This window comes from Ovis aries, chromosome 5, assembly GCF_016772045.2.
Source record: "Ovis aries strain OAR_USU_Benz2616 breed Rambouillet chromosome 5, ARS-UI_Ramb_v3.0, whole genome shotgun sequence".
Lineage (NCBI taxonomy): Eukaryota > Metazoa > Chordata > Mammalia > Artiodactyla > Bovidae > Ovis > Ovis aries.
In genome coordinates, this window is record NC_056058.1 from 90,007,381 (window position 1) to 90,079,469 (window position 72,089).

At 37.9% G+C, this 72,089-nt stretch overlaps 1 long non-coding RNA gene across 1 annotated transcript; it reads right to left on the reverse strand.

Moving 5' to 3' along the window:
* Positions 1-27,406: 27,406 nt before the first annotated feature.
* LOC132659904 (uncharacterized) lies at positions 27,407-57,116 on the reverse strand. The gene is made up of 3 exons (XR_009600925.1): positions 57,025-57,116; positions 35,700-56,828; positions 27,407-30,379 (listed from the first exon to the last, which is right to left on the reverse strand). It is a non-coding gene; the product is annotated as an uncharacterized LOC132659904 (long non-coding RNA).
* Positions 57,117-72,089: the final 14,973 nt, after the last annotated feature.

The window sequence follows — 72,089 nt, forward strand, 5'->3', positions numbered from 1 at the left end:
TTGCCAGAAAGGCAAAGAAATGAGTAAAATGGAATTAGTGTGCAATGGTAGAGAGGGATGCAGAAATTTTAATTAACCAGATTGAGTGCACCTCTTAAAGACATTCAAATTCTTTTTAAAAAAATTGAATCCCATGTCTACAGGATCATTTAGTCACGTCTAATACATGGTGTCAACAGTTGGTGGTTACCAAAACTAAACAACCATCAAACTCATTGGGAAATTTACTAAAACATTCAAATTTCTGGATTCTGTCTTGAGTCTTATTTTTCTATGATTTGTTGTAGTTTGCTTTGCTGTAGGTTTTATAGTTTGTCTCTTTGGTCAAGGAAATTACTGATTTAGGTGCATTTAATCAGCAAATAGTTTATCTAATGTTTAGTTTGTCAGTACTGTAGTAGATACTAGGTATATAGTAATAAATAAGCCTGTTTTCCTAACCTCCTTACTCTTACATTCTAACATAACATAATATTTCTATTTTCAGTGGCACTCTAATAAACTAAATTATATTTACTTATTAGTCAAGGATTAATTAAGATTTAAATTAATCGCTTAAAGAAAAGACCTACTGATTCATCTGTGAGTAAAACAAAACCATAAAATCACAGTATTATTCAACCCTTTTATTACTTCTAATATTTAGAAATGGTAATTCTATTTGGTAGTCTATTTACACAAATCAGTTCTACAACTCCAGTTTCATATAATTAGGGTAGAATAGCTCACTTAAGGTTTATTCAATTAATATTAAATTTTTCATGGACTTTTTGGTATTAGTCAAAACAGGATATAAAAACAGGATAGTTAAAAATAACTAGGAGATTAGAGTCATCCATTTTGTTTACCCTATGAACTTGACTTTAATACATATCTTCTTCCTACAGCACAGCAGTGCTGTCTTCTATTTTGTTTCAACTTTTAAAAACTGCTCATAGGAGGTAGGTTTATAATCTAGAGTGTAAAATAAGATTAGTTGTTTAAGACAAATATTTCATGACCTTCTGCCAGAATAGAATCTTCCCCAAGAATCTTACATTTTTTTCCTTTTGAATCACATCAAATAGTTTCTCTACTTCTACCCACCATGGTCTCATTCACTGGGTGGTCAGCATACTGTCTGCTTAACAACAGCTTTGGGGGGAACCACCCTGAATAACATGCATTTTGATATAAAAATTACAACCCCCAAGAGTCTTAAAGCATTGCGATCCTGACTTGCTGACCTCGGCCAACTGTTGTGGCCACTCACAATGAACTCACCAATAAGGAAATTAGAAAACCTCTGGAATGCGTTTTTTGGCCAGAATAAACTCAATCTAGAGAGAGGAAAGAGACATTCCATTTTATTTTTCAGGGTAATGTCTATCACACGGAAGACTCAATGAACTCTCAGACACACCAGGATTTTTTATTTTTTATTACATTTCTGGCTATACATTCATTTCAGGTGGACACTGTTTTATCCAGGGTTCTTTGTGGGCGAGCAGTTGCACTGCAGAATTACTTCAGAAGTTAAAACAAAAATAAAATGTTCCTTTTGAAGTGGTTAAAACAAGATTCTTTAGATATCAAAGAAGGAACCATGTAGCATTAGCTAGAAATAGCCTCTTATTAGACTAGCTCTATCTTCTCATCTATTTCATTCATTCAGACATTTTATTCAGTACTTACTAGGTGAAAGGCACAAAGTGAAGAGCTTCATTTGTTTGTTTGATATAGAAAAATAAAATCCTTTGCTAGCTGAGTAATACACAGTGATTGCATTATCATCAAGCTGCTTCTGGATTACTGAATTTTTATTTAGGGAAGAGAACTTGTTGGATAAATTCAAATGCATAATATACTTAAAAACAGGATACTGTATAATCACATATGGGAGGAAAAAAGCTCAAGTGTTGCCAGAGTTAATAACTCGTATATTTCACAGGAACAAGTTTGTTTTTAGATAGCTAAAGCATAATAATTCCTAATGATTTTTCTTTCAAATCTCTGTTGTAAGCATACATCTGCTCCTTTTGAGATTTAATTGTAGATACTGCTTACATTGGCCAAAGGAAAAATATCTCTGTTCCCTTCAAAACATCTCTCGGTTTGCATTTAATCAAAGGCCTGACTTCATTTGATCTCAGCTCCACATTGCTATTTTTCACACTTCCACTTAGAGACAACGGGCTTACCAAATAAAAGGTCTAAGTGTTTGGGGTGATGGTGAGGGACAATTTTCATTGCAAGGTTGAGCAAAGTGTTGGACGGGTTTGCTCATCTTCCTTATTGAACTCTCTGCCAAGGAAATCCAATCCATGATAAATAGACAAATGTCTGAGATCACTGTGGCTCGGTCTCTGATGAGGCAGCTGCCTTCATGCTGTGTTTGTTGTTCCGGGATATTGTAAATACTAATATTTTATAAGCTCTGGAGCAGTTGAGAAATGAATCTCATAAACATAATTCAGTATTTCCAAGTTTTCAAAAACACATAGCCTGAAAGGCTCTCACTCTTGGTCAGCCTGTGGGTTACGCTGTCAGTTCCAGGAGCTGTGATGGGCAGAGGGAATTTGGGGTGTGCAGAGTCTCAACTACTACCTTTCAGAAAGATAGGAAGTTTGAGTTTAATGACCATATATAATTTCTAGTGACTTAAAATAGACTATAAAAAATACCTGCATTTAAAATTTATAAAAAGATGCTATAGTAGAAATTAATAAAAACCAGTTTGAAAAGATAGGTTTAAAAAAAAACCATTGTGTTGCTTATTAAAAAGGCACCATAATTATTAATTTTCTTTTCTAGTAGAAACAAAAGATGTTATATCATATTGCATACAAAGCATCAACTGAGGGTAGTCTGCTAAAACACTAAACTAATTAAGTCACACTCTGAATTATCACGTTCCTTTGGCAAGGTTTTGGATCCAACCTATATCTGTGGCTCTTTCTCCCTTATGTACTTCTTTTTAAATTCACAGAACCAAGCCTTCTTGCTCTTTATGCATTCTTCTCTTTTCACTGTAGCTAACTGTTTCTTCTGCCTACTAACCTCTTAGGTTTGCTCTGCAAAGAAGTATTTCTCCATGTAGTGTGTGCCTCATTCTCAGAAGTGCAACAGAAAATAAAGATGCCGACTCCCTTTATATACTGGGGATTGACTTAGTTAATTTTATTAGACAGCTTAGTGTATATGCAGGCAAGTGGATACATACTGAAATAACGTCCACATCTTAAATCACTACAACCAATAAAAACATATTGATTAATACATGGCTAAAACAGACACTATGTAAGAGTAATAAAGTAGATGGAAATATTTTGTAAATTCTATAGCACTATCCACACATTACTGTGATTGTTTTTCCTTTAAGACACCGCACTGAGAATGAATTAAATAAGATGCCAATTGCCTATTAAAAGCGTAGCCTTAATTAGAGTTGGGAACCCCCTCTTTGTATTAAAGGGCAATAATGATGGAAAGACCTGCTACATGTGGGATCTTTTCTTTTCTTTATCTAGAGTCGGTGATGCTATTTGGGCAATAACTGATGAAAGGACTAGGGTGCCAACCAATTTGCAGTTAAGTGGCTAATTAAGACCCAAAGCAAAGCTGCCAGGAGGTTGGGTCTCTTAGCTCTAAAGTGACACATAAAAGCAATTAGAATAGGGCTGGCTTTGCGAGGACATATTTAAATTTGGACAAAAGTTTGGGCCAGTTATTATTTTATGTTAATATATTCCTCTGTAAGACAGCATTAGAGAGAAAAGGGAATCATTTAGGACATAAGTAATAAATTACTCGGATTCACTGAACTTTAGATGTGAATAAAAAAGCAAAACTATAAAACCCATTTATATGTTTGCAGTCTTAAAAGGGGTAGTCGAGTAATTAGATTTCCTAGTCTCCAAGGAAAAGAGAATAGTGCATGACATACACTGTTATCCAAGGGGAGAAATCTCTAAATTCTTGGGTGTGTTGTCACCTGTCTGTCATATTGCCTGAGTGTGACACCTAGGCCAGAATGGCAAGATTTTTAGAATTATTATATTTCAACTTGGGACAATCCAGGGTTCCATTTAAATATAGCCGTTCTAATATAAGAGCAGAGACAGGGAAGACAGATTCTTTCTGGGTGTTAGAGAGAAGGTTTGAAGTTGATGAGAATAAGTGGAGAGGATTGGAGAAGATGAAAATCATTACATGAATTATCCATGTATCAGGGAATCATGATCAGGAGAGAGTAGACAACTTTTAAAATCATAGCACTAGCAGCATCTGAGAGTTGTGGGGAAGCCCAAGCCATTTATACCTTGCTCTTGTGATTTATGATGTCACCATTAAACCCCTTGATGGTATTATATCCTTGTAATTTGCAGTTGCCTAGCACTTTTTCTATATACAACTCAATAACTCATTGTGTAGCTATTTCACACACATATAAACATACACATTAGTGTGAATATGTGTATGCTGAATCTGTCATCAGTGGAAACCATGGTTTTTGATATAATAAGTTGGGTTAATAAAAGGCAAGAAATCACAGACTGAGTGTGTAGTCAACTGTAATACCAGCTTCATTGTGAGGCACCACGAGGAGACACTGCTCTGCACGTTAGGATACACAGATATCGTTTAGATGGTTGTATATATTCTTTTTAAGATTTAAAGAAGCAAAACTGTTTGCAGGGTCAGTCAAAAGTCATTATCAAAGGAAACAGGTGAGATTGCACAGAGATAAAGAAGGAAATGTATTCAATTCACCTCGACATGGTAGTAATAGGATTAGAAAATAACAGGGTTAAAAATATTAAGCCTTTAGGGCTAAATTCTGCTGCCCCCCGGAGATATGGGGTTGGATCTCCTTTCTGTCCAACGGGAATTTCTGTTTCCTTCCGGAGCGCCTGGTTCTGGCCAGTGATTGTGACACCATCAGTCTAGGAAAGAGAAGGTTTTGGAACCTTTGCTTTAGGACCATAATACCACTAGTCATTAGCATTTCTGCGGGGGTGAGAGGTAGTGTTTGGACATCTCTTCAAGTTAGCTTTTAAACTGACTTCTGTAATTATTCTCCAACGAAAACATGAATGCCAGCGACTTTCTGGGGAGTTATTTTTATTTCTATTTGAATATTTTAGCTACAATGCTGGAGATGCACTGCTGGATCTCTGAGAATGCTGTTCTAAAATGCTATATTTATAAAATGACCAAAGAGCACATGCTGCCTGGATTAAATTTATCCCAAGATGAGAGGTTTTATCTCTAATCATCTGCTTGTTGACTAATCTGGGCACATCTTGTGCAGGTTTGATGGTTGAAATGTAACAGGCTAAAGGGATCCAGACCCTAAAGGGGTATCCCTTTGTCTCTGACTTTGCTTTCCTGAAACCTGGAGATAATGAACACTGCTTCTTCAAATTCATCATGCCTTAGAGGAGCCATTGACTGAGACTGCTAGTTTGATACAAGGAAAAGTGGGGTACTCTCTTTAAAAGAGTGTGGTATATGAGATCACAAAAGTACTGCTTCGGAAAATTATTTTTTAAATATATAGGATGGTTTTTCCACAATGTGTTTAAAGCTCACATAAAGTATAATTCTGGGGTATTTGTTTCTATGGAATTGTATTCTCAGCTACTCTGTGGTCCATGTCACATTATAATGTTGTTATTAATATTTTCACATGAGTTTCACATATTAGAATGTGAGCTCCTTGAAAAAAGGAATCTCTGCTTGCCATGTTTATCTTCTCATCAGCATTTCACACAGTTCCAGGCACGCTGTAAGCAGTCAGTAAATCTACCTTAAGAAAGATTAACTACTCTGTGCTTAAGACACTTAATGGCAAGCAATATACCCCTGTTACCTGCAGCAACTTCTTCCAACTTCTGCCTGTCTTCACTTTAGGGTTTAGTTATAAAAGTCTAAATTGGGATTAGATCCTGTGTCTTGCAGATCTGCCTTCCATGAAGTGAGGAAATCAGTAAGAAGGATATTCATAACAAGCTCAGTATCCCAGCCGGTCTCTTTAGAAGGAAGCCTTTAATGCCAGCAAAGAAAAATTAATGAATGAGAAACTCTTAAGAAATAGAGTTTTGGAGTGAGCAGAGAATCATTTGCCTTTCTACTGTACTATACTAGGGGCCTATCAAAAATTGTAAGCAGCTTTACTGCTGGCTACATTTTCTCCCATGGGTTATTTCCTTTTCTATTAAGTAATTCCTTAATGCCCAGGGAGTTAAACATTCTGTTGAAAAGAGAGTTCTTAGCATCTTCTAAGACTCAAAGCCTTACTGCAATGTTTTCCTTGATCTTGTGATTTTAAAATGCTACCTGTTTAGCTAAATGTCTCTCTCATGGTATATTTATTTCAGTGATATTTTTAAGGTTGTACACATTTAAAGATAGTTGTATTGTATTAAGAATCTTACTCTGAAACATTTTATACCTCATTTTGCTCCGTTATCTAAAAATTTTTAGAAGCTAGCTAAACGTTTGGCCTTTTCTAATTCTCATCCCAATACGAATTTAGAGTAGTAGCTAAAGAGAAAAGAAAAATCAAAGATATTTTAAGTTCTGGGTTCTTTTGGTTGCTTGTTTGTTTTTCCGTTTTTCCCTTGGGACTGGTAAAAACATCACTTACGTGATTTCCAGCCAACATTTTAGAGCTACATGAGAATGTCTACCAAAAAATGGATTTAAATCCATTTTTGAATGCCGTTAATAGTTTTTACCAATGAAAAGTATTCATTACAATTACTGTCAAAGGCAGAAAAATTATTTTCTTAATTTTTAAATGAGATATGACTCAATTATAAATAGTTTTTGTTTCTCTTCAGAGAGAATTCATTTAACAATTTTCCTCCCCTCCTGCTTTTGATAAAACATATCAGATTATGGTCTTTGAATTCTTGCTGTTTCCAATTGTCCAATGTCTTATTAGCCTTGCTCAGGGTGGGGACAGCTTTTGGAAATGATATGCTGCTCTTCAATATCATAGTGGTGTATTATCTGAGCGATGACATGGGTTTGGCAGTTTGGCATTTTAAAGAGACTTGTCAGAATGGATACAGCACACAGAGGTAGGGGTGTGTGTGTGTGTGTGCGTGTGTGCATTTACACATGCGTGTAATCCTCAAGTGAAGAGACATCTATTCTGGTAATAGCCATGTACTTGGACTCATCTACAGTTTGATTGTACATCAGTTATGATGTGTCTCTTTCTAACAGGAAGGATACTGATCTTGATGAATAGCCAAAAGGTAAGATCATTCTTAAAGCTGTGAGTGATTAATAATGGCTATGCATAGATTTTTTTCTAAGAGTGTAAATAAAATATATCATTCACATGAAGGGCAGGAGTTTGGCAGAATGATTCATAGTGCATTTAAAAGCATAAAATGTCAAACCTAGGGTCTCCTCTAAGCATGTCAAAGAGGAAGCTGGTTTAGCCACTTGAAATATCTGAGTGAATGTTGAAATATGAGTGGGTGTAGAGAAATTGTATGTTTTATAAGATACTGAAAATGGAGCTAACATTACTAATTACCACCAATTAAACATCAACATTTTCTCTTTTAGTAGCTAAAAACTAAGCATATGAAACAGATAAGCGGATAAAAAAAGTGGTACTTGTGTATTGTGCCATTTGGACTATACATTTCAATCCAACTGAGATTTACTGTATACCCTTTAGATGGAAAGTTCCGGTGGGAAGTTGCTGAATTCACATAAAGTGTGGCTATAACATGGTCAGCATTCATACCAAAGTATGTATCAGTCAGTTCAGTCGCTCAATTGTCTCCGACTCTTTGCAACCCCGTGAATCACAGCACGCCAGGCGTCCCTGTCCATCACCAACTCCCAGAGTTCACTCAAACTCATGTCCATTGAGTCGGTGATGCCATCCAGCCATCTCACCCTCTGTCATCCCCTTCTCCTCCTGCCCCCAATCCCTCCCAGCATCAGGGTCTTTTCAAATGAGTCAACTCTTCGCATGAGGTGGCCAAAGTATTGGAGTTTCAGCTTTAGCATCAGTCCTTTCAAAGAACAGCCAGGACTGATCCCCCTTAAAAAGGACTGGTTGGATCTCCTTGCAGTCCAAGAGACTCTCAAGAGTCTTCTCCAACACCACAGTTCAAAAGCATCAATTCTTTGGCACTCAGCTCTCTCACAGTCCAACTCTCACATCCATATGTGACCACTGGAAAAACCATAGCCTTGACTAGATGGACTTTGTTGGCAAGGTAATGTCTCTGCTTTTGAATATGCTATCTAGGTTGGTCATAACTTTTCTTCCAAGGAGTAAGTGTCTTTTAATTTCATGGCTGCAGTCACCATCTGCAGTGATTTTGGAGCCCCCCCAAATAAAGTCTGACATTGTTTCCACTGTTTCCTCATCTATTTCCCATGAAGTGAGGGGATAGGGCCCTATTAAATTGTTCACTAATGCAACAAAACTGACAAAACTTGAAGACAGAATTATTCTAGTGGTGATATCAAAGGACAATAACAAGCAACCTACAGAGCTGGTCTTTGTTGATTTCTTGACAGTGATCTAGAGCTTGTGGCATTTTCATAGCGCATAAGACAACCAGCTTCTTGGTGATACACTGCATGTCACTCGTCTATGGCCTAGCACCACGAGGCTTTTGCGTGTCACTGAAAGAAATAGTCTCAACCCTGGAGTCAGAGTGGGATTCATCCTTTCTTCCACAAGCCCCTGGTGAATGGAGGAGCATGAGTTGTGTCTTTCTAGCATAAAGTGAAGGCGAGCAAATGACTGTCATTGTAAACTATGTAAAAAGAAACATTGGTGGTTATCTAGAGTCAACTGCCTCATCATTTGTACTCAACTTGTACTCTCAAGAGTAAAGATTTTTAAGTCGCTGGAGTTTCAAAAGGCTTTTTTAGACTTAATATCCAATAAAAGATGCCATGGATGCTATTTCCCTCATGTCATGCCTGTCTCTGTGAGAACAGAGCTCATGCATCCTGGGCATGAGAGAAGGCACAGTGGTTCTCTCCCTACAATTATCATAGCCCTTCCCCCTGTGTTCTGCAGCTGCCCTTGTTCCCTGCAAGCCAGGGCTTGCATAAACAAGTCAAGCAGGAGGCCTATTGATGGATGGAGATCTAACAAATACGCTGACACCCTCTGAAGCACCACTTTTGAATGCAAAGGGCAAAAAATGTAGGGAAGTCCAAAGGATCATTTCACAGGTGAGACTTCACTCTATCAAGGTCTTAGCAGTATTTTCGGAAACTAAACACCCTTTGAGAAAATCTAAGATCCTGATATGCTTTACTGACTTGAATACAGCAGCATATGCAGCCCTCCCCACTCCCCTAACACCGTCTTTCTTAAAATATACATTTTGAGAATCATTCTGCCTCTGGGTGTGGGGTACTGACATGTGTGTACATTACAGGCTTTTTAGATCTTCCAAATATCTTGGGCTTCCTGGGGTGGTAGGACTTAAAATTGGTTCAGTTCTACTATGCAATAGATTTCAGGATTTGGGAACCTTTGAATAAACATGGAACATGTTATTTGTAATAAATATTCAAACACAGAAATCAAAGGTGTGTCTCTGGAATAGAAATATTTAAATGATTGTCTGCATCTGGTAAGCATTCTAGTAAAACACTATCATGTGTTGTACTATGAGCCCTAGCTCCACATTATATGTCTCAGAATAAGTAAAAGCAAAAGCAGCAAATGGCTCAGAGAAATCAGGACTGTGAGGGTGATGGTTGAGGGGTAGATAAGGTTAGATGTACTAAAAGGCTACAGTAGAACATCCTCCTCCTCCAAAGTTCCTTTCTAGGGTGTATCTATTTGGGAATTTCATAAAGATGCATTTACTTTTCTTTTTTAAAAATTTATTTATTTATTTAAATTGGAGGCTAATTACTTTACCATATTGTGGTGGGTTTTGCCACACATTGACATGAATTAGCCATGGCCGTACACGTGCCCCCAGTCCCGAACCCCCCTCCCACCTCCCTCCCCATCCCATCCCTCAGGGTTGTCCCTGTGCACTGGCTTTGAGTGCCTGTTTCATACATTGAACTTGGACTGATCATCTTTCACATATGGCAGTATACATGTTTCAATGTTATTCGCTCAAATCATCCCACCCTCATCTTCTCCCACAGAGTCCAAAAGTCTGTTCCTTATCTCTGTGTCTCTTTTGCTATCTTGCATATAGGGTCATTGTTATCCTCTTTCTAAATTCCACATATATGTGTCAGTATATTGTATTGGTGTTTTCCTTTCTGACTTACTTCACTCAGTATAATAGGCTCCAGTTTCATCCACCTCATTAGAACTGACTCAAATGCATTCTTTTTAATAGCTGAGTAGTATTCCATTGTGTATACGTACCGCAACTTTCTTATCCATTCATCTGCCGATGGACATCTAGCTTACTTCCGTGTCCTAGCTATTGTAAACAGTGCTGCAATGAACACTGGGGTACACATGCCTCTTTCAATTCTGGATTCTTCAGTGTGTCTGCCCAGCAGTGGGATTTCTGGGTCATAAGGCAGTTCTGTTTCCAGTTTTTTAAGGAATCTCCACACTGTTCTCCATAGTGGTTCTACTAGTTTGCATTCCCACCAACAGTGTAAGAGGATTCCCTTTTCTCCACATCCTCTCCAGCATTTATTGTTTACAGACTTTTTGAGAGCAGCCATTCTGACCAGCATGCCATGGTACCTCATTGTGGTCTTGATTATCACTTCTCTGATAATGAGTGTTGTTGAGCATCTTTTCATATGTTTATTAGCTATCTATATGTCTTCTTTGGAGAAACGTCTGTTCAGTTCTTTGGCCCATTTTTTGATTGGGTCATTTATTTTTCTGGTATTGAGCTGCATGAGCTGCTTATATATTGTTGAGATTAATTCCTTGTCAGTTGCTTCATTTGTTATTATTTTCTCCCATTCTGAAGGCTGTCTTTTCACCTTGCTTATAGTTTCCTTCATTGTACAAAGCTATTAAGTTTAATTAGGCCATTTGTTTATTTTTGCTTTTATTTCCATTACTCTGGGAGGTGGGTCATAGAGGATGTTGCTGTGATTTATGTCAGAGTGTTCTGCCTATGTTTTCGTCTAGGAGTTGTATAGCTTCTGGTCTTATCATTTAGATCTTTAATCCATTTTGAGTATATTTTTGGGTATGGTGTTAGAAAGTATTCTAGTTTCATTCTTTTACAAGTGGTTGACCAGTTTTCCCAGCACCATTTGTTAAAGAGATTGCCTAAAACCACATTTATACTTTCATTCACCAAATTTTAAGGAAAACATCCTAATCAAAAGACAAACACCATTTTAATACAATGTATTATTGTTATTCAGTCCCTAAGTCCTAGCTGACTCTTTGCAACCCCATTGACTGCATCCGCCAGGCTTCTCCATCTACTCTGTCCACAGCATTTCCCAGACATGGATACTGGAATGGGTTGCCATTTCCTTCTCCAAGGAATCTTCCTGATCCGGGGATCAAACCCACTTCCCCTGCATTGGCAGATGGGTTCTTTACCAGTGAGCCACCAGGGAAACCCAATATGATGTGAGTCATATGTAAATAATCATATTGTGGTCTATGGATAAGTGAAATTTACTAACCAGTCATCAAACAACTATTCTCAACATTTCTCAAGAAGTGTGGGCTCTTTTCTCTTGACTTTGCCTCTAGAAGGTAAGAGTAACAAATCATTTCTCCATCATCTCTCTTGCTTGCTCTGTTGCCACCAGAGTAAAGGAATCATTGTTTTCCTCTGCCAACGTGGCCTGGGTGATTAGGGAGTCCACTGTTCTCCAGATTGTTTCCTACCAGGATCCTTCCCAAGCTTTCCTATCCCTGTCCTTTAAAGAAATCTTTAGGGAGCAAGTGGATGCCACTAACCATATAGTAGTCCAGAGATGGCCACGACCTCTTATTCTCGCACTGGTTTGTGTCATGCCCAAGCCACAAAATAACACATAGAGTGAGAATGAGATAACAACCAGATCCTATATATATATGTGTGTGTGTGTGTGTGTGAAACATGAGAGGGAAAATGAAATAATTGAAATGGTAAGACATTTGGCCATACTTACTTTCAATTTCTCCAAAGGGCACAGCCTCTAAAACCTGTCTCTGATTTCATCCCTTCTGTGATGTTATAGAGAATCTATCATGTATGTATTTTCATTTTCCCATTTTATCTTTCTCCGACCATCATCACCTCTGTCTTCTCCAACTTCTCAGCTCTTTAGGATATGGAAAGAGCCAAGGTTTGCTTGAGTAAAAGACTTTCTATGCAGAGGTCCCTGACTGTGGAGTCACTAGTGATTTCAAGATTTAAAACATAATTATTATATTGTTTTATTTTCTTGTACTCCCCCATTCTTCCTTAATCATCATAGAGCCATTTGCAGATTATCTCTCATTTAAGAGACACCTCGCTCCATAACTTAGCAAATCAATGAACTGTTCACCAAATTACCAGTGAAGAGTCAATCTGGTAATCTGGTATAACAATTACATATATTCTAGTGTCTTCTCACTAGAATCTGCTCAGTTCTAGTCACTGATACAATAGACAGTAAAAGAGGGAAAAGAGTCTTCACTGGAGCTGCAGTTGGCTCTTCTTTTCAGAATGCAGTCATACTTTAATTTTAATTACTTGTTTTAAATGTTTTGTTGAAAATATACAGCATCGAACAAACAGGTGTTTTAGTGAGAAAGGTGTTTACAGAACAATTCAGGTGAGATATTCTCAGATTGTCTGGATGCAATTTTAATGACATAATCATCCTCAAGTGTGCCAACTCCTTCCACATTCCAATGACTTATTTATCAGCATCACAGAATACAAGAGGATTCTCCCACATTTAACATATTTTGTAGTGACTATTCGAAGTCACTAAGAAGCAGCAGGAGGAGGAGAAGTTTGAGAGAAAAAGAAGGATAAGAAGAAAGGAGAAATACTCCATTGAAAAGTAATAAAACTACAAAAATATATTCTAATGATGCTAAACTCTGCATTGATTGTGTTTCATCTTGTCTACCTCCAGCTCACAATCCTCCTTTGGTGTCACCATGCTTTCATACACTTTTCAGTAAGTTTCAAAGACTCCATTAGGCATTAAAATTTCAGAAAAAAAAAGTATTTGTTGGAAACCAAGTATATACAGTTATATGTTCAGCATCTGAATGTTTCAGAAAATTTCTCCAAAATGGCCCATATGTTCTTCTAGGAAAAGCGGCAGTCCTGACAGTGAACCATGAAATATTCTGGAGGCAAATGGCAGAATGCCAGTGTCTTAAGGGACAGCATTTTCCACTTTAAATAACAGACAAAATAATGCTTTAAAATGTTCTTGGTGATGTATGATTCAGTAAACCCTTCAAGGCATTGTAAGGAAAACCTTTTCTTCTTAAGACTGTTGTTGGGAAGAAACAGACAAAAATTGAGAATTGCTCTGCCAGGCAGCATAAAGAATCAATTGGTGTCTTTCTGAAATTCAGGAAATGCAATGAATCGATAGACTGTTAGGAACCAGGCCACACACACTGAAAGTGATTCTTTATAAGGACTAGATGCAAAGATAATACAAGGCTCTTCAGAAAACCCTGAGCACAAGCATGCATTAAAAGAAGCTAAATTGTATACTAGCAGGAAATGAAAACAGCTTATTTTTAATAGACATCTGCAAATGGGGACACTTGGCAAGAGTAAACCAGTGCTTAATTGAAAGATAAGCAATTTACAGGTAAATATCAAACTTTATTTTTCCATTTCTCATTTGATTTTTGTCATTTCTAGTTCACTTACCCTGTCTCTAAATATGGCAAAATCTCTGTCATAAAATAATTTGGATTTAATTGACATTCCCTAAGGCAAGCAAGCTGGAAGTATAATAATTCTTTTGAAAGCAAGCACTCTTTGATGACTTACAGGCATCAAGTATGATCAGAGAATTTTTCTTGGTCATTTACAAGAGTCTATCCATCTTTGTGTGGCCCATGACACCAAAATTAGAAAGTATAAAATAGTTCTTTAAAATTTATAAATAATCATTGGGGCAGCTGGTATCTAAGAAAAAGATTATTTTCTTTATGATGGAAGAAAAGCTAGGCTAAACCATTTATTCTACTTGTGGTTTTAAATAATTTAGTTTACCATTAAGATATGAAATTTGCCCAACTGAAATCATCACAATGTCTTATGTTTTCTTTCAAAATAGAAAAGTTTTTTTAAAAAGAGAAGTGAAAGAAAACAAGGAAACTTTAAAAAAAATTTCATAAGCAAATTGAAATATTAATTATAAGAAATTGAAATTTAAAGTTATTATACTAATTTTTGGTCTATTGATGTTATCATAGTGTTCACTGACTATTAAGACAGGATCATAAAACATGCAGAAAACATATAGATTTGAATACATTAGATAATAAAACTGTAGATTAGGATTTCTCCTTGCAGTGGCATTTTAACTGTCTAAATAATTTGTGGGAAAACACTCTCTTATTTAGGACATACAAAATTTTAAAATCTAACATTTGCAGTAAAATGAAGGTGTAAGTCACTCAGTCGTGTCCAATTCTTTGGGACCCCATGGACTGTAGTCTATGTAGGCCAGAATACTGGAGTGCATGGTCTTTCCCTTTTCTAGGGGATCTTCCCAACCCAGTAATTGAATTGTAGGCAGATTCCTTACCAGTTGAGCTACAAGGGAAGCCCAAGAATACTGGATTGGGTAGCCTATCCCTTCTCCAGTGGATCTTACTGACCCAAGAATCGAACTAGGGTCTCATATATTGTAAGCAGATTCTTTACCAACTGAGCTGTCAGGGAAGCCCCTTTTGCAGTAATATTAAGTATTAATTAAAGTATAATGTAACAATTACTCAAAAAAGAAAAGTTGTGCTTTTTTACAGTAGATGCTAGCACAGGAACAAGACCAAGGCATACATTCCATTCATTTGACTGATTTTAAAATATGTGTAATTAGCACCCAGTGGGTGATTAATGACTATTGTGAATGCCTGAACTATGTCTATATACATAATTAAGTTTCAAATATACTACAAAATTCATGGGCTCATAGGAGGTAGAAATAAAGACAGTACAGAATAATGGGTAAAGAAGTAATAGTTACATATTTGTCTACTGTCTAGTCAGTGCATATGGAGATCTTCTTAGTATCCAGGCTCCCTCTCTTCCTGTTCAGGTTGAAGAACAACCTCTTCATGTTATTCATTGTCTAGTGTGTCATTTCCTAAAGTATTTCATGTCTTGATATACCTGAACAAGACAGCAATGCCATTCTTATTCATAAAGCTATAGCTCTTCAGAATGCATTTGCGTTGAGATAATATAGATCTATCATTTTCTGCTATTATAATTTTATCACATGGAATTTTTTAGTTTAACAGAGAATAACATATCTTCTAAATATGTCTTCCCTTGAAGTCTTTAGCTAAAGTCATTGAATTTCTAGAATTTACTACCTTTCAATGTTTACCACCTGTGGGCACCAGTGAGGAGGATTGGTGAGGCCCCCGTCATCTGAGCAAGAAGAATGGTCCTATTCATACAAGGAATGCCCATCCATTTCTAGCAAGGCCTAAGACTAACCCAGGAAAGTATCAACATGTCAATCATAGGCAACAGAGAACGTGATCAGAAGGGCTGATGAACATCAAGGAGTAACATTCTAGAAAGCCCTCGAAGGAGATAAGCACAGCCAGCGCCAGAAATCTGCCTGACATAGTCAAAGCCTGTGGAAGGAGCAGGGTAACTGGTCTAGGTTACAACGGGGCAGGGCAGGGGTGGGGACCGGCGCAAAGTAAAGGGTGCTTGCTGCTGCCCCTGCCACCATCTGATGCTATAGATCAGAGAAGCCATATGACCTGGACTCAGAGAACTGAGAACTGTCCCTGTGGCCCAAGAAACCTAGGGTCCTAAACTCCTCCTTTGTGCAAAATAAGTGAGATTTACCTCAAATCAACACATCAGCTTTATTTTGGAAGCTCAGTCTCATGCGATCCTGAGAAGGAAACACTGTGGTCTGAACTCAGGTGCCTGATCTGGATGGCAGTCTTGGATCCTGTAGGTCCTAGCCCCCAACAGGAATCATAAAAATGTAGCGGAAGGCATTCCAAAGTGCAGAATTCCCTAAGGTGCAGATCAGAAGTGAGGCCTTTGCTTGCTGATACTGTGTTTTCTCCAGTTTCTAAAAAAGCCCTTAGATACAAGCCCTGTCTTCCTATAGCAAGAACACACGTCCCTTTCCATATTACCAGTAATTGTATTTCCAAATATATGGCTAGAGAGTAGGCTACCCAATAATTCCAGAATCCCCTTATAGGAAAGGATCATGGTTTACAGTTTTGCTCTGCTCTCTAAAACCTGGCCCAGGGCTGGTCAGATAAAAGTCAACAAATACTTCTTAGTTCATGATAGTTATGTAACACATACAGTTAATAGGTAAATAATAAAAATGCTAAGCAAGAGAGCTCAAGAGTCATTGATACTATAAGGTGATTGCTCCTGGAAAATAATTCACTGTAAGCCATTCTTCATCAGCAAGATTGCAATCTAAAGGAAACAGTGCCATATACCAACTCTTTGGCTGGAGTGAAAGGGCCAGGTAGATACTCCATTTCCTGAAATAATTCACCACATTAAGTCCTGGATATGGTTTCTCTTATCCTTTCTCTATTTCCATGATGAGAACATACATGTTTTATTCTTTATTAAAATAAATTTAGTACATCATTTTATGTCAAATTTAATAATGACCTTTCTCTATGACTAACCCTCACCCTACAATGATCTAATATTTAGAATAAAGTGCCATTTTTTATAGGCAATGCAGGAGACCTGGGTTCAATCCTTGAGTTGGGAAGATCCCCTGGAAAAGGAAATGGCTACCCACTCCAGTATCCTTGCCTTGAGAATTCCACGGACAGAGGAGCCTGGTGAGCTACAGTCCACGGAGTCGCAGAGTCAGACACGACTGAGTGACTAACACTTTTATTTCACTTCTTTTTCACCACTTTTTATATGTGGTCCCTACCACATTGATTCACGTCTATATGTATATGAATATGCAAGAGTACTCTGTATATTATATATATCCCATCTCCACAAGGAGATTAAATCCTTTATGTTAATGAACACATTTCTTATAGAGTATGAAGCACTTTTCCAGTCAGAGGAGCTAAGAAAAGTCTCCTATATTTGATTAAAGTTTGATCGCACCATTGGATGTCTGGTCTTTGAAATTTTTTAAGAACCTTGATGCTCATTAGAATGTAAATGAGATTTAAGACTGATAGGAATCAATAAGAAATATCACATTTAAGCAATTCTGTGGTAATAGATGTAACAGGTTAAAAATTTAAGTTGGTGTGGATTTCCCAGGGAATATACCTGCTTCCCAAGATTTCTTCCTCAACACAAACCAAAATCATCATCAGTATCTATCACTGCTACTGCGAGGACAACCAAACATGCTAGCTATTAATTCCTTGGGAACTGAAGCATACATTATTTATAATTCTATCCTCAAGTAAATAGAACATAGTAGTAGTACTCAATACCTATTTATTGGGGGAATAAATGAAAAACTCTACTGATTGGCCTTCTTAAACTGATCCAGTCACATCTGAGTCAACATGGGAAAGCTAATAATGTTATTTCCTTTCTTTCACAAATTTTACCAGAAGTTTCATAGCAAAAATAATTACCTTGCCAAAGTTGTGAACATTATACAGGAAATATGTTCCATGGTTACTAGGCTACACAGCTCACTTTGCTCTCACTTCTCAAGGGAATCTAAGCAAGAGGATATAGGTGGCTTTTCTTTTCAATCATCACTGAGAAAAAAAAAAAAAACAGTGCAATCATGTGTCATCTTCATTTATGCAGCCAAAACAGGAACAGGTGTTCTTATTATTTACAAAAAAAAAAAGAGGTGAACATTGAACAGTGGGAAAATATATGGTGAGCAGATAAAAGGAAAGAAAAGATGCAAAATTTACAGTTTGTGGTTAAATATTGTGACAATGAAAAGTCCTCAGTTTTTTATCAATAATAAGTGCTCAGGAAATGGCTACAAGATAATCTGGGTAATAAAACGCTGTCATATGCTTTTTAAAATTTTAGAATATCTTTTGAAATGTGATAAAGTATACTCCTTCAAGTTTAACCCACATAAACATGTGAAATATAGAACCCGGGCACTTGCAAGTGTATTCTGATTATACTAAATTTAAGAGTTCTGATTTTACCAAAATTAAGAGTTACTGAAATTAAGAGAGATTTTTAGTCTTATTTCCAGTTCAAAACAAGATAATCTTCCATGGCATCACCATCAGGTGGATTTTGGTAGGTCATTATTTTGCATGCTCAGTTTAAGGTTCTTGATTCCAATGCAGGAGGTTACTACAGGTTTTAGAGCCGAAGAGAGCCAAGATTCATAAACTTTATTGCTATTGCTGCCCATTGGATAAGACAGTATCCCAAATGAATGGACATTGGCCATTCATATGGAAAACAAAAGCCTGTTTATCAGCTGGTTAATTGTGCTCAAACATGAAATAAGATTCCCAGCAGTGACACTTTCTCACATTTCTATTTCTCACCTAAATTGTAAACTATCTGTGAACAGAACCGTTTTCAGCATCCAAGTGTTTATCATAATGAAGCACATCTGGCCACAGATGACTGCTGACCTTTGAACTTTGGTCAGCACTGTGGCAGCTGGCAAACTCATAGGAAAGAGGATGGATGTGAGTTTCCTGGCACTGTCATCTTCCTTTATTTGTATGGCTTAGCTCCAAAATGAGGAAATCACTAAGTAAAGCCAGAACACTGAAAATATTCCTTATACAAAATAGGTCAGGTGAACATGTTTATTTCCCATCAAGTTTTCTGGGTTTGGGGAGGGCTGAGGTTTTTGTTTTTGTTAACTCATTTTACTAATTTGTTTTCAAACTTAGCAGCTGGAAAGGGTTATTCACTGTATAATTTTTTATGTGATTGCTGACACTTAATTCAGCCTGTTTGATATCTGCTAGGTCACCCAAGAATGCCCAAAGAGTCTTACTTTAACAATGATAAGAGATTTAAATACAGGGTTTCTTCTTTCCTCTGTGGAGTTTTTGAACAAGCTGAATGATTGGTCAAGAGCAAATTTTAAAAATCGCCCCCTGCATGAGACTGGAGAATCTTAACTCTGATAATAAACCACCATTTTAACTATAATTGTAATTGATTGAATACCTTTAATAGATACTGCACTAAGAACAGTATTATATCTCTACTGTTACTTCTAGATTGTGCACAACTTCAGTGCACACACAACAGATGTCTCACAAGATGGCTTTCTGGATGGATGCTGCTTACATGGTTTTGACTCATGTGAGCAACAGAGTAATGCCTGCATTCATAAACATGTATAGCCCAGTCATATAATTTCAATAAATATTAATATCACCTCTTTCCATCCCCATTTTCCTTTCCATCAGCACATGTCTGGCCATCTACTTTTCCAAGGCATTACTGGCCCCCTTTATAGATGAAGTGGTATAAAGCCCATTCCCTGTGCCTCAGGAATTAATTGTTAATTTGGTAAGTGGGTGGCTGCTTGGCATTCATGCTTCTTCCTAATGATCCCCCAAGTTCCTTTTTGAAAATCCCCTTCTTCTCCTGGTATGTCAATTTCATGCCTGTTCCATCCCTTCTAGAAAGATAATGAGAATCAAATTATTCTTTTTTTTTCCTGGACCATTAGCAGAACAGGAAGTTTTATCTTTGGCCTAAATGTGTCAGTTGGAGCTATGCTTCTAAGACACTGGTGGGGAGCGGTACTCCTGTGACTTTTGAACAGCTGTCATTCCAGTCGTGCTCTGACAGCTCTGTTCCTGCTGTTGGAAGTTACTGTGGTTCCTGCTTCCTAAATCCTGACCTTCCTGATGTTCTTAAGTCATGGACAAAGCCTGGCCTACCAGCTTCCTGTTAATTGTGTGAGCCCTGACCCCCACCTGGATATTCTTCCAGTCAATACCTTTTCACTTTCGTTAACCAGAGCTGGTGTCTATGGCCTACAAGGAAGTACCATTCTGATATATAATACGTGTGATTATGAAAGATTGTTTATAAGGCAAGATAACATATGCGATATTGGGAGCCAAATAGATAAAAATCTCAATATTTTTAAAGAAACGGGACATGGCAGTAGCCTCAGTTCATCAGGAGAGGATAATGGACAGAGTGACACTTGGGGAAGAGCAGGGTTTCAGTAGAGTAGGAGGGGTGACAGCCTTGTAGGCAGGAAAGTGAAAGTGAAGTTGCTCAGTCGTGTCCAACTCTTTGCGACCCCATGGACTGTAGCCTGCCAGGCGCCTCCATCCATGGGATTTTCCAGGCAGGAAGACGGGGCAAAATGTACACAGGAGACAATGTATAGAATATGGAAAACTTTGACATAGTGAGGATTGCCTCAGAGTGCTCTTACTGCCACAAACATTTGTTTAGCATCTTCTACTGTCAAGCTCTGGGCTTTGCTTGTGGCTCGGACTGTAAAGAATCTGTTTGTAATGCCAGAGACCCAGGTTCAACCCCTGGGTTGGGAAGATCCCCTAGAAAAGGGAATGGCAACACACTCCAGTATTCTTGCCAGGAGAATTTCATGGACAGAGGAGTCTGGCAGGCTAGAGTCCAAGGAGTCACAAAGAGTAGGGCATGACTGAGGGACTAACACACACACACACACACACACACACACACACACACTGCCAGGCTCTGCTGGAATATGGAGTGTTCAGGTACTGGCCCCTACAGAGCACAAGGTCAAACATCTCAAGTAGAGAAGGGAATTCTTCCACTAGGTTAACAAATATTCTAGACTATTGCCCCAAAGCTATTCTGTAAGAAAAATAGCATCTTCTCCAAAGTAAATTTTTGATGTTACCAATGCATTATTTACAGGTAGAAAAAGCAAAGCAAATGCTAGATTTAAATAAATGCATTGAAACCGGTAATGAGCAGACATTTGAAATTTTCAAGTGTAGCGCTCCATGAAAATCGTGAGAATTTCTAGCTTTAATTGATTCTCACTTTAGCACTTGGAGTAAGTGTAAAAGCATTCATAAAAAATATATATAACCTATATGTGAAGAAAAAATGTAATTTCACAATTGTGATTGCTTTATATAAATCTCTGAAAAATCCTTACTCATACCTTTGCTTTTTTCTGGCAGATATTAGCTAGTTTTCTATTTTTTTGTCTTTGGGGCACAGGTAAAACAAAGAGGATTTCTACAGGCCATCTTATGGTGAACCCAGTTTATATCTCTGTCAATGTCTTGCTATATCATCGGTATTTAAAATTCCAGTAAGTGTAAAGAAAAACTTCTTACTTGGTAACCAAACTGAATCTTCTCACTGGAGGAACATAGGTGGCAAATAACCATAAGTAACATAGTGGAATCATTTCTCTCTTGGGAATCAAGGAGAGGTCTATGTTTAAGCAACTCAACAAGCATGAAGTACAGACTGCCCACATAGATACCTGTGCACAGCCCCACAAGAGGTCCTGATCAAGAATAGCTGCTCAATTTCACCTTAACTTAGAGCAATTGTCGATGGCCATCTGGATATAATATAGTTTATTTAATCAATCTTTTACAGTTCATGTTTAAAATGGTGGATTCCATTTTAATTACCTGGATTATCTGATTATTTATTTTGGATAAATTCCAAGCAGTAGAATTGCTAGTACAATATATACACATTTTCAAGGTTTTTGACCTATACGGCATTTGCTTGCTGCTTCTCTTCAGGAAAAAAACAAAAAAACAAACCTTAAACAGCATTGTATAAGTCACTGCTAAATAGGCTTTTGAACTTTATTATTAAGATAAACTTCTCCTTTATGTATTTTAAATTATAGTAAGAGAAAGTAATAAATTTTCCTAAAACTATCATCACAGAATTTCACTTCCCAACTTGAGGTTCTGCATTTCAGCAACTATGGATCCTTCTAGCTTGTCTATCTACACAAAGGGAAAGTCAGAATTTAGACAGTTTCCACCCAGCTTCATTACTGCATCTGTGTCTTTGCTCATGTCATTCTTGGTCCGGCAAGTGTCTTTCTTCTCTTCCCAACCTCTTCTCAATCCATCCCCCTTCCATACAGAGTACAAGCCTCCCTACCCTCCCCCCTCACTGCCTCTCTGACTACCAGCACTGGTTGCCACTTGCTCTACTCCTCAGACCTAGCACTGCATCCTGGCAAACCAGAGGATCCCCACACTGCGTAAAATACAGTTACTAATGTATTGTGGCTGAATAGATTCCAGAAGGAAAGCATTTATCACCTACTCTTGAAAAATGACTGTCAACTGGCTAGCTCATCCCTTCCCTTGACCATCTCACTCTTTGTCATTAGGGAAAAAAATAATCTTAATAAAAGTAAACAGCTCAGAAAATAATCATCTTAGTCATTAAATATATGAAATATTCTGTTATTTCATGATGGTGGTGACCACATAGATTTCCATGCTTTTAAGACCTTGAAATTTTTCTTAAATTTTCACAAGGAATTGTCAAGAAGTGACTCACCCAAAAGTCATTATTTTTCAAATAATTGAAATTTCTCAACTGGAGAGGAGGAATCCTTTTAAATGTAATGAAACAAAGAATTAAATATCTTCATTTGGAAAAGGCTCTAGTATAAAGTAGTTGTCATTCCCAGCATAATTCTTTCTACTTTCTCATCATATAGATATATAGACACATCATCCACAAATAAGCCCTTCATTTAAAATAATTATTCTATTATCATTATGAAAACATTGTCATGTACCTACTGAGTAGTCATCTTTAATTTCAGTTCATTTGAGCCCACCTTTCCCTATAAAAACAGAAATTGGTTCTTGAAATGTGCAAGCATTTAATTTCAATTGTTGAAAGTTGAAATTTGTCCTCCTATTACCTCTCAAATCTTTGTCTTGTACCACTGTCCTAAAACACTCACATGCCCAGGCATTCCTAATAACCAGAAGCAATGTTAGACTAAGCCTGAATTTTGAAACAATTTTATCTGTGACTTGTAAGTTTAACAGCTCTACACTTATCAGTCTCAATAAGGACAAGAAGATTTTTAAACTTACTGTTTTCTTTAGGAGTTTTTCCATGAGGACCATCACACACAAAAAAGTAGTAGAAACATTACTACAAATAAGGACTATATATGAAAACATTTTCAAGTGCTGGATATAATTGTTTCTACTTGGGTTTCTGAAATAAATACGCAAATGTGGCCGCTTAAGTTACAGCCACTGTAAGTGAAAACCAGAAACAGAACCCAGCAATCTTGTTCATTTTTCTATGCAGAAACATATTTCCCATGCAGTTGAAGAAAGTCCTCATCTGATCAGTTTGCTAAGTTAACTACAAATTAACTTCCTGAAGACTGAGTTCAAGTCTGTATAAAGTGACTGCTTCTCCTCAAGGATTTTCAACTTCCAAACTTTAAAAGCAAAACAAATTCATGACCATATTTGATGGTGAAATAAATACACAGGATTCTGTCATGCTTATCCTTTAAATTTTTTTATCTTTCTTTCTAGCGAGCGAAAGAAAAAAGGTATAACCAGGAAAGTAACTTCCTCCTATTTTTCTCCTTTTATTTCGTTTGTGCTCTCTCCCTTCTTCCTTCGTTTCTCTCAGAAGAGTTAGACTGTGCGGGAACACCCGCTGGGCCAGCAAATGCAGTGGAGTTGTGCCTTCCCGGTGCCCTGTGACACAGCTCACAGTCTCTGTGTTCCTTCTGCTCATCACTTGGTTACACTCGGCATCAGACTTGGCCAAAGTGAATGGTCTTCATGCCCACCATGGCAGGACCTAGCAGCTTGGGGCTCTGAGCAGTTGTGTCTCTTTCCCAGACCAGGGGAACTGAGGCTGGAAGCCTTGTCCTTCCACTACAGATGCTCAGCAAACTGGAGTGCACCAGGAATCTGACAGGAAGCCAGGCTTCTTTTAATTACCAACCACTCCGTTCACTTCCTGTTGGTTCTCCCTCTGTACCTGGAGTTCATGCAACTTAATTCACATGATTTAAATAATCATTAAAACCTTTCCTTGCTTCAGCACTTTCCACCTTTCTCTGGAAATGCCTACATGTTTGTCGGCATTTATAACTGCGAGTGCCTGAAGTCAAGTTTCGGTTCCAGCAAATGGTGGGGGGCGAGAGGAGACTTTAAAACAAACTGATCACACATTGGAACAACAAAGACAGGAAGATTAAGGCAGTCTGTGAAGATGAAAGTGTAAAGAAATCTTGGGGGAAAATAGCTGGAGAGAAGCCTTTTAAAAATCAAACAGAAAAACTCTCATCAGTTGGCTCTTATCCCTTGTTTTTCTGGTTTTCTTTTTAAAACATTTTAGCAATGTGTGCAAGGAGTTTTATTTATCAAGTCAGGTCTACCATTCTGTAAATACATTTTTAAAGAGAAGTAACAGGAAAGTAGGTTCCTAACCCTTCAGTAGTTTCCCCAAAGTTTTTAGCATTGTTGTCACTAGAAAAACACATAATTTGAGGACATTTTCCAGCAACATTACATTGAACTGAAAGGAAACCCGTGTGCCTGTGTGGAAAAGCTTCGTTGCATCTCCTCTACTGAGCTTGATTGTGCACACATACAGAACTTATGACATATTCCCTTGTTATGTATACAGTTTTTTGTTCAACAATGCCAAAAGTGATAACTTGGAGACTGAGAATTATGCTGACAGTCACCTGTCATTCATTGTCCTTTATTCTGACAACCTCAGGCATTCAGGCATGGATTTATGGGTTTTCCCCCCTTTCGCTTTATTTTTAAAGGCATTGGGGGATGGGAGAGAATATCAGAGGATTCAGTCCTGAATAGACTTTTGTTTTGCTCTTTCTTTTACCTCTTGACTGTGTCAAATGCACTGTGTCTCTCATGCAGTTTCTCTCTTTAGAGAGCCTCGGCTGGGCCAGCTAGTTAGTATTCAGAGACAAGGCAAAGAGGATAAAATTCTTGTCTCTGCTTGCTGAGACTGCAAATAAGCAATTACACTAAAAGCAACATGTCGGAGAAAGAAGGCCATCGCAGACGTCATTGTTGACTGGAACCTGCCGATATAACTTTACGATTGCAAAAACTTCATAGCAGGGAGAAATAGTCATTTAGAGGTATATAAGTTGGTTAAGACACTAAGTCACTATTCGTTACAGGCATTTCTGCTGTGTAATGTACTCTGTGAACTGTAAGATTTTCCATTTAATCTTGTTTACTTATTGTAATGAGAAACAAATGGTGAAATTAGCAATGGTGATAGAAAATTCAACCTTTTATTGTACTGCATGTTATGAGAATGTTTCCTAGATGGGCATGTCACTCCCATTTTCATTTGAGCTCACTTTAAAGGATTGTAATGGAAGGCTGAAGGTTACAAACTGTTTTTATGTCTGACCAAGCAATATTGTACAGCTCTGCTGAATAGTTATATGTGGGGTTTACACACTATACACCAGCATTTGCTGGTATACACAGACCATCACTGATATGTGAAATAATTCTGAAGAATCTTTTTCCATCATTTAACTTAGATTTTATGCTGGTATCTAGCAATCGATGCATTTCCTATGCAATTACTCTGCAATCACACGCAGTTACTCTGTTACTAAACTGGGGTTACCTAATTCCATTTTGTGCTAGACCAATCTCCAGTGAGCCCTCAAGATTGTCCAATTGCCGGGAAGTAGCAAGTAGACTTTTTCTTGATTTGATATATTTAATCCATCCCTTCTTTTCCTCTTTCCACCCCCATCCTTCCAAATCACGTTTCCCCAAAATTTAGAAATGCTAGCCTGATGAATTTATTTTTACATAGTCTAAGCCAGGAAAAAGAAAGGAATTTGGATTATTGACATTCTTTACCGGAACTACAGTAGACTGGAGTTAGCAGAAAAAACTGCTAATCATCACAGTTTTCGTGTTGGAAGCAATTTGCCTATAATTAGTAAGTTGATAAATACCAACAAAATGGGTGCTAAAAGGAACAACTCTTGTGCTGAGAGACATTTGACTCTACATTACACTTCGCATTTTTATATTTGCAGCGCTACATTTTGTTACAAAGAGCAACAACTTTAGTGGCAGCTGAAGCACTCTAATCTGTCTTCAGAAGGAAAGCAGTCATACATCTTAATAGAACAACTTCTCTTACAAAACATATCTGTTTTTTCAAGAGTAAGCAGTGCAGGATAAGAAAAGAAGTTGGTCCTTATTTTATGTAAAGCGGTAGCAAAATATGGAAGATTTATTTTGCCAGGTAATGAAGTGCCATAACATGTAACGTGAAATGGTATCAGTGTTTCAGGGTGTATTCTTCATTGATAATACCAAATTCAATACCAAATTCACATTTGTTTGCAGATACGTTCTCTACATTTCATATGAAATGATTATTGTGTTAAATGCTTCAACCCCATATAGAAACAACCTGGGGCCATTTTTGTTCAACGTAAACACTGAATTGTATATAGTGTACTAAAACATGAGACAAATGTTTAACTCAAGTAAACAAGGTATAGTATCCTGTATCTTTGAATCAAATGTGATTATATGTCTGAAGTGTTTTAATCAAAGCTTTTAGCTTTAGCAAGTGTCTAAACCACACTAGGTGCATTTTACATAATAAATAAGAGGATATAATAGCTTTAAGAGTGGTATACTGAAATTCTGACCTTCATGGTCATGAGAAAATCATAATACCATAGTATATTCAATATATATGATCTTATAGAACAAAAGAGATTATCCTAAGAAGGAAATTACAAGGATAGAAATAAATTTATGTGAATGTGGTTGGGAAAAAATACATCTTTCTAGTGCTTTCTAAAATGGTAACTGATGTTTTTAGACATAATTTTAGGGGCGCCCTCATCTAAGTTCGCTTTATAGGTAGCTTGATTAGCACATATGGTTATCAGAGATCTTAACAGTTTCATACTGGAGACCATGTATTAAATAGATTGATTGCTAATTATCAAAATCTTCTAACATAATCTTTAAAATATATTCTTGCATTTTGATATATTTGACCAAGTTTTCTTTCCTTTCCCCTTTAAACAGAATATCTTTGGTATTCCTACATACTAGTTACTAGATTCCTGGATACTGAATGAGATGACAAAAAATGAACACCAGCAAAATAAATACATATTTTTCTTCCCCTCTTCAGAACATTCTTTAGTGGGTGGTAAAATATTTAAACCATTTCAAAGTCATGTAAACTATCCCAAATATGTCAGGGGAAGAAGAAGAGGCTGCAATTCATTAGTTGTCTGTAATGAATCAACATGAAAGTGAACATTTTCAAGGCCCAATTAGCTTTATTTCATTTATAGTTCATATCAATAATTTTATACCATAAACATCTTGTTTATTTGAGATATAGCATATCTTTGATTAGTAACTGATGATTATGAAATGAAGAGGCAAAGATTTTGAGAAAGTGTAAGTTGTATTTTATATTTCTGAGGTATTTATCCCATTCCATTTATTATATTAGTATTGTTGTTTTCTTCATTTCAATCCTGATTGAAACTTGGACTGAAGCTTCATTCAACATATGTGTTTTTGTGTGCAAAGTCACTTCAGTCGTGTTTGATTCTCTGCGACCCTATGGACTGTAGCCTGCCAGGCTCCTCTGTTCTTGGGATTCTCCAGACAAGAATGGAGAATCTCCGTTCTCCTTTTCCTCCTCCAGGGGATCTTCCCAACCCAGGGATCGAACCCACGTCTCCTGCGTCTACTGCATTGGCAGGCAGGTTCTTGACCACTAGCACCACCTGAGAAGCCCAATACATACTTTTAATGATGATTTATTTAGAAAATGGGGTGAAAATTCATTTTGTACATCTAAGTTTCTCATGCGATACTATTTGATAAAAAAAGTGATTATTTTGACATTTAAATTTAATTTTGTAACTCCTTTTAAAAAGCTTTTCTCTTATTTTCCAAAATCAAGAACAACACATTCTAAGAGAGTCTGAGATTAAAAAGTGAAGCTATGCAACTTGGCTCTGGTCAAATTTGATGTGATTTTTTTCACTAATATATTATTAAGTAAATAATATTTATTGTAGGATTTATTGTAAGTCTTTCTTTCAACATATGACTCCATTTAAGAGACAGCAATATTTTGCAAGTGGCATAAAACCTATCTTTGTGGAATATTTATTCCTTTCTAAAACAAAGTTACATGTAGTAAGCTGCAAGAGTCTCTTTGTGCTTGGTTTATCCCAACCTTTTTTGCCATTCAAAAACAATGCTGACACATGCATGAAATGACAGATAGCATTAGTGTAATAAAGGAGTTAAACCAAACCAAAGCACAGTCATATATTAAATTGTTTTTAAAAATACTGACCTAAGCACCTGTATGAGATGTTATCAGTAAAATATGAAGAAGAAGAAAAAAGGCATTTGGAAGTGAGATGTGCTCTCCTTTATAGCCTGCATAATTGCTGATTTGCCATCATGTTTGCTCATGATGCCTTTGTCAGATATTATTTCTTGTCTCTTTGGCAAAGGAGAGGTTTCGAAGCCTTTTGTTTTTTGCATGTGGTGGCTGCCGCCCAGGCTCAGACCAAGGCTCCCAGGGCTACAGCAAGATGTCCACACAGCTTTTGGTTTAAAAAAAAAAAAATTTCTTCTAAGCAGCTCCTCCTATCCACTCACCAGGTCAACATATATGTTTTACCGAAAGAAACATTCTAACATTTCAACATCAGCTTCAAACATCAGAACTGTAACTTAGTGACAATTTTTTTCACTGGGACCTGGTATTGAATAACTCTTGCCCACGCCTCTCCAGAATGAAATTTCATACAACTGCTATGTAATTTTCCCTAGTAAGTGATGATTTTCTAGAATTTGATGATTTACAAGGCTTTTCTAAAATGGTTAGCATGTCCAAGTAAGGACTTCCCAACACAAGTAAGTCCATCCAGAGTAGGATGTAGGAAAGAGTTTATTTTTCAACCGTTTACTTCTTCTGAAAAGTTAATTGAAAAGGCTATGGTTATGGTAAAGCTTTTCATATCAGCAACCAAATATGGGAAAAGAAATCATTGTAAAACCATACAGTCATAGGACTATTTTCTATGCAGATCCAACTACGTAGAGAACTATTGAATTAGGCCCCACGGTTACTTTTAATGAGGGCTGTTGAGGAGTAAGTGGAAACATCTGTTAGCCATGAACCACCACAGTGGCTCCACAAGAAAAAAAAAAACAAAACTGTTCTTGCTTCTATTGATTGGGACTGGTCTTCACGGAACATTCTTATTAGTATGCTTAGAACAACCATGCAAATCTCTAAGCCAAATTAATTATTCTTGGCGTTCCCAAGAGATAACCCTACAGTCATTTTTTAACCAAAGGCAGGGAGCAGGGCAACTTTGCTTTGTACATATTTTATTCTGGTTAGCAATGCCTAATTCTCCTACTGTAGGTTGCCCTATTTCACCAGCTACAGTCTGAATTCATTCTCATCCTCTCCTTAAAAGTTTGAAACCCCCTAGTGACAGGAATATTAATGTGCCAACACTGTCATATCTATTTCAGCTCATACATATGCAATGTCTTTGTTTTCAAAGATTTATGTCAGACTTTGCTGAAGTGAGGTATTCTACCATTTTAGATAATAGCATGCCAAAGTGATGTTATCAGCCACACGCAGCACTCACTCAGGCAAACGGGAAGAGCATCCATTCCTTCATGGCTTAAACTCATAGAAACTGTTATTTATCCTTATTTGATGAGAAAATCTTTCAGGGGGAAATGGTGTATTTTTTTGAAGAAGATTATGGCCATCCTGTGGATTATCTTTTAATTAAGAATGGGTGATTTGTGCCCACTCTGCTGTAGCAAACATCTTGCTGCTAATGAAGTTTAAAAAGACTTACTTTATTTAATCACAGCTAATCACCAGGGTAAAATGTGGAATTTTCTTTGATCCTCCATGTATTGTGGTAATCCCTTTGGCAGATAACATCTCCTCAAAATATTTTGAGTTTTTCAGTCGGTCACATCTTAGCAAGGGTGGAACCATCTTACACTGAAGAATCTCATTCCTTCTGTAGTTACCTATCCTGACATAAAAATTACATAAAATTTTATTACAAATTTCCTTTGGTCCTTTAGACAAAGAATGTTGAAGTCTTCAAATATTTGACTCTTTTACTTCATCCAGTATTCAGAATAGGGTTCTTTCCTCTTGGTCGATGATTAAATAGACATTATTGGACAATGTCAAAGTACCAGGCACTGTATTGGGCACTAGGAAAAAAAAAATATGAAGAGAATTAAGGCCCACAAGAAATCATCCTTTAAAGATGAATTGTGTTCACTTTCCATTACACTCAGTCCATGTGGACATAAATAGGTAAATATGCTTAAAACCCAGGAATTGTTTTTTCTTTGGTTTAAGATCAGGAATTGCTTTGTCATTGATTTGGTTTCTTTCTCATGATCAGATTAGAATTTCTTTACTTACTTGAACCTTCTACAATAAAGCATGGCTCTCCTTTTTATTTTGTTTCTCTCTTGTGTCTTCCTTTTGGAATCAAGTGCAGTATATTATCCCCATTTCCTGGCTTTACTCTTCCATGAATCTCCAAGAAAATGATTTTAAGAGCTCATATATATGTCCATTATTCCAAGTGATATCTGCCTTTGATTTTTTATCTTTTTAAATACCAAACTTAATCATTTCTACCAAATGTAATGACTAAAGTGTAATTCTTTGGTATGCTTCCTAATATTTACTCTTTAGAATGTTTGGTTTTTTGTTTTTTTTTTTCTTTTCTGAAACACAAGCCCATCTCCCAAATTAGAGCGGTTTTTGTTTTTATTCTCTAAGAGGTCACCTTGCTTTTAATCACCACCCCTCTGCCCCTGCTTTTCTATGATTTGCTCTATAACCTTCAGTCCATGTGATCCAGAAGATTTAGGCTTATTAGATCTAAAGACCCTGAAGGGCAGGTCCTACTGACTCCCGGAGCGGGAGAAGCACCACCAGGGTGGGGAGCAAAGAGGACGATGGGAGACCTGTGTTGGGTGGAAGGGGGCAGCTGCTTCCGAATAGAGCAGAGGGAGGCTGCTTTAAACTGAAAAATAAAACTTTCTTGGAAAATGATCTCAAACTAGTCAATATGAGAGAAGTCTAGGTTCATGACTTCGCAACTGGCTGTTTCAAGAACGTAAAAATCAAAACCCAGCTGTTCTCTGAAAGTGAATTCTCACCAAGGCAAATAATTTCTTTTGAAGCTGTGTTAACAATCTACTAAATTTCCAGAATTCTGGGAGGTGGATCATAGAGGATCCTGCTGTGGTTTATGTCTGAGAGTGTTTTGCCTATGTTCTCCTCTAGGAGTTTTATAGTTTCTGATCTTACATTTAGATCTTTGATCCATTTTGAGTTTATTTTTGTGTGCGGTGTTAGAAAGTGATCTAGTTTCATTCTTTTACAAGTGGTTGACCAGTTTTCCCAGCACCACTTGTTAAAGAGATTGTCTTTACTCCATTGTATATTCTTGCCTCCTTTGTCAAAGATAAGGTGTCCATATGTGTGTGGATTTATCTCTGGGCTTTCTATTTTGTTCCATTGATCTATATGTCTGTCTTTGTGCCAGTACCATACTGTCTTGATGACTGTGGCTTTGTAGTAGAGCCTGAAGTCAGGCAAGTTGATTCCTCCAGTTCCATTCTTCTTTCTCAAGATTGCTTTGGCTATTCGAGGTTTTTTGTATTTCCATACAAATCTTGAAATTATTTGTTCTAGTTCTGTGAAAAATGTGGCTGGTAGCTTGATAGGGATTGCATTGAATTTGTAAATTGCTTTGGGTAGTATACTCATTTTCACTATATTGATTCTTCCGATCCATGAACATGGTATATTTCTCCATCTATTAGTGTCCTCTTTGATTTCTTTCATCAGTGTTTTATAGTTTTCTATATATAGGTCTTTAGTTTCTTTAGGTAGATATATTCCTAAGTATTTTATTCTTTTCGTTGCAATGGTGAATGGAATTGTTTCCTTAATTTCTTTTTCTACTTTCTCATTATTCGTGTATAGGAATGCAAGGGATTTCTGTGTGTTGATTTTATATCCTGCAACTTTACTATATTCATTGATGATCTCTAGTAATTTTCTGGTGGAGTCTTTAGGGTTTTCCATGTAGAGGATCATGTCTTCTGCAAAGAGTGAGAGTTTTACTTCTTCTTTTCCAATTTGGATTCCTTTTATTTCTTTTTCTGCTCTGATTGCTGTGGCCAAAACTTCCAGAACTATGTTGAATAGTAGCGGTGAAAGTGGACACCCTTGTCTTGTTCCTGACTTTAGGGGAAATGCTTTCAATTTTTCACCACTGAGGATAATGTTTGCTGTGGGTTTGTCATAGATAGCTTTTATTATGTTGAGGTATGTTCCTTCTATTCCTGCTTTCTGGAGAGTTTTTATCATAAATGGATGTTGAAATAAAAGCAAAAATAAACAAATGGGATCTAATTAAAATTAAAAGCTTCTGCACAACAAAGGAAAATATAAGCAAGGTGAAAAGACAGCCTTCTGAATGGGAGAAAATAATAGCAAATGAAGCAACTGACAAACAACTAATCTCAAAAATATACAAGCAACTTCTGCAGCTCAACTCCAGAAAAATAAACGACCCAATCAAAAAATGGGCCAAAGAACTAAATAGACATTTCTCCAAAGAAGACATACGGATGGCTAACAAACACATGAAAAGATGCTCAACATCACTCATTATTAGAGAAATGCAAATCAAAACCACAATGAGGTACCACTTCACACCAGTCAGAATGGCGCGATCCAAAAATCTGCAAGCAATAAATGCTGGAGAGGGTGTGGAGAAAAGGGAACCCTCCTACACTGTTGGTGGGAATGCAAACTAGTACAGCCACTATGGAAAACAGTGTGGAGATTCCTTAAAAAATTGCAAATAGAACTACCTTATGACCCAGCAATCCCACTTCTGGGCATACACACCGAGGAAACCAGAATTGAAAGAGACACATGTACCCCAATGTTCATCGCAGCACTGTTTATAATAGCCAGGACATGGAAACAACCTAGATGTCCATCAGCAGATGAATGGATAAGCAAGCTGTGGTACATATACACAATGGAGTATTACTCAGCCGTTAAAAAGAATTCATTTGAATCAGTTCTGATGAGATGGATGAAACTGGAGCCGATTATACAGAGTGAAGTAAGCCAGAAAGAAAAACACCAATACAGTATACTAACACATATATATGGAATTTAGGAAGATGGCAATGACGACCCTGTATGCAAGACAGGGAAAGAGACACAGATGTGTATAACGGACTTTTGGACTCAGAGGGAGAGGGAGAGGGTGGGATGATTTGGGAGAATGACATTCTAACATGTATACTATCATGTGAATTGAATCGCCAGTCTATGTCTGATGCAGGATGCAGCATGCTTGGGGCTGGTGCATGGGGATGACCCAGAAAGATGTTATGGGGAGGGAGGTGGGAGGGGGGTTCATGTTTGGGAATGCATGAAAAAAAATAAATAAATAAATAAATAAATAAAATAAAATCTAAAAAAAAAATAAAAAAAAAAAAAAAACAATCTACTAAATTATTAACCCTGTCATTTTTAACTTAAATAAAAGAATCATCTGTGCAGAACTGTTGGCTTCACATCTCCAAATATTTTGTACTTAAACAACTTCAAACTTCTATGAACTCTTTTGGTTTACAGGAGCAGATTTGTTATGAAATCAGTACACAGGTCTACCAGGCACTTAGGGTTCCTATCACACAACGGTGAGAACTCTCTTCCCATCACTTGCATTTGAATGCTGAAATGCATCTCACCCCTGCATACTTCGCATTGTCCCACATCCAAGGAATAACTGATCTGCCCCTTTACCCAGAGCTCCCGGCATCCTAGTAGTAATCGATCAGACCTACAAAGTGATGAAAGTTGGATGAAGCACTTCCAAAAGTGCAACTCATGTCTTTAAAAAAAATTAAACATTATAAAGTAGGAGAAGCCAAACAGAACTTGCGGTTGGTGCCTGTAATACATTAAACATCTGCAGTTTTGTCTCTCCACTGGGATGTGGGGTTGTGCTGAAGTCACATCCTGATAACATCTGCACATTACTGATAGCTTTTGCTTTATCCTTTATGGTCCGCTGATGAGAGATTCTTCAACATCCCTTCAGTCATCAAGACCCCAGTTGAATTTCTTTGCTTGTGACAGCCTTAAAGGTGGTCTCATTTACATTTGAGAAAATGTCACAATATAGGAAGATATTTTCAGTTTGATGTTTCATCCCTTCCTTTTTTTATCCGGATGCTAGTTTTAGCTTTTCAAATGAATGTTGATCTCAAAATAGATTTTCCATGAAATACATTTTGTCTGAATTTTGAAACACCATGTCTACAGCAGAAGATTTTTTTTTTCCTCGGAAAGTTTTCAACAAGGAATGGCACCCCTCCTTCTACTTGTACTGCAACAACATCTAAGACTGCATTGGAACACAGAATGTACAACTATTTTAAAGGTCAAGTATTGACAGGATCTGAGCTGCTTTTACTTTGCTAATGACCCCAACTACATTGGAGCTGAGTAAATAGACGATAAACAATGGCATCAACATATATAGAAAAAAGTGTTTATTTTACATTTCCAAGACAATTGGTAAGTCCCTCCCCTGCCCAAGAGAGGTTGGAAGTTCTAGAAGTTTTAAAAGATAGAACCGTGAAAAGCAATATATTGTATTTTTGTAAATAATCTTAGCATATCTGAAAGGATTATTTATATTGCTGAATCTATCTTTATAGATTCAGCAAGCCGGTGATTAACAGCAACATATAAAAACTTTAAAAGCCCCATTACCCAATACATTTCAAAATGATTTTTGATTTTGAGTTTTAATTTTCTAGATCAAAATTTTTCTTTGGCTACCAGGAATTCATAGAGTTGACCAAGTTGTTTAACTGACATCCTTTTTAAGAATTGAGTCATTAAACAACTCTTTTTTAATTTCAAAATATTTGGAGATTTTTTAATGTCTCACTGCTTTCTAATGTAATTCTATTGTGGTTAGAGAATATATACTCTTTAAAAATATCCTTTGGTCTATCCTATTATCCACCTTGGAGAACTTTCAGTATAAACTTGAATGTATGTTTTATAGTCTTGGGCGGGTGTTCTATAAATACTATTTTGTCCAAGAATCTTGATAGTACAGTTCAAATTCTTCATATTCTTGTTGATGACTTTGTCTATATGTTCTATAAATCATTGAAAGTGGAATATTAAAAATGCTCAATTATGATTGCAGATTTGACTATATCTTTGTTTTACAAATTTTGAGCCTCTTTATTAGGTGAATGCACATTTAAAATATGTCTTCCTGATGAATTGACCCTTTTATCATTATGAAATGCCCTCTTTATTTCTGACAGTACCCTTTGTCTGAGGCCTACTTTGTCTGATATTAATATAACCACACAGCTAGGAAACACAGATTTTATTTCTAAGTGTCTGGCTACATTTGCGGGTCAGATATTTAGAAAGAGTGCATCAGCTTACCTGTCATCTTGTATTCCCATAAAGATCAACCACAGGGGAGAGTTTACCGTTTATTCTGGGTAAGCCACAGCCTTCCGAAACTCGAGCAGTGAGGGAAGGAGACATTAACCCATGTGAGAAATGAGTGAGGATGTAATATGAAATAAAGCAGAATATAATCTTATTACTTAGAAAAACCATATCTGTAATTTTTAAGTTATTGTAATATTTCCTGGAATCTTGAACTCAGTTATGAGCTGTTGTGGGTTGAATAGAATCCCCCCAAAATTCACATCCAGCCAGAACCTCAGAATGTGACGTTATTTGACAATATGTGTTCATATATGTTTTTTGTTGTTGGAATTTACCAAAAATACAATACTATCTGATTTTTCCCCACTCCCTTAGATAACACTCTTTTTGTTTCTGAACTCACACAGGGAAATATTTTTATGGATTCTTAAAAAAGACTACTATGCAATGTGTACATACTCTTATAATAATTCCACTTCAAGTTTGGCCAAAGAAATGTATTAAATGTATTACTTTAAATATTAAGTATCTTTGATAGACACAGGGGATAAAGCATAAAGTTATAGTATTAGCGAAAATATTAATAAATGCAAACCGGTTCTAATTTTGTAGGGGAAAGTCATGATTGGAGTATTTACCAATTGCTGTAGAATAAATACTCCCATCATGAGTTTCAAGTTACCATCTTAATGCCACTAAACACAGTTGGGAAGAGATATGGAGTAATATATAATTTACCTTATTTGAACCACACAGATATATGTGACCTCAAATGCATAGATAACTAAGGTAAAATGAGTATGAAGTGAATAGTTTTGTGTTTATTACTTTTATTTTTGTATAAATTATTTAATTCTAAGTTTACATAATTCCATGTTTAATTATGATTGCATGTAAAAACTAACCCACAAAAATCCTGAAACCTTAGCAGTTGGCTCTTACAAGCCAGTACAATCTGGCTGCAGGACAGCACTGTTTACCACTTACCTAGTTTTGCTTATCATTCATCTAGTTGATACAGTGGTTTTCTGCCAATCCTTTCTGGTTTTCCTTTTTCTTTTTTTTTTTCTCCTCCTATGAAACCATCTCACATACAGTTTTCAGACTACATGAGGATGCTTAACTCCTGCTCAAACACTGAGAACCACAGAATAAAGTCTGAACTTCAGACAGTCTACCATTCAGGAATCTTGATTTGGACCTTGTAAATATTTTTCACCACTCAGCTTCATGTTATAATTTACCCTGCGTGCAAGCTAAGCCACTTCGTTTGTGTCTGACTCTTTGAGACCCTATGGACTGTAGCCTGCCAGCCTCCTCTGTCCATGGGCTTCTCCAGGCAGAATACTGGAGTGTGTTGCCATCGTCTTGTCCAGGAGATCTTCTCAGCCCAGGGATCAACCCCAAGACCCTTACATCTCCTGCACGGGCAGATAAATTCTTTACCTCTAGTGCCACCTCAGTTCAGTTCAGCCGCTCAGTTGTGTCCGACTCTGCAAGCCCATGGACTGTAGCACGCCAGGCCTCCCTGTCCATCACCAACTCCCGGAGTTCACCCAAACTCATGTCCATTGAGTCTGTGACGCCATCCAGCCATCTCATCCTCTGTTGTCCCCTTCTCCTCCTACTTTCAATCTTTCCCAGCATCAGGGTCTTTTCAGATGAGTCAGTTCTTTGCATCGGGTGGCGTAAGTGTTAGAGCTTCAGTTTCAGCATCAGTCCTTCCAATGAATATTCAGGACTGATTTCCTTTAGGATGGAAATCCTTGCTGTCCAAGGGATTCTCAAGGGTCTTCTCCAACACCACAGTTCAAAAGCATCAATTCTTCGGTGCTCAGCTTTCTTTATAGTCCAACTCTCACATCCATACATGACTACTGGAAAAACCATAGCTTTGACTAGACGGACCTTTGTTGGCAAAGTAAAGTCTCTGCTTTTTAATAAGCTGTCTAGGTTGGTCATAATTTTTCTTCCAAGGAGCATGCATCTTTTAATTTCACCTGGGGAGCCCATATTTAATGTATAGGTGCCGCAGAACTGAAGGGTACTTGGAGGAAAGAGGCAAGAATAAGATGTGAAGGTTAGGTAGAAAGCTTCCAGGACAAGAAACTTGAACTTCATTCTGCAGGAAATTTTAAAAGCATTCCTCCAAATCAAACAATTGAATAGTTATGGATTTGCACCATATAATAAATACCAAACTTATTGTAGCAAGAGTATTTAAATTACTGTGTATGTCTTCCAGGGCAATGCTGTTCAGCCTTTACTACCTACTTATTCTTCATACACACCCGACTTATCTTTTCCCATGTTTCTCATTGACTCCACTGATTGATGACTTCATGCATCTCACAGAGCACTGTATGGACCCTGGCACAAGTAATTAGTTTAACAAGTACCATCAGGGGCATCAGAGTGTGATTCCCCTCCCATTACCATATGGATACCACATGCAGTTAGCTGTCTTTAGATGAAATGGGAGCTTAGCCATATTGTTTCTGAAAAAAAGCTAGGAAAAGAGAAACGGATTATCACTAGTTACTGTCACTAGTATTACAATGAGAACTCTGTTCACTGAGAATACATCTCCCACGTTACTAGATGAGCCCATGGCAGAAACTAGAATTAAAAAGTGGAATCCTTTCTACTAAGCCTATCCAAGACTATTTTAATTCATCTATTAATAATACTTCATCAAGAATAAAACATTGGAAACAGATATAAAACTAGATAGGCTGTTGGGCCAACAGCAATAAGTTGGAACTCTTTCAGGGAAACTGGGATGTATTGTTACCCTACTACTGAGCTTTACTCCAGTGGCCAAATAAATTGATTTGAATTCCCAAATTACACATTGTTTTCAGACTATGTGTGGGCACACATTTTATTAATGTGTGATATTGCTGGCAATTTTTAGATTGTAATTTTCTGTTCCAAATTCCGAGATGTCCTTTTTGTATCTTTATATTTTTGCCTGTAATGAGAGAGGCTTGCCAACATTCACCACAGTCTTTACTACACGTTCAAAAACTGTGTTCATTTTTAAACATGCTAAAGAATACTGGAGAAGGTATATATTTTGGAGGGAAGATTTCAGCTTTGAGCATATCAAAATTGAGGTGTCTAGTAGACACGTGTGGAAATTTAAGTAAGAGACTGGGTACGTGAACCTGGAGTTCAGGAGAGGGCTCTGTGCTAAAATGTAGATTTGGCCATCAGTTAATAAGATTTTTTGAAAGCATGGGTGTAAGTAGCATGTTTGCAGGGAGAATGAGTAGAGTGAAAGGGCTCGAGTGTAGCACACTGAGAAACAACATATATTTATATACCTATCTAAAGGGCCTGGTACTGCACAATTCATTTTTAGCTTGGCATAAACACTTCTTGAGTTATGTGCTGAGGCTGCAGTAACCATCAACCTCAGAACTGCTCTCTCTAGGCGGGCCCAGCAGTCATATTTTCCCATGTAATCCCACTTCTGGCCAAGAAGGCTAAGCCAAGTCTTATGGCTGGGCATTCACTTTGAGCCAGTTGAATCACACATGATGCAGAAATATAACTGGATTATGATATCTAAACTCCAGGATGGTAGAGCAGCCATATTCTTTATCAAGTGAGTATGGGCAACATGAAAACCAAGAAACATGGAAACTGACCACTTTCTGGGTTTCCTAGTATAGACATTTCTGTTCTTGATTCAGCCCTTAATTTACGCTGCAACTGTTAATCAAGTTCTTCCATGTGCCAACAGTACTCATGGCCACAGTGATACAGGAATAAGTTCCATCGCCTCTTGGAGCATCCCTTGCTATATTCCCTTTCTTAGAATCCTGTATCTCCTTCAGATAAATCTGTTGATTCAACACTAGCTCTGGCGGGCTTTATCGATAAAAACCAAGAACCCTGAGCCTGTATATGTCTAATATTCATGTCCTCCACAGAATAAACCATGGTAATCTTAATCCATTATCTCTCATTGATGCTCAATGAATGTTTCTGCAACTAATATCTAATTAATCAGTAAATCAGTTGCTATGTAGTTTCAATAATCCTATAATTCCCGCTGTGACTCTAGTGTCACCTTCTAGGAGTAAAGAATCTTGTAGCAAAAATGCTGCTTCTCTCAAACATTCTAGCATGTGTCTAAACTACTTTAATCAGAGCATTCTAGCTTGTTTACTTCAGGAAGAAGAAAATCCTGTAAGCAGAGAAGTTCTGAGAAGCAGATGGACATCAAACTTATTTGCATGTTTCCAAGTAGCATTTCAAGCATGTTGCCCTACTTAAATTACTATGAGAAAGCCAAATCCTTTTCTCACCATATTAGTTTATTGTTAGCCATCTTTAAGGATAGCTTTATGCCACTTATTTTTATCTCACTTATTGAATGGTTACATCAGCTGGAAACATGTTATCCTGGGAACAGTTAAATCATAGGTGATTATGATGTCTAGTCACCCCTTTACTGTTGCAAAACATTTCCTCTAACCCAAAGTCCTGAGGCAAAGAGTGGCATGAACACAAAACACACAGAAGAAGCCATGAAGTGTAGCTCTTACTTAGCACTGGACAACGAAAATTTCCATGAGCATTGATGGAATGAAATTAGAACCCTGGTACTATCAGCCTCCATAACTTTTGGAAGTTTAGTAAAATCCCCTAACCTCGATCCTCAAACTCATCTCCTAGGGTTGCTATGAGGATTCAGTAGTGTAATCCAAGTAGTTTATTTAGCCCACTACTTTGTTCAAACAAACAAACAAAAAAAATGTTAGCTATTATTACATTTATTGCTATGAAATTTGTTTGCACTAAGATTTAAAAGTAAAGATGAGAGCAGGAAATGATGTAAGAAGGTAGCTCTTCAAGGATCCTGGTAACCATAGGCCCCATGCCATTCTTCAGTGCACAACACCCTCAGACTCCACACATGAAAAGCTGCCTCCCAACTGTGCATTCAGGTTTCAAAGAGTAAGCTAAAGATGTCTGTTGTCTCTTCTACACAAAATCTGTAGTGTGACACTCTGTTCTTCAAACATAATCACATCACTGATTAAGCATCTATAGATTATATTCTTTGAAACCTATGTTCTAACAGTGGAATTGAACTGGACTGAATTCTGCCTTCAGTCTGGCAAGGAGAAGGTGAGTGAATTTGTGAAGATTTCAGTGTTGTCTTCGAGGTTCTCAACCTTCCATTTATGTTCCTCTTTCCTTGTCTCAATGGTAATTCCACCCACATATGCAGAAGCATTGATTTTTCGAAGTTTCTTTCTACTCTCTTTCCCCCTACACATGCTCATCAAAAAGGAAGAGATCTAATGTCTGCCATTTATAGATGCTAACTGATTGATTGACTGATGACACTTGAGTGTGAATGAGTTTCTGTAAATGCCTAACCATAGTCAGGCCTGTGTATTTTAAGCCTTTTGTCTCTAATTATGGAATGAAAGATTGTAACCCATTAAAGTAATTTCAAGCATCTGTAAAATGAAAGGCAAGAATGCTTCTACAAGGTAAGGCCTGCACTAAAGGTAAATTTGCTTGACTCCTTTTAGCATAATTGTACATATGCTCAGAAGGGACATGAGACCTCCCTTTGAAATGGCCTCTTACTACCTTAAAGGTAATGAATTAGACATAGTCTGTTAGAGGCCTGTCCCTGGGTGCCTGATTGCTCTCTTTCCTGACTTCTCTGTAGGCCTGGAGCCATCCTTCCCAGGACAAGTGTGTTTGTTGGAATCTCTTCTACAGAGGCTTCACTCAATCCCAGATCAGACCAGACAATGAAAGCAGAGGGCAAGCCCACTAGAGCACAGTAGGTGTCAGAAGGCAGACTATGGTGTGAGCTAAGAATAACAATCAGCATCATGATTGTACTTGAAAGATGCTGAGCAGAGATTCTAGTTCTCTGGATTAATAAGATGCTCAAGAAGCCTAGAGCAGACAAACAGAAATTCAAGTCATCAGCAGAAGAAAGTGGAGTCAAAAATATTTCAGATCAAGGTCTCAGGCAAAGCTGTGGTCTTTGGGAAGAACATGACAGAATGAAAATGCTGGGTTGGGAACCAAAACTGGATAAGTAACCAAGATTCCAGTCCCTGGAAACCAGGGACTGAGGCCAAAGGGTCCCAAGCTCTGTGCTTTAGAGACTCCCTGGGCTCTTGCCACCATCCTCCTTGCCACGCAGTGAGGAGGGCACTGTGCTAAGACGGCATGTCCACCTGGATCCTGAGCCCAGCCCTCTGTACTTGGCTCTAATGGCCATGAACTTCCTTCTGAACTTGGCCTGAGGAGGCTCCTTCCTGGTCCATTCTTTCAGTGGTTGACAGACCACCTATGTGGGTACTGTTGGGCCTGAGCTATGGATATGAAGTGGCTGTTGAGGGGAAAGGGAAAACAGACAGAGCTTGAATGTGGATGTGTGACTATGACATCCAGCCACGGGCACACAAGACCTTTCAAAGTGCTGAATAAAGCTGGGCTGGGAAGAGACGAGGGACAGCCAAGGGGCTTCCATTTGTGTTCTTAGCCTGGTGCTCCTTAAACTGTGTGAGCAAGAAGATAAAAAAAAAAAAGAAAAGAAAAGAAAACTTGACCCCAAAGCCTTCCAGGTAATAATTAAGAGGTTACAGGTCACAAAGTTAGTAGACTCCAAAGGTAAAGAATTAATCAATCATTTCATTACTCTTCCTTTCATACTTGAAGGCTAAATCCCCTACTCACCCCCCTTTCTTTTCTAATTATAGTCCTTTCTCAGAAGACTAACCAGAATTCTCAAATGTATAGGGTTTTGCTTGTTTAATTAGTGCTTAATGTTTCTGAACAATTCCAATTTGGGAATTACAAAATCAAATATCTTAGAGCCCAGGAGTGGGAAGAGGCTGTAGTAGCTTCAGGGTACAGGTAGACTGTAGCAGCTTCAGTGGTGCACTGACACTCACAGAGAAGAAAAAAAAAAGTGAACAGGAAGAATTTAGGTACACTGCCTTAAGTAAGTAAGTGTTAGTCGCTCAGTCATGCCCGACTCTTTGCAACCCCATGGACTGCAGCCCACAGGCTCCTCTGTCCATGAGATTTTTCCAGGCAAGGATGATAGAGTGGGTTGCCATTTCCTTCTCCAGGGGATCTTCCCAACCCAGGGATCAAACCCAGGTCTCCTGCACTGCAGACAGATTCTTTACTGACTGAGCTACAAGGGAAGCCCTTATCACCTCCAGATAAAACTTCTTCCCCTTCATGACTCCATGGAGCATATCCCTGTGCTCTTTTTGGTATTTCTGAAAATAAAGTTTCTGTCCAAAATGTATGTTATTAGAAAATACACTTTTATTAATTAGTATAACATATTATTTGTGTTCGTAGTTTGCTGTGCTTCTCATTAAGTCCACTAGAAGAAGAATCTGTGCTTAATAAGAATATTGTTCATAATTTTATCTCTGTGAGATACTTTGCTACATATATCCTAGAATTAGTCTGCTTAAAACACAGGCACGCATGCATGTGCGCGCACACACACACACACACACACACACACACACACACACTGCTTTGCTTTGATATGAATGGTCTTTCCCACAGATACATGAACATTTTGGAATCACACAAGACATGTTTGATACACAACATTAGTAACTTAGAAAGCTGATTTTTAAAGAAAATACAGAGAGTACAATTCTTAAATAACGAAGACCAAAATTCAAACAACCAAATCAGAATGGATACAACAAAATTAGTGTTGCCAGTTTCAAATTCGTTACTTTAAGAAGACAAACATTTATTGCACTACCCAGAATATTTTTGGAAGTCCTCTTTGGAGAATTTTTAGGTACCATTGGTCCAAATCTTTTGAAATATTCTTAGTGATGTTGAATCTTCATCAATTGAGGTCAAATTGTATTTTTAGAGAGAGCAAAAAGCCAATCAAAGCCAAGTCTACTGCATAAGGTAAGTGATCAAGCTGAGTCGTTCCACTTCTGATCAGAATCAAAGCCGCTTGCAAACTCCACAGTGGTGTGTTTATGTGGTTTTATGAAGTTTTTACTGGCATTGAATACAATTTTAGATGAAAGCTATAAATTTGTTCTGAGTATCATTAGAATGTGTAACTACTTCCTAAGATAATGATTTTGAACAAAAATTAAATTTGGGCATATAGCTTTTAATATACTTGTTTCATTTTAAAGTAGAAGGAATAAATTACTTTTTATTCTCACACTATATATCAAAATGATTTCTAGGTGAATTTAAAATGTCCTCTTTAAATTAAACAATAAAAATTTAGAAGAAATTCCAGGTGATTAGCTAAACATCATAACAACAAAGTAGGAACCTTTAAGGAACATATTGATATTGGTACAATTGATGGTTTAAAAAAATACATCAGAAAAAAAAATTACACATAGAAGATTAAAAGACAACACATGGAAAAAAAGCGACAGTAAATTTATACATATTTGAAGTGAACAAAAAACTTAAATTGTTATACTCAGTAAAAGGAAAGAACCATTCTCTTAGCTTACGAAGTATAATTTGGCATGATGTTCCTCCAGGACAAATTGGTGCTATGTTCAGAATGTCTGAAACACATGTACACTCTTTGACACAGTAAGTTAACTTTTAAGAATGTATTTGAAAGAAATTTTGAATGTGCACAAAGACGTATTCAAGTAAGTTCTTCATAGTAGCAAAGGAGAAGAAAATCTGATGCCCAACTACAGAGGATTAAACCAGTCCGTCTTGATATTTCCATATAAGAGGATAATTAAAGCCAGGAAAATGTTTATAATATACAAGTTGTCAAGCAAGGACACCATTGCAGTCATTTTACTTCTTTAGACAGTCAATTAATCTATTTTCAAATACTTTTAATTCAGTTTAATGAAAAACAGACTTTTGGCATTGCCTGTATGTGTGCGCGTGCGTGCACGTGTGTGTGTGTGTGTGTGTGTGTGTGTGTGTGTGTGTGTGTCAAATTGTTACTTTTGAAACGCTCCTCTGCTGGTGATGTTGTAAGAGCTCTCCATTCTGGATAAAGCATTGTTTCTGCTCATGGACATTTTCTCACAGCAGCACTGCACAGTCTGTTCTGCCTAAGCCGTGAGGATACGTGGGAGCCTCCTTTGCCACCTGCACGGAACTGCCTGCTTTGGTGGGCACATTGCACTGATTTACTTTTTCCTCCTGAGAGCTGAGGTTTCTACTTTCTGAGACATTCAGAGTAGGTGATTTAAAGCTTGTGATTATCACTTCAGTATTGAGTCTGTTTTTAATGACAATTTAAATCACAGAGAACAACACTGCTCAATCTCCTGATATCCTTTCTATACCAGATGACCACTTAAACTCTATCTCCCTGCAGATCTTTGCACCTTTTCACATGTGTTTCTTTTTAGTTAAAGCTACGAATATGATTTGGATTATTCATTTATTTCAGTGTGTTAAAACTTGAGCTCCTTCATCATATTTCAGGTTTGTTTAATAGCTTATAGGGGTTAAAATACCATCAACGAAATAACCAACACTGCATTTGGTTACATAGCAGAGGGCACTTTCTCAGTCCTTGCAAAGAAAACCCCAAAATAAGATCTTTTAGAAGTGTTGGTATGTCCCAACTAGAACAAAGAAATTTTTTAATCTGAAAAGAGGCTATTGACAAAGGGATGATACTGAAAAACTGGGGATTTTTTTTATAGTCATATTAAAAAGTCATATTTGAAAAACTTATCACAAATGTTGATAAAATAAGTTTAATCATCAAATATATACTGTGGACTCAAGAGGAGGTAAAACATATGCTATATTTGATTTAGTTACTAAAGCCCCAGAAAATTAGAGAATTCATTTAGAATTGTATTAATATGAGTAATGTTCTAAGATATATGTATAATACAGTTGTATTTCTCATTTTGTGAAAGGTGATTTCAGAGGAGCAGTGTAGAAATGAGGCTTAAAACCATAGACATAACCACATGGTCAGACATAACTCACGTGGTCGTGCCAGAGGCTATCTGTCTCACCTTGGGTAAACTGTTCTATTTCCTCCCACATACCGAAGGCATAATAATGCATGTCTTGAAAGTTACAAGATAAGCCTTAAGACTTTGCAGAGTCCTCAGCTCATAATAAGCATTAAATAGACAGTAGTCGCCATTATCATAGCTAACACCAGTTTTGATGCTCATTAAATTTCATGCTATTCTCCTTTTCCGAATTGTCTCCTCACTTAGGTTGCATCTACAAGATCCATTTCTTTTTCTTTTTATTTATTTAAAGATTTTTTTATGTAGACCATTTTTAAAGTCTTGATTGAATTTCTTACAATATTGCTTCTTTTCATGTTTTGGTTTTTTAGGCATGTGGGATCTTAGCCCCCTAACCAGAGACTGAACTTGTGTCCCCTGCATTGGAAGGTGAAGTCTTCAAGGAAGTTTCTCCAAGATCCATTTCAATTTTAACTTTTTTCTAAGATTTCCTTGATTTTTCTGGCTTTTATTGATCTCTCTAAATATTCCGTGACTGATTCTTACCCCTTAACACAGATAAACTATAAACTCCTAGAGATCAGGAAAATGCCTCCTATTGTTTCAGAATTTCTTAAAGAATTTTACTTATCATCTCCATGTCCTAGTTATTTATTGTGATATAACAAACCCTGAAACTCAGTAGCTTAAAACAGCAACCATCTTATTATGTCTCATGATATTTGCGGGTCAGGAATTTGGTCAGGGGTTGGTCAGGAGGGTCTATTATTTTGAAAAGCATTGAGAAAGTAATTGGTGGTGGTCAGGGGCAGCTGGACTGCTAGGGAGGGTCCAAGATGTCTTTATTCGCATTCTGGTGCCTTGGTGAGGCTGTTGGGAAAATTGGGCTCAGCAGGTATGTTGGTGCCTACATGAGACACATGCATGTCCTTTACCCAGCAAGGTGGGCTCATAGTTATCGTTGGACTTCTTACATGTCAGCTGAGGCCACCAAATACATGGCCTTAAATAACTAAAAAGTCATGTAACATCTCCCACCATTATTGGTGGAAGCAGTCACAAGCCTACCAGGTTCATAAGGAAGAGACATTATATATCCCACCCTTTAATGGCAGGAATGTCAAACAGTTTGCAGCCATGATTTAAAACTGCCAAAAATGCCCCTGATATAAAGAGTACTTTGAGAGCAGAGACTATGTCCTGGTCATATTTACATCACCAACAATGTCTAATAGGTCAGGAGATATTCAATAACTAAAGGTTATTTATAAGCTATAAACGTCTTTTAAAATTTGATTATGAATATGCCTTTGTATTCTATATAAAGAGAAATCAAACTAATTATTGATGTTTTTCATATCAGAATGTAGCCTTCTTGAATTTTACTACCATGAAACCATGACCATATTGAAAATGTCCTTATTACTGTCACTTATCCCTTATTAACTCATGCCGCAATCTCCCTTCTTTCTCTCTTTCACCTGTGTGTGTAAGATCTGAAGTCAGAAATATGGTGTTTTCTACCAATAATACTGCAGAAGCCACTTCTTTTCTTCAGAGCCAAATTTCATCTTTTTATAATAACAATATTAACATTAATATTAAGTTAGGTAATATTTAAACTCTAAAACTCTGCAACTGTGGTTTACTCTTGTTATAATAACCACTGGAGAGTGGCATGGATCGGAAGAAACAGCACTCTTCTGGGAGCAATAGAACATGGAGTCTGGTTCCAGACCTGGCCCCTGTTGATGATGTAAACTACTAGAGAAATTACTATTCTCCAAAGTGCCCAAGATTGTAGTGAATTGCATGAGATAATAGATACGAAAAATCTTGATCAACTATAAAGAGTTGCGTGTCGTGATTGGGAAACAGTTCTCTGCCTTCCTAAAGGGATGGTGGAAAGTCCTACAGGATTTAAGATAGGATCTCTAGAACAAATAATTTCAAGATTTGTATGGAAATACAAAAAACCTCGAAGAGCCAAAGCAATCTTGAGAAAGAAGAATGGAACTGGAGGAATCAACTTGCCTGACTTCAGGCTCTACTACAAAGCCACAGTCATCAAGACAGTATGGTACTGGCACAAAGACAGACATATAGATCAATGGAACAAAATAGAAAGCCCAGAGATAAATCCACACACATATGGACACCTTATCTTTGACAAAGGAGGCAAGAATATACAATGGAGTAAAGACAATCTCTTTAACAAGTGGTGCTGGGAAAACTGGTCAACCACTTGTAAAAGAATGAAACTAGATCACTTTCTAACACCGCACACAAAAATAAACTCAAAATGGATTAAAGATCTAAATGTAAGATCAGAAACTATAAAACTCCTAGAGGAGAACATAGGCAAAACACTCTCAGACATAAACCACAGCAGGATCCTCTATGATCCACCTCCCAGAGTGCTGGAAATAAAAGCAAAAATAAACAAATGGGATCTAATTAAAATTAAAAGCTTCTGCACAACAAAGGAAAATATAAGCAAGGTGAAAAGACAGCCTTCTGAATGGGAGAAAATAATAGCAAATGAAGCAACTGACAAACAACTAATCTCAAAAATATACAAGCAACTTCTGCAGCTCAACTCCAGAAAAATAAACAACCCAATCAAAAATGGGCCAAAGAACTAAATAGACATTTCTCCAAAGAAGACATACGGATGGCTAACAAACACATGAAAAGATGCTCAACATCACTCATTATTAGAGAAATGCAAATCAAAACCACAATGAGGTACCACTTCACACCAGTCAGAATGGCTGCGATCCAAAAATCTGCAAGCAATAAATGCTGGCGAGGGTGTGGAGAAAAGGGAACCCTCCTACACTGTTGGTGGGAATGCAAACTAGTACAGCCACTATGGAGAACAGTGTGGAGATTCCTTAAAAATTGCAAATAGAACTACCTTATGACCCAGCAATCCCACTTCTGGGCATACACACCGAGGAAACCAGAATTGAAAGAGACACATGTACCCCAATGTTCATCGCAGCACTGTTTATAATAGCCAGGACATGGAAACAACCTAGATGTCCATCAGCAGATGAATGGATAAGAAAGCTGTGGTACATATACACAATGGAGTATTACTCAGCCGTTAAAAAGAATTCATTTGAATCAGTTCTGATGAGATGGATGAAACTGGAGCCGATTATACAGAGTGAAGTAAGCCAGAAAGAAAAACACCAATACAGTATACTAACACATATATATGGAATTTAGGAAGATGGCAATGACGACCCTGTATGCAAGACAGGAAAAGAGACACAGATGGGTATAACGGACTTTTGGACTCAGAGGGAGAGGGAGAGGGTGGGATGATTTGGGAGAATGACATTCTAACATGTATACTATCATGTGAATTGAATCGCCAGTCTATGTCTGACGCAGGATGCAGCATGCTTGGGGCTGGTGCATGGGGATGACCCAGAAAGATGTTATGGGGAGGGAGGTGGGAGGGGGGTTCATGTTTGGGAATGCATGTAAGAATTAAAGATTTTAAAATTTAAAAAAAAATAAAAATAAAAATAAAAGCAAAAAAAAAAAAAAAAGATAGGATCTGTCCTTGTACTAAACACAGCTTTGAATCACTTCTTTGAACGACATCTATGTTGGAGTAGCTCCAGCCCCAGAGCCTGCTACTGAGCCCAGCCCACACAAATATCACCCTCTTGCCTTACTTGGAGGCTGCATTTCTAATCATTGAAAACATGCATATCATCAGAGAAAGACACTGATAATTCAGCCGCTGGGCCAGTATAAAGAAGTTATTCATTTCTGGGTTCAACCTCAGGTCAAAAACACGAAACCTCAACTATTAAGCACAATGGTGACAGGCCCGGTAGTAATGACCCAAAGTGAATATATTGCTCATGAGAACCAAGGGTAAGAATACAGTGGCCTGAAAAAGGATGGCAAGTCAAGGTCAGGAACAACCAGGCCATAGTCCAGAGATGTATATGAAACAGAATGTTCAAGATGGAGTAGAGAACAGCAAAGGGGAGGTAACCATCAACAGGAAAGGCTATGGAAACACTTCACGGGTGACTGTATCTTCAGGGTTTGTTTCTTTTCTCCACCAGCTTCTTCTTTCCTTGATACTTTGCCTAAAATAGATAACTAATGAGAACATACTGTATAGCACAGGGAACTCTACCTAATGTACTGGATGGGAAAGAAGTCCAAAAAGGAGGAGATGTGTGTATATGTAAGGCTGATTCATTTTGCTATACAGGTGAAACTAACGCAACATTGTAAAGCAACAATACTCCAGTAAAAATATAATTTTTTTAAAAAGACATCTTTATCTCCATAGATCCTGTGAAGACATAGAAAGTGAAGAGAAAGTGTTAGTCACTCAGTTATGCCCAACTCGTTGTGACCCCATGGAATTGTAGCCTGCCAGTTAACTCTGTCCATGGAATTCTCCAGGCAAGAATCCTGGAGTGGTTTGCCATTCCCCTCTCCAGGAGTTTCTTCCTGGTCCAGGGATCGAACCTGGGTCTCCTGTATTGAAGGCAGGCTCTTTACTGTCTGAGCTGCCAGGGAAGCTTGGAAAAGGATACCTTCCTGCTGAAGAAGGCAGTTTGTTTTGGCCTCCCAGGCTTACAGCTGGAACTGGACTTACTTCTTGAAATCCAGCTCCTCAGTTAGCTTCAGCCTCAGTACTTTTTTAGACATCTTACACTCTAACATTCCCATTGGAAGGATGCTGAGTTCACTACGACTGTAGAATTTGTTTGAAGTTAGTACTTGTGTTCTCAGCAGAATTGTTCCCTAACTTATTTCTCTAATTTGCCTAGGTTTACCAGAAAGCATCAATAAGGAAATATGTAAAATGAATAGATTTATATCTAGTGTCTGGGTATAAATGGAACTGTTATGGTCTGGTTGTGTGGCTGTAATGCGTGGTAATGTATGAGAATGGAGGAAGAAATGGATGATTTCTGCGTTCTCTTGTCCTTAGAGGTAGCTAAGAAACACCCACCCAGATACAAAAGTCAAGAGAGGGTCACGCTCCACCTTACCTTTGTTGATGACACGTTTTTTCAGCCCAGTTCTTGGCCTGCTGCTGCTGAGGGCTCACACAGCTCGGGGTGTCTGGGAAATGCCTGTTTCATTAAGGCTGCTGAACCCTATCAGGTTACACTTCAGAAGTAGTGACCAGCTTACTTAAAACAAAGAAGCTTTGACCTTTCTCCCCTTCTGAAACTAAAAACAGATGAAGTTAAAGTGACTCATTTCCGGCTTTAAATATGCACTAAGAAACATTTTCTCAAGTAGTTTTGGGCCTGAGGGTTTTTGGTTTTTTCTTTTTTTTTGTTTTTTGGTTGTGTTTTTGCTTTCCTTTTATATTTTTACATAAATACTCCTTCCCTTCTTTCCAAGGTCAACGGGTCTATTACTTGTATTCATGGTGCAGCTGACTATCCTTTTTTTTCTTCTTCTTCTTCTAGATTTCTTACTTTCTTCATTTAAAAAAAAATCTGCGTTGTTTATAACCATGACCCTTGATCCTCCAAGTCTTAAAACAGCTTGGCTTTCAGCAGCTGAATCTGACAAGGTCAGCATTTTTCTGTTTATTCTGAGAATACTATTTACCCTCTGGGGTTTTTAAAAGCAATTCTGTAAAACATCACTTGGAAAAAGTTTGTAACATTCATAGAGACTTCTATAAAGTCAGTTCACAATAAAAGACAATTTCTTACTCTGATTTTTTAACTCTAGGACAGTCATCACAATTTGAGTATCTGGTGCGTAAGTAGCTGCTAACCAAAAATTTTAAATGAAATTATAACTATAAAATAATCTAAATGATCTAAATATTTATTTAATTTCAGTATGATGTGCTTCCAACTTGAATCAAAAACCAATCAGACAATTGTGTCTTCTCCTTCAGAAAATATTTCCCTGCAAAATTGCATAATACAATACATTAGTTATTTTAAGTCATGAATTAGGATATGGAGAGAAGGCAGACCTTTTCAGTAGTCAAGCTGCAGAACAAATCTACTTTTGATCAGTATGTAAGTTGTGAGTCAGCTGGGGATCATAACTTGTGTTTAAGGAGACAAAAGCTGTTTCTGAACTGGTGAAATTGAGAATGTTATTTGAAAAGAGACTAACGTATTTGTTAAAGGTTCAAAGATAATCCGCCAGGCCTGGATACAGTTCTCCATTGACTGGAGTGACTGCCAACGCCTCTGCTTCAGCGTGAACACCTCAGAGCCCAGCAGCCCTTGGGATCAAGCTGAAAACATTACTTTCTAGCCGGGCGGTTTCATCACAGAACATGCCTCCCCGACACATGGAATTCCCCTCTAATAGGATTGACGGTGAAGCCAAAGTATGTAATGTGTTCAAATCTTATTAAGAAAAAGTTCATTCACTAGACTGTGAGAAGAAAACATTTCAACTCTAGCAAATTTGCAGCTAGGTCAGAATGCACTAAATGAGCAAACAGACATCTTTTTGGTGGTGGATAAGGGTTGGATAGAGGGTGAGAGGAAACACCCACGCTGTTGGGAACACTGGGGTTTCTTCAGGAAGAGTAAGGATGCCTGAATCTCGGGCTCAGGAGAATCAGGTAGCAGGTGCCTGAGAGGATCAGCACCGCTAAGTCTGCATTTATTCCTTGAGCTCTAACTGTACATTAATTCGATAAGATGGTCTAATAAAATAATGCATTTTTCAAAATGCTTAGCTGGCATTTCAGGAGGGGCGGGCATTTTTATTATTTACCAAGGGATGCATCTGGAAAGAAGTGGTGAATGAAGGAAGCTGGCGCTGTAGGCTGCTCTGGCCTCCAGGGGTCACCCTTCCCTTTAATGACTGTACAGCAATAGTCTGAGACCCCACCCTGAGGGACCTGGGTCTTGTAGCAATTTCTTGTGGCCTCAAAACTCTGAGAAGCCCAGATGTTGCTTATATGTTTCAGAACGTGTGCAGGTTGTCACTTTTCCCCTCAGCCAGCCATCTGTCTCTGTCTGCTGCCACACCCTTCTGCTGACCACCTCTTCCTGCCAGAGCCTGCCCTCTCAAATGCTGTTTCTGCCCCCCTCAAGCCAAAGTGTGGACGTGGGCCTGTATCATTACTCCCTGCAGTCTGCAGCAGGCTGAGGAATTTCACAAAACTTTGCCGGAGGCTACAAATAGCAGAAAGAAACAGAAAAGAAATACAGGACAGGACACTAGATTTGTGTAACTCCTCTTCAAATGCGTACATCTCCCAGGGGTTCCCTGCTAAATGTCTCTCCCTTACACACACACACAAACGTCTTGCACTATGTTGCACTGGCCAGCATCCTCCTCTCTTGCCTGGAATCAAGACTCTCACACGTCCTGTGTGACTGTCACACACAGGAAAGTTTATTTTCCTAAGAGGAAATCTGATGTGATCTGAAAAGGAGGCAACTCTTTACGTTATCTATGCAGCTTCTTTCTCTAGTGTCTCAAACTTTCTCAGACTACAAGTCTTTGCCTTACCTTATTTTAATCAAGATGTGGAGGGGTGGACAGGGGAAAGCTGTGCAATTTAAAAGGCAAAGATGTTTCTGGATTCGAGGCCTTCATTTTTATACAGATACTGACATCCATCGAGATACGCTATTCTACTGGGGAGTCCATGGCTAAAAGAAAGTACCCAGTGTGACTTAAGGAGGGGATCTTGGGATCACTCAGAATAAAGGAAAATAGTCAATTACAGAGTCACAAGTATAAAAGGAGACGGCAAGAACTGGATTCTGAGACTGGCAGGTTAATCAGCTCAGACCTTAGGCTGTGTAAACTGAGGAGCTGTTAAAAGTTAGGAAAGATGATGACACTTCCAAAGCAAAAGCAAAGATGAGAGGAATCATATACGGAGAAGCAAGAGATGGAAAAGAAAATTGCAGAAATGATCCACTGCAAAACAGAAAGAGAGACACAGATGTAGAGGAAAAAAATGTATGGATACCAATGCGGGAAGGAGGCGGTGAGATGACTTGGGAGACTGGGATCGACATACATTCAATACTGGTACTATATACGAAATAGATAAGTAATGAGAATATACCGGATAGCTCAGGGAACCCTAGTCAGTGCTCTGTGGTGACCTAAATGAGAAGGAAATCCAAAACTCAGGGGCTATATGTATACAGATAGCTGGTTCACTTTGCTGTACAGTAGAAACTAATACATTATCAAACAACTATATTTCAATAAAAATTAATTTAAAAAAGAAAAAAAAAACTACCAAATGTAATACACTTTATTTCCTCAATGAAGTGAATTTCCCTGTTAAAGGCTAGAGATTGATTAGAAAAACCCAGAATGATTCACTCTGGGTTAGCCAAGGGCAAAGACCAGAGACACGAAATGAAAGTGTCACTGAGGACTGCCATTGCGCTTTCATTTGCCCTACTCTCTGGAGACTTGAACCAGGCGTTTGGGTACTAATGCAGGGTACTCATTTTGTGTCCCTGCAAACCAGTACAGTCTAAATGTTTGTTCACACTTATTCAGAGCAGGACCTCATGAGGGAAAGACAGAAGACTCCTGTTGGTGTCTGGGTATGGCAGCTTTTATCTCTGACCCAAACTTCAAGACTTGGCTCAGTAAATCAAAGACTTTTCTGAGGAGATATTTTGATGACCAGCTATTGTTACTTGACCAGCTCATTTCCACTCCAAGCTAGCCTTTCAAAGTATAGGTCCCAACAAGGTATATCACTTTCCTTGGAAATTTGCTAATAAATGTAATTCTTCCAACTTATTGATTGCCCAATGATGTCCTGGTGTCTCCTGCAGATGGAAGCCCTGGACACCATCTAGCTTGTCTAGCTGGTCTACCTCTCAACATGTCTTTGCCAGTTACTTGGGTTACTGGTGTCACTTACTTGGGTTACTGATGTCAGGACCACTGAACATATGTCCCTCATTCCCCACTTACCCACATGATAAAAACAGTGTGTTTCCAAACATAAGATCTCTTGTCACGAGGACTCCCTCTAAATGCTGTGAATAGAAATGGTGGGCCTAAGGGTATAAACAATAGTAGAGATGGAGGCCAAGATGTAGAAGATATATACCCAAAATGTTCCTACAGTCATCTGGAGTATGACACGTTGGATGAACTTTGGAGCCACTTCTTTGTGCTGCCGTCTAAAGAAAAGATTTAAGAATTCTGCCTGAAAAAAAATAAGGCTACATTCTAACTTATTTAGTAAAACAGTACTTTGGACTTCTCGACACTTCTGTTTCATTAGCATGTTTTGCGTGTAAACTTCTAACTGGTTTCTTTATACTCACTTTTAAAAATGAATATATTCTTCTGCATTAACATTTTATATAACATCATGGTCTAGACATGTACATGTACCGCTAAAATTAAATCATCAATAATCACTATCTAAAATGAATTACATTCCCAAAGCTCTGGCTAATGATTTATCTCTTCTTCATGAAACCGATCTCTATCAGATTGATTTATGTAGCAGCCAATCATGTTTCAGTAAACTGCAGCCTGCGCATGCATCTTTAAGTGATGATAAGCTGTGACTGTCCATTTATTTGTACAACACTAGCAACAAAAAAAAAGAAGGAAAAAAAAAAGTCCCAACCTCTTTCAAAATCTTCACACTATGACCAAATCCTCTAAGAAACGATAATGGCCAATCCTCTATCACATTTCAAAATAACTGATATACTAGGATCAAGCATATGCAAAAACATACACAAAAATGGGGAACCATTAAAAGAATGACATTTGATACAGGGAATTCTTTGCCTTTGCATGTTTACATTATTCGCTTTGATAGCAAGGTACCTTTTTGCACATTTACATTATTTGCTTTGATAGTAGATGCTTTTGTTAGTTGTTGAAGTGATTGACAACCTCATGCTGTTCTATTTAATTGCCTTTTCTGCAATGCAAGGTTCTATGTTTAGAAGACGCTGTTTCATAAATAAACCCAAAGTGTGTGTGTGTGTGTGTATACTACAGAGGTTTCATTTCTCAAGTCAATTCTGTAACTATTCAGCTACAGCTGTCGCCATATTTATCTGTATTTACATTAGGGTTCATTCTCATCCTTCATATTTTTTTGGCTTTTCTATGTTTAAGGAGATTAACAGATCTTCTTAAGAGAATGAGAGCCTTTTCTTACAACTCTTCAATACAGAGGGAAAGGTGGCGGTATTTGGACATATAATGTTTTAGCACAAATCATCTATTCTTTCAAGCCCCACACAATTATTCTGCATAAGACCACCTCTAAGAATTAAAACCTGTAAGGATTTTGCATTCTCCCTGAATTTATGTTCTAGCTTTTGGATTTGTTTTCTCAATAAATTCCAAATACTAATTTTTTCCAGTTAACAAAATATAATGTAGAAATATTACTGTAAGGGTTTTGTCACATGATGATTTCAAAAATAGTCTCCCATTGAGAGCTTGGTCAATCATGTGATATAAAAATACACAGCTCAATAGTAAGATCTTGAGTGATTTTTTTTTAACTTAGCTAAAAATTAAGTTCAAATAATTCTGAAAATTAAGTTATTATTATAATATCTTAGACTTATCTTCAAGAAATAGTTCAAGATGATTATTACTGCTTTTTTTTTTAAATTTAGTCACTCTTGGTTATTTGTCACAGGTCTAGATGATACTGAGCACATTTGATAACAAACTCTGCAGGCATTTTACAGGTCAACACACATGGTATCAATGCTGTGGTAACTTTCCCTCCAATACTCTGTTGTGAGCTAAAGTCACAGAGACAGTGATTTTAGAGGCAAAGAGGTAGAGAAATGAAGCAGACAAACTATTGTTTTCAACTGGTCTGAGACATAAAAAGTTGGAAAGACTATGATTGTTTCAATTGTTAAATGAGGCAGGGTGATGTAGAGAAAGTACTTAAATTTAAATCCTGACACTACCAACTCATTTGAGGAGGAAATGGCAACCCACTGTGGTATTCTTACCTGGAAAATACCATGGATAGAGGAGCCTGGCTACAGTCCATAGGGTCATAGTTGTGTAATTGTGTATATCTCTTAACCATTCTGAGTTGTTTCTTCATCTGTAAAATGGAAACGTATAATATCTACTTTCTAAGAAATAGCCATCATTGAATGACCTGGAAAGGAAGAAGCCAGAAGAATAAGTACACAGCTCTCAGTCCTCACTTTCTCAATCTCCTCTCTCATTGGCTAAACCCAATGTGAATCCACGACTTCCCTGGCTCAGACAGTAAAGAATCGTCTGCAGTGCAGAAGATCTGGGTTTGATCCTTTGGTTGGAAACATCCCCTGGAGAAGGCAATGGCAACTCACTTCAGTATTCTTGCCTGGAGAATCCCATGGACAGAGGAGCCTGGTAGGCTACAACCCATAGAGTTGCAAAGAGTCGGACACGAATGAGCAACTAACACTTTCACTTTAACTTTTTTCAGCAGGATTTTCAGAATCCAGAGGGCAGGAGTTCACTGATGCAATTCACAGGGAAAGCCTCCACGGCAGAGGCAGGATAGAGAGTGGTGAAGACTAGATAATGAGAGATAAGGAAAATGTCAATGTACATATGAAAGAAAGCAATAAGGTCCTAAAATAGAGAACCCAGAAAGAAACAGATTTTGATAATAATGTCAGAGCAAGACTACGGAGGAGGAGGTAACACATAGATGGTGTTCTAAAGAATGAGGAGTCAAACACATAAAGAGATAAGCAGAGAGAATTCCAGGCAAAAAGAATAGTATTGGCAATGGTCCTAGTGTAGGAAAGAGCTCTCTGTACTATGCGACTTGAAAGAATAATCATGTGGTTTTCATAAGTCAAGGTAGGAATTTAGACCTAGTTGGTTGTGCAATGGGTTTTAAATAGGAGAGTGACATTTGGAAGAAGCGTACGGATGCTGTGTGAAGTATGAACTGAACAAGAAAAATGGGAGGAAAAAAAAGGAAAAAGAGCATTAAAAAAAAAAAGCTAAATATACAATAGAGTAGATGTCACAAGGCAAAACCAAATGATTAAATGGCAAATGAGTCATACAGACCAGAAAGTTCATGTGTTCAGAGAAAGGACAATGCCTTTCTACTTGAGTTAATAATGAAGGTTTTATCAGAAGACAGTTTAAACTGGAACTTAGAGGCTGGTACAGAATTAAAACAAATGAAGAGAAAGGGGAAGCCCAATCCAGAATAGGAAGAAATGAAAATCAGTAATTACGTACAAATGTTTGGCAAAGAATGAAGAGCGCTTTTTTTAGGAAAGGAACAAGGGAAATGGAGCTGGGTTCAGGAAGAAGGACATACATGAGTTTATTGGCATTTGTTAATTAATTTTCTGTTCTTCTTAGGTAAAGTTTTTACTCTTATCCAAGTCTTTCAATAAGTTTGGTAAGATTTTCAGGTACTCTGGATACAAGAGAGATATTTTAGGGTTTACCCCTTCAAGTCATATCACATAACCAATCTATCAGCTACTGATCTAAATTATGCAAAGCTGATTTTCAAAGATCAGAAATAACCAAAGTAAAATGTACTCAAAACAAGGTTTGGCAAGCCAATAACATAAGCATTGATTACATTACGTGCTATTCTAGAGTATCTATTACATCTTCGCTTCTCTGGTGCAGAAAGTTGAGAAAGACCTATATATTTGTTCTTTCTATTTTTTTTTTAAACTAGGAAATCTGATTTTATTGATGATGGAAATTGAGCTGTATTTCTATTGGCCTACAAACACTGGGAAAGGTAGAGGCAGCATCTATACAAATTCTTAAGAATAAAATTTTAGTTTTAATAGATGACTATGCTATTTTTTGAGACATCAATGCTTCAAACTCATTCTTGTTCTGTGTGTATATATATATCATATTGAACTATTTGGTTATATTTTTCCTAGAAAATGGCATCAAATTTTAATTTGAAGCATTTTTTTAAAATTCTAGGATATAGTTTTCTTAATATAAGAGATGTAATTGGCAATATACTTAATTTTATAAATAATTTTAATCTATTATATTCTATATATATCAATTAATGATACAAATATTATGTATTCATATGTGGAACTGAAGAGTCAAAGTGTTTAAGATCATTGCTCAAGATTATCTAACAAGTAAAGGGCATAACTAAGACCTGAGTTGAGAAATTATTAGGAAAATAATTTTCCCATATCTCTTTTTTCAGTATTTTGAACCTTCCTCTGAGGACAGCAGAGTCACTAATGAAACTCACAGTAATTGTATATATATGTTAGTATTTCACAATAAGGCTAATAATGACCAAGTGAAATCCAGGTAAAAATAAAAAGCTTTACCAGGACTTACGTTACAAAGTGACTTTATTTATGGAACCTAAACATACCTCATAATTTGTTACCTTATTGTCTCTGTGATTGATTGTTTAATTCATCTGTACCTCTCTCATGAGATTATTAAAAAACAAATAACTGAATAGTGGTAATTCAAATCAATTCATTCATGAATTGATTTTGATTCCTTTTCTATGCCCTTTTGGAACTCACACTTTGTTCAAGGCTTTGCTCAGTTTCCACCCATTCCGCATAGGCTTCCTGACTACAGAGACTATTTTCTATCTCCCTTTTCTTTCCACACTCCACATTAATTTGGGGCATTACTTTGTCCCTAAGGAGTTCAGTCTTATGGGGTTAAACACATGTGCTTGTCAAAAATAGAAAGATTTCTGGCTTCTTCTTTCAAAACTTTTTTCTCACCACCCCATTATAGCTCTTTACCTAAGTTTGGCCAAGAGTATCCTCTTTTTTTGGGAATTTGAATCTTGAGCAAAGTAATACAGAAACAAAATACAAGAACTAAAGAAATGACTAGAAAAGGTCAATTTAAAGGAACTTTTAAAAGCATTGATAGGAATTCAATTCATACTGCTGAATTAATTTTCAGTGAGAAGAGTACAAAAAATAAGTAATCATTAAGTAAGCAAACTATTCCTTGAGTTATACTTTTCCTAGTAAAATCTAAAAACATCATAATGGAAACTATTCACTAACCACAATACCTTCTATAAAATAAAGCCACATTCATGTTGAAATTCTACAATTTTTTGTTAAATACAAGACAAAGGCTTTTATCTCATCATTAAGACCAACAGAAGAGAGAGGAATGTGGAATTAATAGTCAAAGTCAAGTGAAGTAATAAAATGAAGTTCTCCATGACCCATGGCCTTTTCTGCAGTACTTTAGTACATTCCTTTGATAAGCAAATACCAAGATCACATTGCATTCATAACACACTAGGAACTCGCACAAAGAGATTGATTTCATTTTTTATTATTCAAAAATTCTAAATGAGTCTCTCAGAGTGTTTGTGAACAGCATCATTTGTGGTATTTGGAGAGTTCATTGTATTGTCAATGATTTTCACAAATAAAAGAATACAAAAAATGTAGAATGCAGGCTATAAGCGTACGAATAAACCATGTAAGTAATAATAACACTGCCTACTGGTATAGAACCTTACTATTCAAAAGCACTTTAGTAATTGTGATTCAAATGATTTGTATCCTATGAAAAGAAATTCTATGGAGAAATTAAAGAAATGATCTTTAAATATCACTCAGACATCCATTTAGAGACACAATATTTTCAGAAAATTATTTTATTCACTAAATATAATATATTTTATATATATATATGTTATCATGTCTATATAAAAATTTTTCAATAACTGGCATAAGAACATATTTCATTTTTATCCAGAATAAGTAAATGTTGGCTTTTTATATACAAATGATAAGAATGTTATTTTTCACAGTAATGCTTAAAGAACTTGGCTTTCCTAAATAATTCATGTAATTTTTCCTCTGTTAGTACCCATTTGTATAACTGTGTATGATGAAAGTTAAAAAGTACCCCATCAGGAGGGGATGAAAGGCTGGCAACACTTGAAAAATTATAAACTAAACAGAAGTGATGGTTATGGTCCCCCTTTCACATAAAAAAAAAAATCATAAAGTATTTCCTGTTTTGTCCCATTTCTCAGCTGGAACATACTCTCATAGAGGGAGCATGAAGAGATTAAAATCTAACTTTTTTTCTTCTTTAAGAAAACATAAGCATAATCACTTTTGATTTTTTTCAAGTAGTTCAATAAACAATGAGAACTATTTTAAAACTACAGGCATTCCATGGGAATCTCTCTGGAAAGAAATAACTTACACTGAATGTCATTTTATGAGTTAAGTTTATGGAGAGCTATAATCTTTTTGCAATATAGAGTGCAGTAAAAGCTAATTCATACATGTCCCTTTCATCCAGTATATACAGGAGACCCAAATTTTATCTGCCGGAAATGACCTAAGATGATTTTTTTCTTCCTTTGAGAAGCAGAAGGATATTAAAATTGCAGGTACTTGTCAAGAGTTTCCTTAATTTATAAATGATCTACTTGACACTGAGTGCCTGGGGATGTCTTAATTTGTCTGCATCGGTGTTTCAGATCATGGTCCGTAATGTGAGGGTTCTCTACTGTAGACAGAAAGCGTGTGGGGACAGAGAGAGGAAGAAAGCCAGAGGTTACTTAAACCAAGAACTGGAAGATCTTTGGCAGTTCAACCTGAAACAAAGGCATAAAGCACACCATACCCTAAACCTTATGAAATAAAGGAGGAGGTAATGGGCACTCATGAAGGGCCAACCACACGAATACCTCCACATGGTGCAGGGTCAAATACACAGAAAATATATTGATGTATCTGGAGAACTGGGAACTTCTCTAATGTGTGTGGGTTTTGATTTGGTGTTTAGTTTCAGGCAGCCTTTATTAGGAAATCCCCCAAAACCAAAGGGCCTTCACATTGGTTTCAGGGTCATGAAGGAGGAGAACTGGGAGGCTATGTCATATTTTACAGGCCTGGCAGAGTGATGGGGAAGGACTTCAGAAGATCAAAATGTGCTGGGGCAGCTGGAGAAAAAGAAAGAGGAATGATCTTTGTGGTCTTTCAGAAGAAATAATACAGTAGAGAAGAGCAAAGGTAAAGTTTCCTTTACCAATAATATTTATTGACATTCGCTTTATTCTGTCCCTACGTTTCTAGGATTCTAGGTTTCATAATGAATAAGAGTACATGAGCAATGAGCCATTAATAATTTGATGCTGGAATAATACTTGGCTTTTGTACTGCACACATTTGTACATGTCAATTTACTTGATATTTATATCCATCAACCACATTTTATGAGTCAGAAAAAATGAGGATTAAAAATACTAGGCCTATGAATTGGAGAAACAAAGACTAGAACCTGAGTTTCTAGTCGTCTGTTTTGCTATACGTGGAATGAATGAGTTTAGATACAACTCTTTTCCTCCGAAGAGAGAATAGGAATGCTTTCCAGAAGCAAAACTGAACCGATATTTTAGTGTGAATAATTATTGGCTGCCTTGCTGAGACTTGTTTTGCTCGTCCATTCCAACAACTAAATCTTTAAAAAGTAAAGCTGATATTTGTTTTGGTTTCCTCTAAGTGGAGAGCGTAGGCATTTATGTGGTGTTTCCCTTGGGGCTCAGCTGGTAAAGAATTCGCCTGCAATGCAAGAGACCTGGATTCAATCACTGGGTTGGGAAGATCCCCTGGAGAAGGGAAAGGCTACCCACTCCAGTATTCTGGCCTGGAGAATTCCATGGACTATACAGTCCATGGGGTTGCAAAGAGTCGGACACAACTGAGTGACTTTCACTTTCACTGTGCAAAAGTTCTGTAAACTCCTTTAGACCTTTTCTGTACCAAATCCCATATAGTAGTCAGGTGTCAAAATCTCCCTCTCTTCTCTTCTCCTTCCTTCTCTTCTTCATTCCCTTGGTCTTTCCCTTCCCATCCCATCCTCCATCCTCCCCAACCCCCTCCCCCCGTCCCATCCCATCCTCCATCCACCCCAACGCCCTCCCCCCGCCCAGCCACTAACCACTCACCTTCACATTGCTCTCCCTTTGGTTTCCTCCTTTTAAAGCCTGCTGCTCATGCAGCTCAACTCCAGAAAAATAAACGACCCAATCAAAAAATGGGCCAAAGAACTAAATAGACATTTCTCCAAAGAAGACATACGGATGGCTAACAAACACATGAAAAGATGCTCAACATCACTCATTATTAGAGAAATGCAAATCAAAACCACAATGAGGTACCACTTCACACCAGTCAGAATGGCTGCGATCCAAAAATCTGCAAGCAATAAATGCTGGAGAGGGTGTGGAGAAAAGGGAACCCTCCTACACTGTTGGTGGGAATGCAAACTAGTACAGCCACTATGGAGAACAGTGTGGAGATTCCTTAAAAAATTGCAAATAGAACTACCTTATGACCCAGCAATCCCACTGCTGGGCATACACACCGAGGAAACCAGAATTGAAAGAGACACATGTACCCCAATGTTCATCGCAGCACTGTTTATAATAGCCAGGACATGGAAACAACCTAGATGTCCATCAGCAGATGAATGGATAAGCAAGCTGTGGTACATATACACAATGGAGTATTACTCAGCCGTTAAAAAGAATTCATTTGAATCAGTTCTGATGAGATGGATGAAACTGGAGCCGATTATACAGAGTGAAGTAAGCCAGAAAGAAAAACACCAATACAGTATACTAACACATATATATGGAATTTAGGAAGATGGCAATGACGACCCTGTATGCAAGACAGGGAAAGAGACACAGATGTGTATAACGGACTTTTGGACTCAGAGGGAGAGGGAGAGGGTGGGATGATTTGGGAGAATGACATTCTAACATGTATACTATCATGTGAATTGAATCGCCAGTCTATGTCTGACGCAGGATGCAGCATGCTTGGGGCTGGTGCATGGGGATGACCCAGAAAGATGTTATGGGGAGGGAGGTGGGAGGGGGATTCATGTTTGGGAATGCATGTAAGAATTAAAGATTTTAAAATTTAAAAAAAATATAAATAAATAAATAAATAAATAAAAATAAAGCCTGCTGCTCATACCATTCCTCTTGGAAAGTCCCATCGTTCCTATATGTGGACCTCTCTGCCTGTCGTGTCTTCAGGAATTATATCCTGACCCACAGCTCTTAGCGCTCATAAGTCTAGAGCAGTTGTGCAGAATTCTTCTGGATAAAACTCCTCATCCTCATTATATACTTAATCACTAAACTTCTTTGGATTTTTTTCTAATTCTCAAACAATTTCAAGGGCAAAGTACATCCTTCTTGGGGGCAGGTGCATGATTCACAATGGTTCTCTCTTTCTAAAATAAATTTTTTTTTTCTTTTGTTCTGTTCAGTTCAGTCACTCAGTCATGTTTGACTGTTTGCAACCCCATGAACTGCAGCACACCAGGCCTCCCTGTCCATCACCAACTCCCAGAGTTCACTCACACTCATGTCCATTGAGTCAGTGTTGCCATCCAGCCATCTCATCCTGTCGTCCCCTTCTCCTCCTGCCCCCAATCCCTCCCAGCATCAGAGTCTTTTCCAATGAGTTAACTCTTCCCATGAGGTGGCCAAAGTACTGGAGTTTCAGCTTTAGCATCAGTCCTTCCAGAGAAATCCCAGGGCTGATCTCCTTCAGAATGGACTGGTTGGATCTCCTTGCAGTCCAAGGGACTCTCAAGAGTCTTCTCCAACACCACAGTTCAAAAGCATCAATTCTTCGGTGCTCAGCTTTCTTCACAGTCCAAGTCTCACATCCATACATGACCACAGGAAAGACCATAGGCTTGTATGACCATAAAACCAGACTCTTTCTCTGGAATATAGATGATTGATTCAGGAGAAGTGATTACTTCAAGGGTAGCTGATCCAAGCTGGTAGCATCAGCTTCTCTTTCCCAGAAACTTGTAATTTAAGATCTAGAGATCCAAACAGATGTGCCGGAGCTGATGCCAGCAGCGGATGGAGGTGCAAACCACACTTCTGCCTCTGAGATCTGAGATCCTCCAGCTGCCCCCTCACCTGAGGTCCAGGGGAAGCTCACCCTGGGAGGTGATGAGCTCCCCACTGTCATCCCAGTAACATCCCAATAAGTCACTAGCTAGAGCCTTTTTTTGTTTGTTTGTTACTGGAGGAAACTATTTTCCAAAAGGATCTAGACCAAGAGATGGTTGCTTAGTTGGAAAAGCTCTTCAGGTGGGAAACCATAGAAGTGATGATACTTCAGATTCTTGAAGATATAAAATGTATAGATGTTTTCCAATTATTTTTAGATCTGCTGATTGGAGTTTCCACTGTTCTTCTTGTAAAAACCACAGCCAAAATCAATAACTGTGAGTTCTAATTTAAGCTTCTTCAAAGTAAAATAGGAATTTTAAGCTAGTGGTAAAACAATCTGGGTACACAATTACTCCAAATTCTATCGATTTTTTTCCTGATTCATACTTGTCTAACAACATGTGATCACTGAGCAATGTTGCCCTTATCAAGTCTTCCCAAGTATTTAATTTAGTTTCTGCTCCTACAACAATTCTCTCACGATGTCATCAGGAAATATTAAATTACATAATTATAATACTATAACAGTTTGAAAACCAAACAAATATCCCTTACTCTTATTAAGCGTTAAGCTTATCAGTAAGAGGAAAAAGTGCTCAAGCATGATAGAGAATAACCATTTATGCAATAACACTTGCATTTAGCATGATGCAGGCATTGGTGCATTTTGTAGGGCAACTGGAAGGCACCTATTAATCTAGAGCAGTGGTTAAGTGGAGGTATATTAAAAGAGTACCCACTAGACTCAAAGCCAAAAGACACCTGACTAATATAAGACATGCAAGGCCAATATAAGACATCGAGGTCAAAGGAAGAACTTTAAGTAGATGAAAATACTGCACATTTAGCCTTTTCCACAATTTTACTTATGTTAATAGTTAGATACTAAAGAGAAAGTGTGGCTCAGTGAAATAAATCAAAAGCTGGCATTTGGGCTTAATACTGACTCTTTCCCAAGCTGAACATCTCTTAACAGGCAAAACAACTGTAATGGTCAGCCACCAGACTACATAATTTATTGCATTCAGGTAGAAAAGAAGAAAGTTGGGAAAATTTTAAAATTCTCTGGAAAAGCGTGTAGACCTGATCTTTATCACCAGAGTCTTCACTTTTCAATAATTATTAACTGCTTATTATGATTGAAAGGGGATTTAACCAATAAGCAGTCATTAGGAATCATAAAATAAGAATTTTATTCTAAAGAAAAATATAAATATAAAATATATATGTATCTATGTATAACTCCAGCCAATATTATTAGACGCTCTGGCTGTTAGTGGTATTGTGTTTCTGACTTAGATGTAGTGTGGTCCCTAAGTTTGATATGAAAATGACACTAGAAAATGAAGTATGCTTTTAGCTGATTATGCTGCTGCTGCTGCTGCTGCTGCTGCTGCTAAGTCACTTCAGTTGTGTCCGACTCTGTGCGACCCCATGGACAGCAGTCCACCAGGCTGTGCCATCCCTGGGATTCTCCAGGCAAGATCACTGGAGTGGGCTGCCATTTCCTTCTCCAATGCATCAAAGTGAAAAGTGAAAGTGAAGTCGCTCAGTCATGTCTGACTCTTAGCGACCCAATGGACTGCAGCCTACCAGGCTCCTCCGTCCATGGGAGTTTCCAGGCAAGAGTGCTGGAGTGGGGTGCCATTGCCTTCTCCGTGATTATGCTAGAAGATATAATAAAGAATCCCCATGGACTCTGTAGTCCGTGGAATTCTCCAGGCCAGAATGCTAGAGTGGGCTGCTGTTCCCTTCTCCAGGGGATCTTCCCATCCCAGGGATCAAACCCAGATCTCCCACATTGCAGGTGGATTCTTTACCAGCTGAGCCACAAGCAAAGCCAACCAAGGAAGCCCTGTATTCAGCATATCTATAAGCAATTCAGACCTAATGAAATTCTTTCAAAGATGCGTCCATACACAGGGTACCATACTAACTCTTAGCAAATAGAATTGCCCTAAATTTCTTGATTGGACCAGCCCTGCAAAGAATGGCACACTTCCAGAGTCATACCCCAGCCCAGGATCTCTTGTGTTCATTTTCTGATAAACTGTGTGTAACCTCCAATGACAAGAAGGAAGTCATCAGGGCTGAGTTCCTACTCTGCAAGCCAGCTGACTTCAAAACCCAGCCCATTGGCACCAAAGACTGCCAGGCTAACAGTGCGCAGAGAACCGACAGAGACAGACGCCAAAGGAACAGCAGAAAGGGGAGCTAAAGCTGCTGATCACAGGTGATTGGGATGCTGTGAGGCACCACTGGAGGTAATGTGGAAAGCCTGTCATTTTCTGGGTAGCGACAGGAGTGCCCGTGGGCAGAATGGGGGTGGCTAACACCACAGAAACCATGTCACACTGCTCAAGAGTGAGCATGCAAGTGGAACTGCTAACAGCAAAAGGATTCCCCACCAGCAGCTCCTAGGACAGGAAGGACTAAGTCTTTACACGGTGCCTGTGAACTCTCCACAGGGCTCCATTGATCTTGCAGTCTGCACTCATGCACAGGGCTTGAAATACCTTCAGCTCTGTCATCTGTAAATACTAGCAAAGGTTGCTCCCTCTCCCCAAAGTTAGGAAGGACAGGGATGATACCCAAACATGCTCTGCAGGCAGGTGCAAGTTGGGATAACAACAAAGCATTGTCTTTTATATATCCCTCCCAAACCCTACGAGACATTTTAGGGACTGGAATGTAAAACCTTCATTTTTGAATGCATTGGGATGAAGGTGGGTGCAGTATCTCAATCTGGTCAAATTTCTACACATGTAACACAAATTTCATATTCATTCATTCACATCTCACCAAACATGTATCTTTGGATCCCGGGGCTTTGTGGGTCCTTCTCTCACAATACTTTTATTACTCTGTTTTGAAATAGAATAATCACTCTTCTACTAATTTACCTATTCAGCAAACTTTTCTTGAATGCCTATCATGTGTCTTCACTGTGCTAGGCATTGTCTTGTTAAAAAACAAGATGGGAAAGGTTCTGCCTTGCTGGAGTCACAGCTCAGATGACAGATTTTTTTAAAAAATTAAACTTTTGTGAAAACTACAACCCATTTAGGTATCTTGAAGCAATATCAGGTGCCTTGAAGCAATATTAGGTACCCCTCAGTCTAGACTGACTTGTCTAGTCTGTATAATGTTCAGCAGTCGTTGGAACTCTGGCTGGCACAGAACAGACACTTACTAAATAGTTTACTAAATTGATTTAATGAGTATCAGAACAACAATAAGATTGCATGAATAATTGTAAGAAAAATTTGACCTCAGACATTTTAGAAGTGATATCTTTTCTTTCCCATTAGGATATATGCTTTTCATTCCTTAAATTTTAAATATTTAAAAGTTTTTTTTAAAAGAAAACCTAATATTTCTAAGAGATACAGACTGATTTTAATGTGCTAGATTTTCGGACTTGAGCTGTAATTTTGGAAATCTAGGGCAAACGTTTAGTATAGTTCACTCTAACACATGAACCTGATTCAGAGGCCCCACTCTTTTTGAGGCTTAGGCTACAATCTTATCCTGCTTTCTTCATTTTAAGTGAAGTGCTTATAAAACCTGTGTTTGTTATTTAAAACTCTTGAACACACTTCTGAACCGGGTACAGGCAGTCAGGGAGAAAAATTAAGCTGCCTGTTGAAAAGTCTGACACCTGTAAGATTCCACTGGCCTGAAAGAGTGAGTGATGTGTCTACAAGAAGCAGTTACTCTTAGCTAAATAGTTTGACTATGCAATGTGAGCTAGTGCAGAGGCTTGCCTCTGCTCTCTGGAGCTTCCAGGGCTGCAAATGAGTTTCCTACAAAGAGTTAACACCTAGTGCGACAGTGGACCTCTGAACTCTGCGCCAGCCTTAAAGACAATATTCGTCCATCTCCATTCTGTGCTGCACTTAGTCGCTCAATTGTGTCAGACTCTTTGTGACCCCATGGACTGTAGCCCACTAGACTCTTCTGTCCATGGGGATTCTCCAGGCAAGAACACTGGAGTGGGTTGCCATGCCTTCCTCCAGGGTATCTTCCCAACCCAGGGATTGAACCCAGGTTTCCCACATTGCAGGCAGATTCTGTACCATCTGAGTCACCAAGGAAGCCCAAGAATACTGGAGTGGGTATCCTGTATCTTCTCCAGGGGATCTTCCCAAAGCAGGAATCGAACTGGGGTCTCCTGCATTGCAGGTGGATTCTTTACCAGCTGAGCTACCAGGGAATCGTCCATCCCTATGCAACTATAATTGCAAAATATTTAGAGAATCATCCATTGACAAATATGAAAGTATCCATAAGCTGAAACCCAGAAACTTTGAAGAGGAGTATACGTCTTTATTATGGATTTCCTTGATTTGTGATACAGGTTTCATACGCTTCATTATCTAAAAGTCCTCTTCTGATTTTGTGCTTTGTATTTCCTCATTGCTAATGACCAGAGACAGATGATCTCTAGCAAAACTAAGGGCCAGAAAGAGGTGATGGATGGCTTGCTAAAAACATTTAAATCTGTGACTGCCCCCATTGACTCTTCCTAAAGGGGTTTGTTTCAATCTACCAAGGCTTGCTTTCTTCTCAGATAGCAGGGCACAAAAATTTATTGTGTCAACCCTTAAGGAGCTTACATTTTAATGAGAAGAAACAAGTATCCCTCAACTAATGTTAAAGTGAGGCAGAAGCAAAATACAGCAGCAGAAGTATAAATGCAAGACCAGGAGATCACAGAGGATAAAAAAAAGGCGGGGGGGAGGAGGGTGTTTAAAGGCAAAGAGACAAATCCAGCCTCACCAAGCAGTGATGTCCAGTATCTGAACCCTGTACGCTATGATATCAGAATGCAGTGAAGGGGGGCTGGAAGCAGAATCAAGAAGATTGCTAAAAGAATAAACATGTCAAGCGTCAACAAGATATTGTGAGTTACTGACCACTGCTGGGAGCAGTGAGGCACTGGAGCCAAGGAGGGTGGGGAGCTCCACCCCAGACACAAGTTCATCCCCTGGATGTATCCAACCTTTGCAAAGCTGTATCTGCAGGGATTATTTATTTAGTTGAAGTTTGGGGCATTATCCTTGGGAGAATCCAGGTGCCTTGGTACATTTTAGCTTCAGAATGTAACAGAGAAGTCTATCCTTGCCTAGGGTGGCATTTGCTACTATAAATCATGACATGCTGGGTTTTAGCTGCAGCTGAAAGCTGAAATATATCTCCTTTTAACTTCTACTCCGTGGTCCCAGTTCTGCCCTCAGGAACTAACAGAGATGAAGTTGAATCCCTCTTCTGTGTGGCAGCCCTTGAACTGTCGTTAGAGGGGCCACTTTCATGCACTTCCCCAAGGTCCTCAGCTCCATGAACTGTTCCTGTTGGTGTGGACTCTGATCCCTGCACTGTCCTGAATCTCTTCCTCAGCACATCCTCGAACTTGTCACATCTCTCCTAAAATAGGAAACCCACACGGGGCACCAGGTTCCTGGGAAGAGGAGCCAGGGACAGCTTCCTTCCTCATCCTGCGCACTATGTTTATAAAGATGTCCTCGAAGGGCTGGCGCTCTTTCTAAGCAGCCCCTCATCCTGTTGGTGCCTCCTGAGATTACTATGTAGCCACACGTGGAGACATTTATCACATGGACCTTGAAAATCCATCTGTTCTCATGCCAACTCCTCATGTAGCCTCAGAGTCAAACTGTACTTCTTAAAGCAGGAACAAAGATGTCTCTTACACCTCATGGGGAAAAGGCACACTGGTTACTAGCATTATTGAAACAGCCAGCATCTATTGAGCTCTTTTATGTGGCAGATAATCATTTTAATGAATTATATCCTTTTACAAAATTAAACTATGTGTTTAATCATAAAATATGAACAGATAGAAAGACATCAGTACAAAAGGACAGAATATAAAAGGCAAATCTTATACCTTATCACACATTTCCATGTTTCATATATCCCACCAAAACTTTTCTCTGTGTATATATTATATATCATGTTTTTACATAATATCTATAATACTCAGTCTTAGACAGTGTCAATCTAAATCTAACCAGTTCTTAGAAATTATTTCATAACATTCCATGCAGGGTCATCTAAATCTTTCCAACAGCTACATGTATTTCATTGTGTGGATGTACCATGGTTTGAATCTCACTTAATTCTAACAACAATGCTATGCATGAGTCTTCATCATTAAACCTACAGAACACTGAGGTTTAAAGACACTATTACCTTGCTCAATGACACAAGTTGTAAAGTAACTCTGTAAGGGTTCAAGGGCATATCTGCCTGACTCCAGTTTTTATCTATGTATAACCCCTCTAGAAAATTTTCATGGAGGGATTTCATAATATTTCACAAACAGATTTTCAAGTACATAATGTCTTTCCCTTTACATTTTGTAATTGATACTATAAGATTTAGAAAGCAGCTCACGCATTTTGCTATGGCCAGAAATGTTAACCTAGCTCAGACTGTCCTGAGCTAGTTCAGCCTCTGGAAGCCACAGATGCCAGTGATTTGCCAGAGTCTAGTTGTAGAATGAAAGTATATAGTCCGTTCACATCAGCACTGTTCATTTCTACACAATTTTACATTTTTGTTATGCAGGTGACTTTTGTTTTTATTTTTAACAGAAACTGTTGCAGCATCCAGAAATATCTCATTGTATATTGAAAATCTGTGCTTTATTTACTGTTTTAATGTTTTTATTTACCCCAGTTCAGAAGGCCATAATTGGTTCTATCTCCTGGCCTCATACTCCCCATCATTGTCTCTTGAATAAAGCTGTTAATTACATGCAGAAAGTATTAAAACATGATCATGACTCTGCTAAAAGAATAAACATGTCAAGTGTCAACAAGATATTGTGAGTCTGCTGTGCTTCAAACTGAGTCAAAATAGATGGCTTAAATTTGTTCTTCTCTGTGCCTATTTGAGAAAGTGAAAAAGATACACCTGTTATATTAACACATTCACTGTGCTCCAAGCCTGTTCCTCTTCACAATAAATAAATTAAGATTTTGGGTCCCATTGCAAGCCTCAGTTCAATCTGACTCTGGCACCTCTCTGATCAAATATATCCACACGATATTGTCTACTGCATTATAGTACATTAATAGCTTGTAAAGTGAAATTGATGCAGCTTGATGGACTGTTTTCCTGAAACCGTGACAAACTCATCAGCAATAGATGCACTAATGGATATGTTGAATTGCAATAAATATAAATGCAGAATCGAGCATTAAAAACGTCATCTTGTGAGTTTAGGTATTTATGAGGCTGAGCCAGCTGGAAACACGAGTGGTGAGTTCCTGTGAGCCGCGGCAACTCTGAGGTTCCAAGGAAAGCGGAGGCCCTTTCATCAAATAGGTCAGGCCGCCGGCAAATTGTTGTCACAGCTGTGCCATTGTCAATTAGGCCTCC